The sequence below is a fragment of the Triticum aestivum genome, chromosome 6B (assembly GCF_018294505.1).
Source record: "Triticum aestivum cultivar Chinese Spring chromosome 6B, IWGSC CS RefSeq v2.1, whole genome shotgun sequence".
Taxonomy (NCBI): Eukaryota; Viridiplantae; Streptophyta; class Magnoliopsida; order Poales; family Poaceae; genus Triticum; species Triticum aestivum.
The window spans coordinates 575,838,963-575,911,051 of record NC_057810.1 but is presented as its reverse complement, the minus strand read 5'-3'; the positions used below and the strand labels follow the sequence as shown (position 1 = coordinate 575,911,051).

Sequence of the window (72,089 nt, the reverse complement as noted above, 5' to 3'; positions counted from 1 at the left end):
CTATGGCCTGCTTCTCCATGATCCGGAGGGGAGGTCCGAGGAGACCGGCATCTACCGCGACGGGGGTGCCGAGGAGGACATCGGTGCCTCGCTGGACCCGAAGGCTGATACGTCTCCGTCGTATCTATAATTTTTGATTGTTCCATGCCAATATTATTCAACTTTTATATACTTTTGGCAACTTTTAATACTATTTTTTGGGACTAACATATTGATCCAGTGCCCAGTGCCAGTTCCTGTCTGTTGCACGTTTTTTGTTTTGCAAAAACCCAATATCAAACGGAGTCCAAATGGGATAAAAACGGACGGAGATTTTTTTTGGAATATTTATGATTTTTGGGAAGTAAAATCAACGCGAAACAGTGTCCGGGGTGGCCACGAGACAGGGGGGCGCGCCCTCCCCCCTGGGCGCGGCCTGGGCTCTCGTGGGCCACCCATAAGGCGGTTGACGCTCTTCTTTTGGCACAAGAAAGATAATTTTATGACAAAGATCTGGGCGAAAGATTCACCCCAATCGGAGTTACGGATCTCCAGATATAAAGGAAACGGTGAAGGGGTACAATCTGAGGACGCAGAAACAGAGAGATAGATCCAATCTCGGAGGGGCTCTCGCCCCTCCCACGCCATGGGAGCCAAGGACCAGGGGGGAAACCCTTCTCCCATCTAGGGAGGAGGTCAAGGAAGAAGAAGAAGAAGGGGGGCTCTCTCTCTCCCTTGCTTCCGATGGCGCCAGAACGCCGCCGGGGGCCATCATCATCACCGCGATCTTCAACAACACCTCCATCATCTTCACCAACGTCTCCATCACCTTCCCCCATCTATATCCAGCGGTCCACTCTCCCGCAACCCGATGTACCCTCTACTTGAACATGGTGCTTTATGCTTCATATTATTTTCCAATGATGTGTTGCCATCCTATGATGTCTGAGTAGATTCCCGTTGTCCTATCGGTGATTGATGAATTGCTATGATTGGTTTGAGTTGCATGTTTTATTATTGGTGCTGTCCTATGGTGCCCTCCATGTCGCGCAAGCGTGAGGAATTCCCGCTGTAGGGTTTGCAATATGTTTATGATTTGCTTATGGTGGGTTGCGTGAGTGACAGAAGCACATGCCCGAGTAAGTAGGTTGTTTGCGTATGGGATAAAAGGGGACTTGATACTTTAATGCTATGGTTGGGTTTTACCTTAATGAATCTTTAGTATTTGCGGATGCTTGCTAGAGTTCCAATCATAAGTGCATATGATCCAAGTAGAGAAAGTATGTTAGCTTATGCCTCTCCCTCAAATAGAATTGCAATAGTGATTACCGGTCTAGTAACATAGTCAATTGCTTAGGGACAATTCCACAACTCCTACCACCACTTTTCCACACTCGCTATATTTACTTTATTGCATCTTTATCTAAACAGCCCCTATCTTTTATTTACGTGTTCTTTATTATCTTGCAAACCTATCCTATCACACCTACAAAGTACTTCTAGTTTCATACTTGTTCTAGGTAAAGCGAACGTCAAGCGTGCATAGAGTCGTATCAGTGGCCCATAGGACTTGAGAGAGTATTTTTTCTACCTTTAGCTCCTCCTTGGGTTCGACACTCTTACTTATCGAAAGAGGCTACAACTATCCCGTATACTTGCGGGTCATCAAGACCTTTTTCTGGCGCCGTTGCCGGGGAGTCATAGCGTGGTGTGAATATTCTCATGTGTGCTTGTTTGCTTTATCACTAAGTAATTTTTATTTGCTGTTCTTAGTTGTTTTCTATCTTTAGCTATGAGTAGGAAACGCAAAATACAAAAAAAGTTAGTTGTACCTACTGCTCCAATGGTTGAAGAACCACTCAAAATCTATCACACTACTGAATCTTTTTACTTGGATCATCTTCGATCCCTATGTGCTCGTGCTGAAACCCCAACTAGCTTAGTTGAGGGCAAATCTTTAGATGAGCATGCTTGTTATGTGCGACACCGTATATCTGAAAAAGGGAAATTATTATGGGATCAAATTCAACGTTTGCAATGCTATGCTTGGAATTTATGTGAAATACATGATGTTACTTGTTGTTCTGAAAACCCTAAGAAACACCTTCCCTACCAATGTGAGTTTATTGATAATGGAATCGTATCTTCGTATGCTAAGGGTGTTTATAATTACTATGATGTTCAACAAATTGAAGAATTTGTTGCTTTTAAGGGTGCTTTTGAAATTGCTTCTTTGATTGAAAAGTATGATGCTACTCTTTACAATTCTGAAAGTTTTGCCATACTTGAATATTGTTATGATAATTATGCTTCTAATGCCTATGTTAAACATATATTGAGAAATTATCCGCTGTCCAAGAAGAGATTAATATTTTGCAGGAAGCTATGGAAGAAGAAATTGATGAAACTGTGAGCTCATTGGATGAAAAAGATGATGAGGAGAGCGAAGAACAAAAGGAGGAAGAGAGGATTAGCTACCCGTGCCCACCTTCCAATGAGAGTAACTCTTCAACTCATACATTTTTTAATTTCCCTTCGTGCTTACCGAAGGATGATTGCTATGATGATTGTTATGATCCCGTTGATTCTCTTGAAATATCCCCTTTTGATGATGCTTGCTATGCTTGTGGCCAAGATGCCAATATTAATGATGCTTATGGAGATGAACTTGCTATAGTTTCTTATGTTAAACATGAAATTGTTGCTATTGCACCCACGCATGATAGTCCTATTATCTTTTTGAATTCTCCCGACTATACTATATCAGAGAAGTTTCTGCTTATTAAGGATTATATTGATGGGTTGCCTTTTACCATTGCACATGATAATTTTGATGAATATAATATGCATGTGCTTGCTACTCCTACTTGCAATTATTATGAGAGAGGAACTCTATCTCCACCTCTCTATGTTTCCAACACGATAGAATTGCAAGAAACTGCTTATACTATGCATTGGCCTTTACTATGTGTGCATGAATTGTTCTTTTATGACATGTCGATGCATAGGAAGAGAGTTAGACTTCGTTGTTGCATGATATATGTTACTTTGTGCTCACTACTAAATTACAAATCATTGTTAATTAAAATTGGCTTTGATATACCTTGGGATCCGGGTGGATTCATTACTTGAGCACTAAATGCCTAGCTTAATGGCTTTAAAGAAAGCGCTGCCAGGGAGACAGCCCGGAAGTTTTAAAGAGTCATTTATTTCTGTTGGGTGCTTTTATATAGTTTAAAAACAAAAAAATAAAGAGGGGAACATAAAAACTTTTCAAAAAGGAAAGTGAAAGTGAGAAAGACAAGCATTGTTGAAGTGGGAGAGCTCCTTGAACTTTGTTCATGCTCACGGAAACTTTGTGAATCTTGATTACAGAAAATTTTCATAAAAAATAATTATCCCCTTGTACAATTCCATTGTATTATAAAAATAATGTGCTAAGGTTTGCCTTTAGGATGTTTACAATGCTTGTTGGTTTGTACGATGCAGGACAGAAACTTTGGCTGTAGTGTGAGATTTTACATTTTTAGCTGGAACGTCAATTAGTTCTGATTCCTTTTGTACTGTCTTTATATACAACTTGTTTATTTTTACTAATTTTGGTAGAATTTTTGGGGTACCAGAAGTATGGTGGTTGTTCAGATTGCTACAGACTGTTCTGTTTTTGAAAGATTCTGTTTTTGATGCATAGTTTGCTTGTTTTGATGAATCTATCAATTTATATTAGTGGATTAAGCCATGGAAAAGTTATATTACAGTAGACACAATGAAAAAACAAAATATGAATTGGTTTGAACAGTACTTAGAGTGGTGATTTGCTTTATTATACGAACGGATCTTACCGAGTTTTCTGTTGAAGTTTTGTGTGGATGTAGTGTCTAATCGAGGATGTCTTGATATGAGGAAAAGGAAGAGAGGCAAGAGCTCAAGCTTGGGGATGCCTGAGGCACCCCAAGTAAATATTCAAGGAGACTCAAGCGTCTAAGCTTGGGGATGCCCCGGAAGGCATCCCCTCTTTCTTCAACAAGTATCGGTATGTTTTCGAATTCGTTTCGTTCATGCATTATGTGCAAGTCTTGGAGCGTCTTTTGCATTTAGTTTTCACTTTTTTTAGGCACCATGCTGGTATGATATAGTACTTGATTGATTTATAGAATGCTCATTGCACTTCACTTAAATCTTTTGAGTATGGCTTTATAGAATGCTTCATGTGCTTCACTTATATCATTTGAAGTCTGGATTGCCTGTTTCTCTTCACATAGAAACCCGCCATTTGTAGAATGCTCTTCTGCTTCACTTATATTTGTTAGAGCGTGGGCATATCTTTTGTAGAAAGAATTAAACTCTCTTGCTTCACTTATATCTATTTAGAGAGATGACAGGAACTGGTCATTCACATGGTTGGTCATAAAATCCTACATAAACTTATAGATCGATGAATATGATATGTTTGATTCCTTGCAATAGTTTTGCGATATAAAGGTGGTGATATTAGAGTTATGCTAGTAGGTGATTGTGGATTAGTAGAAATACTTGTGTTGAGGTTTGTGATTCCCGTAGCATGCACGTATGGTGAACCGCTTTGTGATGAAGTTGGAGCACAATTTTATTTATTGATTGTCTTCCTTATGAGTGGCGGTCGGGGACGAGCGATGGTCTTTTCCTACCAATCTATCCCCCTAGGAGCATGCGTGTAGTACTTTGTTTTTAATGGCTTGTAGATTTTTGCAATAAGTATATGAGTTCTTTATGACTAATGTTGAGTCCATGGATTATACGCGCTCTCACCCTTCCACCATTGCTAGCCTCTTCGGTACCGTGCATTGCCCTTTCTCACCTCGAGAGTTGGTGCAAACTTCGCCGGTGCATCCAAACCCCGTGATATGATACGCTCTATCACACATAAGCCTCCTTATATCTTCTTCAAAATAGCCACCATACCTACCTATCATGGCATTTCCATAGCCATTCCGAGATATATTGCCATGCAACTTTCATCATCATCATCATATACATGACTTGAGCATTCATTGTCATATTGCTTTGCATGATCGTAAGATAGCTAGCATGATGTTTTCATGGCTTGTCCGTTTTTTGATGTCATTGCTATGCTAGATCATTGCACATCCCGGTACACTGCCGGAAGCATTCATATAGAGTCATATCTTTGTTCTAGATATTGAGTTGTAAGTAAATAAAAGTGTGATGATCATAATTATTAGAGCATTGCCCCAGTGAGGAAAGGATGAAGGAGACTATGATTCCCCCACAAGTCGGGATGAGACTCCAGACTTTATGAAAAATAAAAGAGGCCAAAGAAGCCCAAATAAAAAAAAGAGGCCAAAGAAGCCCACCAAAAATAAAGAAAAAATATATAAAAAAATAAAATAAAAAAATGAGAGAAAAAGAGAGAAGGGGCAATGCTACTATCCTTTTACCACACTTGTGCTTCAAAGTAGCACCATGCTCTTCATAGAGAGAGTCTCCTATGCTTTCACTTTCATATACTAGTGGGAATTTTCATTAAAGAACTTGGCTTGTATATTCCGATGATGGGCTTCCTCAAATGCCCGAGGTCTTCATGAGCAAGCAAGTTGGATGCACACCCACTTAGTTTTCAGTTTGCGATTTCATACACTTATAGCTCTAGTGCATCCGTTGCATGGCAATCCCTACTCACTCACATTGATATTTATTGATGGGCATCTCCATAGCCCGTTGATATGCCTAGTCGATGTGAGACTTTCTCCTTTTTTGTCTTCTCCACATAAACCCCACCATCATATTCTATTCCACCTATAGTGCTATGTCCATGGCTCACGCTCATGTATTGCGTGAAAGTTGAAAAAGTTTGAGATTATTAAAGTATGAAACAATTGCTTGGCTTGTCATCGGGGTTGTGCATGATTAAATACTTTGTGTGATGAAGATAGAGCAACAACCAGACTATATGATTTTGTAGGGATGACTTTCTTTGGCCATATTGTTTTGAAAAGACATGATTGCTTTATTGATACGCTCGAAGTATTATTGTTTTTATGTCAAATGATAGACTATTGCTTTGAATCACTCGTCTCTTAATATTCATGCCATGATTAGACATATGATCAAGATTATGCTAGGTAGAATTCCACATCAAAAATTATCTTTTTTATCATTTACCTACTCGAGGACGAGCAGGAATTAAGCTTGGGGATGCTGATACGTCTCCGTCGTGTCTATAATTTTTGATTGTTCCATGCCAATATTATTCAACTTTTATATACTTTTGGCAACTTTTTATACTATTTTTTGGGACTAACATATTGATCCAGTGCCCAGTGCCAGTTCCTGTCTGTTGCATGTTTTTTGTTTCGCAAAAACCCAATATCAAACGGAGTCCAAATGGGATAAAAACGGATGGAGATTTTTTTGGAATATTTATGATTTTTGGGAAGTAAAATCAACGCGAAACGGTGTCCGGGGTGGCCATGAGACAGGGGGCGCACCCTCCCCCCTGGGCGTGGCCTGGGCTCTCGTGGGCCACCCGTAAGGCGGTTGACGCTCTTCTTTTGGCGCAAGAAAGATAATTTTATGAGAAAGATCTGGGCGAAAGATTCACCCCAATCGGAGTTACGGATCTCCACATATAAAGGAAACGGTGAAGGGGTAGAATCTGAGGACACAGAAACAGAGAGATAGATCCAATCTCGGAGGGGCTCTCGCCCCTCCCACGCCATGGGAGCCAAGGACCAGGGGGAAACCCTTCTCCCATCTAGGGAGGAGGTCAAGGAATAAGAAGAAGAAGGGGGGCTCTCTCCCCCTTGCTTCCGGTGGCGCCGGAACAACGCCGTCGGGGGCCATCATCATCACTGCGATCTTCACCAACACCTCCATCATCTTCACCAACGTCTCCATCACCTTCCCCCATCTATATCCAGCGGTCCACTCTCCCGAAACCCGTTGTACCCTCTAATTGAACATGGTGCTTTATGCTTCATATTATTTTCCAATGATGTGTTTCCATCCTATGATGTCTGAATAGATTCCCGTTGTCCTATCGGTGATTGATGAATTGCTATGATTGGTTTGAGTTGCATGTTTTATTATTGGTGTTGTCCTATGGTGCCCACCGTGTCGCGCAAGCGTGAGGGATTCCCGCTGTAGGGTTTGCAATATGTTTATGATTTGCTTATGGTGGATTGCGTGAGTGACAGAAGCACATGCCCGAGTAAGTAGGTTGTTTGCGTATGGGATAAAAGGGGACTTGATACTTTAATGCTATGGTTGGGTTTTACCTTAATGAATCTTTAGTATTTGCGGATGCTTGCTAGAGTTCCAATCATAAGTGCATATGATCCAAGTAGAGAAAGTATGTTAGCTTATGCCTCTCCCTCAAATAGAATTGCAATAGTGATTACCGGTCTAGTAACATAGTCAATTGCTTAGGGACAATTCCACAACTCCTACCACCACTTTTCCACACTCACTATATTTACTTTATTGCATTTTTATCCAAACAGCCCCTAGCTTTTATTTACGTGTTCTTTATTATCTTGCAAACCTATCCTATCACACCTACAAAGTACTTCTAGTTTCATACTTGTTCTAGGTAAAGCGAATGTCAAGCGTGCGTAGAGTCGTATCAGTGGCCGATAGGACTTGAGAGAGTATTTGTTCTACCTTTAGCTCCTTGTTGGGTTCGACACTCTTACTTATCGAAAGAGGCTACAACTATCCTGTATACTTGCGGGTCATCAAAGGCCGCCAGGGAGAGCCGTCAACGTCGCGACGCGGCGCTGGAGATGCCTGAGAGACCTTAGTAGAATTTGTTAGGTAGCAGGTCCACCCACCCACTGGGTATTTTGGGTGTAATGAACTTGGGTCGTGGGCCTTTTAAATATTTATGTGTATATGTCGTGAATGTTTCTGATTTTGCTTTCGTTTTTCGGACCGATTTCTTACGCTTTTCCTTTCTCAAACCTCCCCCCCCCCCCGCGAGTCAGACGACCGAGGCTCCGGTCCGTGACAAGGAGTTCGGTTCTTTGAGAGGAGCGCGCAGGACTTGGGCTCTTCAAAACATTGAGCGCGGGCGAAACACCCACTGGGCCGGCTGGCGGCAACCCGGCGGAGTCGGTTGGCAAGCAGCCGGTCGTGCGACTGTTTATTTTCTGAGCAGCCGGCCGGGTTGATCGACCCAACAGCCTTTGACTTGGCGTTTGAAGCATGAAGGAGCTCTGGCCCGTTGTGCTTGCCAGCCGACATCCGAAGCGGGGTCTGTGGCTTTAGGGTGAAGTGGGGGACCGCGACATCCTTACTATATCAAGAATCACCAAGTAAGGCGGCGGGGTGGCAATCGAGCCGGCTAGCCCCCGAGCCCCCGGGTCGAGCGGGTCGAACCGGTGGCAGGGTTCAGTGGCATAGTGATGCAAAAAAGTAGGGACACAATAAGTTGGTCAACAAAAGGCAGCCCCCGAGTCTCGTTCGGGATCCCCATAGTTTCATGCATTTACAAAAGGCGACGATACATACGCTCATGCGGCTAACTGTAAAACGGGAGGAGGAGTTCCGCCTTCCACGACCGGGTCGTTTCTTTGCCAGCGGTGTCTCTCTTGCGCTTGTTTGGCTTGCGTGCGTCGATGAGGTAGTAGGCGTTGCGACCGCGCAAGGCCCTGCTCACGATGAATGGGCCTTCCCATGGAGGGGACAACTTGTGCTGGCCTGCTTGCTCTTAGACGAGTCGGAGGACGAGGTCGCCCTCGCGGAACGCGAGGGGCTTGATCTTCTTGCCGTGGTAGTGCCTCAGGCCTTGCTGGTAGATGGCCGAACAGCTGAGCACCAGGAGGCGGGCTTCTTCGAGTAGGTCTACGCCGTCTTCGCGGGCTTCTTTGGCTTCGGCCTTGGTGTACATCGCGACGCGCGGCGAGTCGAACTCGACGTCGGTCGGGATGACGGCTTCAGCTCCACAGACAAGGAAGAACGGGGTGAACCCGGTCGACCGATTCGGCGTGGTGCGAAGACTCCAGAGAACGGCCGGCAACTCGTCAAGCCAGCTGCCGAGTGAGCGGATGAGTGGATCAACGAGTCACAGCTTGATGCCGGACAGGATGAGTCCGTTGGCCCGCTCGACCTGCCCATTGGACTGCGGGTGTGCAACGGAGGCCAGGTCGAGGCGGATGCCAGAGACGGAGCAGTATTGCTCAAGCGCGCCCTTGGCGAAGTTGGTGTCGTTGTTCGTGATGATGCTGTTCGGCATGCCTTAGCAAACCGCTATGTCCTTGATGAACCGGACGGCTGTTGGCCCGTCCAATTTCTTGATTGGCCGTGCTTCGATCCACTTGGTGAATTTTTCCACTGCCACCAGCAGGTGCGTCATGCCGCCTCAAGCGGTTTTGAAGGGACCCACCATGTCGAGTCTCCAGACCGCGAAGGGCCAGGCAATCGGAATGGTGCGAAGTGCTGATGCCGGCTGATGGCTACGCTTGCTGAAGCGCTGGCACCCCTCACACTTGAGAACAAGTGACTCATCATCTTGGAGGGCCGTGCACCAGTAGAAGCCATGGCGGAACGCCTTGGCCACCAGGGATTGCGACGCGGCGTGGTGCCCGCATTCGCCCCGGTGTATGTAGAGGAGGATGTCGATGCCCTGTTCCTGCTCGACGCAACGCTGGAACACACCAATGGAGCTGCGCTTGACGAGCTCGTTGTTGATGATGATGTAGGCGGACGCCCGGTGCTGCACTTGTCGGGCTTCGGTCTCGTCCATAGGGAGAACCCCGTTCTCCAGGAATTCTGATATTGGGAGGGCCCAAGACAGAGCCGTAACCACGGCAAAGACGGCCACCAGGGAGGGTTCCGAGTCGGCAGCCCCCGAGCCTGGTTGAGCAGCCCCCGGGTCGGGTATGGCGACGGCCAGGTCTGGGGCAATGGTGGCCGGGTCGAGCTGAGCAGCCCCCGAGCCAGGTTCCGCCGCCCTCGGGCCGGGTTCGGCAGCCCCCAGGCCGGGTTCGGCAGCCCCCAGGCCGGGTTCGGCAGCCCCCGGACCGGTTTGAGATGCGGCCGGGTCGTCTACAACGTGGATGGACTCGGAGTCTGGCGACGGCTTGACGGACGGCTTGCACAGGTGCTCGAGGGAGACGCCGGACGGGATGGACTGTCGGGACGAGGCGATCTTGGCGAACGTGTCAGCCACTTCATTCTCCGCGCGTGGGACGTGGAGGAACTCGCTGAAGGGGAACGTTGCAGAAAACAAAAAAAATTTCCTACGGTTTCACCAAGATCCATCTATGAGTTCATCTAGCAACGAGTGATTAGATGCATCTACATACCTTGTAGATCGCGAGCGGAAGCGTTCAAAGAACGGGGATGATGTAGTCGAACACGACGTGATCCAAATCACCGGAGATCCTAGCACCGAATGGACGGCACCTCCGCGTTCAACACACGTATGGAACAGCCACGTCTCCTCCTTCTTGATCCAGCAAGGGGGAAGGAGATGTTGAGGGAGATGGCACCAGCAGCAGCACGATGGCGTGGTGTTGATGGAGCTGCGGTACTCCGGCAGAGCTTCGCTAAGCACTATGGAGGAGGAGGAGGTGTTGGAGAGGGAGAAGGAGGCAACCAAAGGCCAAGGTATGAAGTCCCTCCTTTCCCCCACTATATATAGGAGGGCCAAGGGGGGGTGGCCGGCCCTAGGAGATCCAATCTCCTAGGGGGCGGCGGCCAAGGGGGGTTTCCGTCCCCCCCAAGGCACCTAGGAGGTGCCTTCCCCTCCTAGGACTCTTCCCCCCTCAAACCCTAGGCGCATGGACCTATGTGGGGCTGGTGCCCTTGGCCCATGTAGGCCAAGGCGCACCCCCTACAGCCCATGTGGCACCCCGGGACAGGTGGACCCACCCGGTGGACCCCCGGGACCCTTCCGGTGGTCCCGGTACAATACCGATAACCCCGAAACTTGTCCCGATGCCCGAAACAGGACTTCCCATATATAAATCTTTACCTCCGGACCATTCCGGAACTCCTCGTGACGTCCGGGATCTCATCCGGGACTCCGAACAACATTCGGGTTACTGCATATACATATCCCTACAACCCTAGCGTAACCGAACCTTAAGTGTGTAGACCCTACGGGTTCGGGAGACATGTAGACATGACCGAGATCGCTCTCCGGTCAATAACCAACAGCGGGATCTGGATACCCATGTTGGCTCCCACATGCTCCACGATGATCTCATCGGATGAACCACGATGTCGAGGATTTAATCAACCCCGTATGCAATTCCCTTTGTCAATCGATATGTTACTTGCCCGAGATCCGGTCGTCGGTATCCCAATACCTCGTTCAATCTCGTTACCGGCAAGTCACTTTACTCGTACCGTAATGCATGATCCCGTGACCAGACACTTGGTCACTTTGAGCTCATTATGATGATGCATTACCGAGTGGGCCCAGTGATATCTCTCCATCATACGGAGTGACAAATCCCAGTCTCGATCCGTGTCAACCCAACAGACACTTTCGGAGATACCTGTAATGCACCTTTATAGTCACCCAGTTAGGTTGTGACATTTGATACACCCAAAGCACTCCTACGGTATCCGGGAGTTACACGATCTCATGGTCAAAGGAAAAGATACTTGACATTAGAAAAGCTCTAGCAAACGAACTACACGATCTCACGCTATGCTTAGGATTGGGTCTTGTCCATCACATCATTATCCTAATGATGTGATCCCGTTATCAATGACATCCAATGTCCATAGCCAGGAAACCATGACTATCTATTGATCAACGAGCTAGTCAACTAGAGGCTTACTAGGGACATGTTGGTGTCTGTTATTCACACATGTATTACGATTTCCGGATAATACAATTATAGCATGAATAAAGACAATTATCATGAACAAAGAAATATAATAATAATGCTTTTATTATTGCCTCTAGGGCATATTTCCAACAGTCTCCCACTTGCACTAGAGTCAATAATCTAGTTACATTGTGATGAATCGAACACCCATGGAATTCTGGTGTTGATCATGTTTTGCTCTAGGGAGAGGTTTAGTCAACGGATCCGCTACATTCAGGTCCGTATGTACTTTACAAATCTCTATGTCTCCATCTTGAACATTTTCACGAATGGAGTTGAAGCGACGCTTGATGTGCCTTGTCTTCTTGTGAAACCTGGGCTCCTTGGCAAGTGCAATAGCTCCAGTGTTGTCACAGAAGAGCTTGATCGGCCCCGACGCATTGGGTATGACTCCCAGGTCGGTGATGAACTCATTCACCCAAATTGCTTCATGTGCTGCCTCCGAGGCTGCCATGTACTCCGCTTCACACGTAGATCCCGCCACGACGCTCTGCTTGCAGCTACACCAGCTCACTGCTCCACCATTCAACATATACACGTATCCGGTTTGTGACTTAGAGTCATCCAGATCTGTGTCGAAGCTAGCGTCGACGTAACCCTTTACGACGAGCTCTTCGTCACCTCCATAAACGAGAAACATTTCCTTAGTCCTTTTCAGGTACTTCAGGATATTCTTGACCGCTGTCCAGTGTTCCTTGTCGGGATTACTTTGGTACCTTCCTACCAAACTTACGGCAAGGTTTACATCAGGTCTGGTACACAGCATGGCATACATAATAGAACCTATGGCTGAGGCATAGGGGATGACACTCATCTCTTCTATATCTTCTACCGTGGTCGGACATTGAGCTGAGCTCAATTTCACACCTTGCAAAACAGGCAAGAACCCTTTCTTGGACTGATCCATTTTGAACTTATTCAAAATCTTATCAAGATATGTGCTTTGTGAAAGACCTATGAGGCGTCTCGATCTATCCCTATAGATCTTGATGCCTAATATATAAGCAGCTTCTCCAAGGTCCTTCATTGAAAAACTCTTATTCAAGTAGGCCTTAATGCTGTCCAAAAGTTCTATATCATTTCCCATCAAAAGTATGTCATCTACATATAGTATGAGAAATGCTATAGAGCTCCCACTCACTTTCTTGTAAACACAGGCTTCTCCATAAGTCTGTGTAAACCCAAACGCTTTGATCATCTCATCAAAACGAATGTTCCAACTCCGAGATGCTTGCACCAGCCCATAAATCGAGCATTGGAGCCTGCACACCTTGTCAGCATTTTTAGGATCGACAAAACCTTCCGGCTGCATCATATACAATTCTTCCTTAAGGAAACCATTAAGGAATGCCGTTTTGACGTCCATTTGCCAAATTTCATAATCATAAAATGCGGCAATTGCTAACATGATTCGGACGGACTTCAGCTTCGCTACCGGTGAGAAAGTCTCATCGTAGTCAACCCCTTGAACTTGTCGATAACCCTTAGCGACAAGCCGAGCTTTATAGATGGTCACATTACCATCCGCGTCTGTCTTCTTCTTAAAGATCCATTTATTTTCTATGGCTCGCCGTTCTACGGGCAAGTCAGTCAAAGTCCATACTTCGTTTTCATACATGGATCCTATCTCGGATTTCATGGCTTCTAGCCATTTGTCGGAATCCGGGCCCGCCATCGCTTCTTCATAGTTCGAAGGTTCACTGTTGTCTAACAACATGATTTCCAAGACAGGGTTGCCGTACCACTCTGGTGCGGAACGTGTCCTTGTGGACCTTCGAATTTCAGTAGGAGCTTGATCAGAAGTATCTTGATCATTATCATTAACTTCCTCTCTAGCCGGTGCAGGCACCTCAGGAACATTTTCTTGAGTTGCGCCATTTTCCGGTTCAGGAGGTAATACTTCATCAAGCTCTACTTTCCTCCCACTTACTTCTTTCGAGAGAAACTCTTTCTCCAGAAAGGACCCATTCTTGGCAACAAAGATCTTGCCTTCGGATCTGAGGTAGAAGATATACCCAACAGTTTCTTTAGGGTATCCTATGAAGACGCATTTTTCCGATTTGGGTTCGAGCTTTTCAGGTTGAAGTTTCCTGACATAAGCATCGCATCCCCAAACTTTTAGAAACGACAGCTTAGGTTTCTTCCCAAACCACAATTCATACGGTGTCGTCTCAACGGATTTCGACGGTGCCCTATTTAAAGTGAATGCGGCAGTCTCTAAAGCATAGCCCCAAAAAGATAGTGGTAAATCGGCAAGAGACATCATAGATCGTACCATATCTAATAGAGTGCGATTACGACGTTCGGACACACCATTACGCTGAGGTGTTCCAGGCGGCGTGAGTTGTGAAACTATTCCACATTTTCTTAAGTGTGTACCAAACTCGTGACTCAAGTATTCTCCTCCACGATCTGATCGTAGAAACTTGATTTTCCTGTCACGTTGATTCTCAACTTCACTCTGAAATTCCTTGAACTTTTCAAAGGTCTCAGACTTGTGTTTCATTAAGTAGACATACCCATATCTACTCAAGTCATCAGTGAGGGTGAGAACATAACGATAGCCACCGCGAGCCTCAACACTCATTGGACCGCACACATCAGTATGTATGATTTCCAATAAGTTGGTTGCTCGCTCCATTGTTCCTGAGAATGGAGTCTTGGTCATTTTACCCATGAGGCATGGTTCGCACGTGTCAAATGATTCGTAATCAAGAGACTCTAAAAGTCCATCAGCATGGAGCTTCTTCATGCGTTTGACACCTATGTGACCAAGGCGGCAGTGCCACAAGTATGTGGGACTATCACTATCAATCTTACATCTTTTGGTACTTACACTATGAATATGTGTAGCATTACGCTCGAGATTCATAAAGAATAAACCATTCACCATCGGAGCATGACCATAAAACATATCTCTCATATAAATAGAACAACCATTATTCTCGGATTTAAATGAGTAGCCATCTCGAATTAAACGAGATCCTGATACAATGTTCATGCTCAAACTTGGCACAAAATAACAATTATTGAGGTTCAAAACTAATCCCGTAGGTAAATGTAGAGGTAGCGTGCCGACGGCGATCACATCGACCTTGGAACCATTCCCGACGCGCATCGTCACCTCGTCCTTCGCCAGTCTCCGTTTATTCCGCAGCTCCTGCTGTGTGTTACAAATATGAGCAACGGCACCGGTATCAAATACCCAGGAGTCACTACGATTACTGGTAAGGTACACATCAATTACATGTATATCAAATATACCTTTGGTTTTGCCGGCCTTCTTGTCCGCTAAGTATTTGGGGCAGTTCCGCTTCCAGTGACCACTTTCCTTGCAATAAAAGCACTCAGTCTCGGGCTTGGGTCCATTCTTTGGCTTCTTCCCGGCAGCTTGCTTGCTGGGCGCGGCAACTACCTTGCCGTCCTTCTTGAAGTTCTTTTTACCCTTGCCCTTCTTGAACTTAGTGGTTTTATTGACCATCAACACTTGATGTTCCTTCTTGACTTCTACCTCTGCTGATTTCAGCATAGCAAATACTTCAGGAATGGTCTTTTCCATCCCCTGCATATTGAAGTTCATCACAAAGCTCTTGTAGCTTGGTGGAAGCGACTGGATGATTCTGTCAATGACCGCATCATCCGGGATATTAACTCCCAGCTGAGTCAAGCGGTTATGTAACCCAGACATAGTGAGTATGTGCTCACTGACAGAACTATTTTCCTCCATCTTACAGCTGAAGAATTTGTCGGAGACTTCATATCTCTCGACCCGGGCATGAGCTTGGAAAACCATTTTCAGCTCTTCGAACATCTCATATGCTCCATGTCTCTCAAAACGCTTTTGGAGCCCCGGCTCTAAGCTGTAAAGCATGCCGCACTGAACGAGGGAGTAGTCATCAGAACGTGCCAAGCGTTCATAACGTCTTGTTCTGCAGGGAGGACAGGTGCGTCACCCAGCGGTGCTTGTAGGACATAATCTTTCTTGGCAGCTATGAGGATGATCCTCAGGTTCCGGACCCAGTCCGTATAGTTGCTGCCATCGTCTTTCAGCTTGGTTTTCTCTAGGAACGCGTTGAAGTTGAGGACTACGTTGGCCATTTGATCTACAAGACATATTGTAAAATATTTAGACTAAGTTCATGATAATTAAGTTCATCTAATCAAATTATAATGAACTCCCACTCAGATTTGACATCCCTTTGGTCATCTAAGTGTTACACGATCCGAGTCGACTAGGCCGTGTCCGATCATCACGTGAGACGGACTAGTCATCGTCGGTGAACATTCTCATGTTGATCGTATCTTCCATACGACTCGTGTTCGACCTTTCGGTCTCCGTGTTCCGAGGCCATGTCTGTACATGCTAGGCTCGTCAAGTTAACCCTAAGTGTTTTCGCTGTGTAAAACTGTCTTACACCCGTTGTATGTGAACGTAAGAATCTATCACACCCGATCATCACGTGGTGCTTCGAAACGACGAACTTTAGCAACGGTGCACAGTTAGGGGAGAACACTTCTTGAAATTGTTGTAAGGGATCATCTTATTTACTACCGTCGTCCTAAGTAAACAAGATGCATAAAACATAATAAACATCACATGCAATTATATAAAGTAGTGACATGATATGGCCAATATCATATAGCTCCTTTGATCTTCATCTTCGGGGCTCCATGATCATCTTGTCACCGGCATGACACCATGATCTCCATCATCATGATCTCCATCATCGTGTCTTCATGAAGTTGTCACGCCAACGACTACTTCTACTTCTATGACTAACGCGTTTAGTAATAAAGTAAAGTAGTTTACATGGCGTTCTTCAATGACACGCAGGTCATACAAAAAATAAAGACAACTCCTATGGCTCCTGCCGGTTGTCATACTCATCGACATGCAAGTCGTGATTCCTATTACAATAGCATGAACATCTCATACATGACATATAGATCATTCATCATTCATCACAACTTTGGCCATATCATATCACAAAGCACTTGCTGCAAAAACAAGTTAGACGTTCTCTAATTGTTGTTGCAAGTTTTACGTGGCTGAAGTAGGGTTCTAGCAAGAACGTTTTCTTACCTACGTGAAAGCCACAACGTGATTTCTCAACTTCTATTTACCCTTCATAAGGACCCTTTTCATCGAATCCGCTTCAACTAAAGTAGGAGAGACAGACACCCGCCAGCCACCTTATGCAACTAGTGCATGTTAGTCGGTGGAACCGGTCTCACGTAAGCGTACGTGTAAGGTTGGTCCGGGCCGCTTCATCCCACAAAACCGCTGAAGCAAGATAAGACTAGTAGCGGCAAGAAAGTTGACAAATCTACGCCCACAACAAATTGTGTTCTACTCGTGCAAGAGAACTACGCATAGACCTAGCTCATGATGCCACTGAAGGGGAACGTTGCAGAAAACAAAAATTTTCCTACGGTTTCACCAAGATCCATCTATGATTTCATCTAGCAACGAGTGATTAGATGCATCTACATACCTTGTAGATCGCGAGCGGAAGCGTTCAAAGAACGGGGATGATGTAGTCGAACACGACGTGATCCAAATCACCGGAGATCCTAGCACCGAACGGACGGCACCTCCGCGTTCAACACACGTATGGAACAGCCACGTCTCCTCCTTCTTGATCCAGCAAGGGGGAAGGAGAGGTTGAGGGAGATGGCACCAGCAGCAGCACGACGGCGTGGTGTTGATGGAGCTGCAGTACTCCGGCAGAGCTTCGCTAAGCACTATGGAGGAGGAGGAGGTGTTGGAGAGGAGAAGGAGGCAACCAAAGGCCAAGGTATGAAGTCCCTCCTTTCCCCCACTATATATAGGAGGGCCAAGGGGGGGTGTCCGGCCCTAGGAGATCCAATCTCCTAGGGGGCGGGGCCAAGGGGGGTTTCCCTCCCCCCCAAGGCACCTAGGAGGTGCCTTCCCCTCCTAGGACTCTTCCCCCCTCAAACCCTAGGCGCATGGACCTATGTGGGGCTGGTGCCCTTGGCCCATGTAGGCCAAGGCGCACCCCCTACAGCCCATGTGGCCCCCCGGGACAGGTGGACCCACCCGGTGGACCCCCGGGACCCTTCCGGTGGTCCCGGTACAATACCGATAACCCCGAAACTTGTCCCGATGCCCGAAACAGGACTTCCCATATATAAATCTTTACCTCCGGACCATTCCGGAACTCCTCGTGACGTCCGGGATCTCATCCGGGACTCCGAACAACATTCGGGTTACTGCATATACATATCCCTACAACCCTAGCGTAACCGAACCTTAAGTGTGTAGACCCTACGGGTTCGGGAGACATGTAGACATGACCGAGATCGCTCTCCGGTCAATAACCAACAGCGGGATCTGGATACCCATGTTGGCTCCCACATGCTCCACGATGATCTCATCGGATGAACCACGATGTCGAGGATTTAATCAACCCCGTATGCAATTCCCTTTGTCAATCGATATGTTACTTGCCCGAGATCCGATCGTCGGTATCCCAATACCTCGTTCAATCTCGTTACCGGCAAGTCACTTTACTCGTACCGTAATGCATGATCCCGTGACCAGACACTTGGTCACTTTGAGCTCATTATGATGATGCATTACCGAGTGGGCCCAGTGATATCTCTCCGTCATACGGAGTGACAAATCCCAGTCTCGATCCGTGTCAACCCAACAGACACTTTCGGAGATACCTGTAATGCACCTTTATAGCCACCCAGTTACGTTGTGACGTTTGATACACCCAAAGCACTCCTACGGTATCCGGGAGTTACACGATCTCATGGTCAAAGGAAAAGATACTTGACATTAGAAAAGCTCTAGCAAACGAACTACACGATCTCACGCTATGCTTAGGATTGGGTCTTGTCCATCACATCATTATCCTAATGATGTGATCCCGTTATCAATGACATCCAATGTCCATAGCCAGGAAACCATGACTATCTATTGATCAACGAGCTAGTCAACTAGAGGCTTACTAGGGAGATGTTGGTGTCTGTTATTCACACATGTATTACGATTTCCGGATGATACAATTATAGCATGAATAAAGACAATTATCATGAACAAAGAAATATATTAATAATGCTTTTATTATTGCCTCTAGGGCATATTTCCAACACTCGCAACCCTCGAAGGACCCGGACAGCTTCTGGATGAGGAAGCGGTAGTTTGCCATGTTGGAGTCACGGGCGTCCCACTTGCCGGAGCACTGCTGCACCACCAGGTCCGAGTCGCCATAGCATAGGATGCGCTTGATGCCGAGTTCCTTGGCAAGCCGGAGGCCATGCACAAGGGCTTCATACTCGGCGACGTTGTTGGAGGTGGCGAAGTGGATCTGGAGCGCGTTGTCGGTTCAATATCCGCCGTATCTCATAGTAGGGGTCCTAAGCTAGGCATCTTGGAGCGATGGTAACATGGACACAGGATTTTACCCAGGTTCGGGCCCTCTTGATGGAGGTAAAACCCTACGTCCTGCTTTGATTGTATTCATATGGGGATAGTACATAGTACATATATCTACCACGAGATTATAGTACTGAATATGAGATTGTTTATTGACTAGCCTGGCCTCGGTTTATATAAGACACCGGAGGCCTAGGGTTTAGGAGAGTCCTTGTCTTGGGCGCCAAGTCTTGTGGAGTCTTCCTTGTATGCGGCAGGGGGGTCCTCGGCCCAATCCAGTTGATCGGGAGACGACATGGTGAGTACCCCCTAGTCCAGGACACCATCACGCGTAGCAGAGTCGGTCGCCCTTCGGAGACGACAGTACGATGCCGGCCCCCAGTCCGAGTCGCATCTTGGACCCGTCAAAATGCATGCGCCAATGCGTCGAGTCGGGGGGTGGCAGTAAGTACTGGGTCTCGGTCCAGTCGACGAGGAAGTTGGCCAGGGCCTGAGACTTGATCGTGGTGCGGGGCTCGTAGAGGATGGTGTGGCTGGCTAGCTAGAGCGCCCACTTGGCGCCCCGGTTAGAGGCAACCCGGCACCCGATGAGTTCTCCGATGGGAGCCGTGCTGACCACGGTGATGACGTGCTCTTGGAAGCACTGCTTCAGCTTCTTGGCGGTAAAGTACACGTCGTAACACATCTTCTAGTAGTGCGGGTAGTTCTGCTTGGAGATGGAGAGCACCTCGCTCAGGTAGTAGACAGGGCACTGGACGGCTTGGATCTTGCCCTTCTCTGGTCGCTCGACCACCATCACCGTACTGACCGCCCGCGAGGTCGCGGCTATGTAGAGTAACAACGGCTCATTGTCGGTCGGCGCGACCAGGACTGGTGCAGTGGATAGCATGTGCTTGAGGTCTTGGAAAGCCTCGTCTGCCTTGTCGTTCCATTCGAACGACTTCGTCTTCTTCACCAGCTGGTACAGGGGTAGCGCCCTCTCGCCCAGCCGGCTTAGAAACCGGCTGACCGAGGCCAAGCATCCGGTGAACTTCTGGACATCGCACAGCCGAGCCGACTTGCGCATGCACTCGATGGCCTTGATATTCTCCGGGTTCGCCTCAATGCCGTGTTCCGAGACGAGGAAGCCGAGTAGCTTTCCGGCCGGGACGCCGAAAACGCACTTTTCCGGGTTAAGCTTGACCTTGTATTCACGGAGGTTGGCGAATGTTTCCTTCAAGTCGTCGAGGAGAGTGAGGTGCTGCTTGGTCTTCACCACGATGTCGTCCACGTAAACGTGGATATTGCGGCCGAGTTGCGGCAGCAGGCATTTCTGCATGCAGCGTTGGAAGGTGGCGTCGGCATTCTTCAAGCCGAACGACATAGTGATGTAGCAATACGCCCCAAAGGGCATGATGAAGGACGTCTTTAGGGCGTCGGCCGGGTCCAGCTTGATCTGGTGGTAGCCGGAGTAAGCGTCCAGGAAGGACAGGAGCTCGCACTCGGCGGTCGAGTCGATGACTTGGTTGATCCGCGGGAGAGCGAACGGATCCTTGGGATAGGCCTTGTTGAGGCTGGTGTAGTCGATACACATACGCCAGGTCTTGTTCTTCTTCAGGACGAGGACTAGATTGGCTAGCCACTCGGGGTGAAACACTTCCATGATGAAGCCAGCCGCCAAAAGCTTGGTGACCTCTTCACCAATGGTTCTTCTCTTCTCTTCGAAAAAACGTCGTAGGGGTTGACGGACAGGCTTGGCATCCTTGCGGACGTGAAGTTTGTGCTTGGCGTACTTCCTCGGGATACCCGGCATGTCCTTGGGGGTCCATGCAAAGATATCCCGATTCTCACAGAGGAAGTCGACGAGCTCGCCTTCCTATTTGCTGTCGAGGCGGGCGCCTACGACAATGTACTTGCTGCAGCTGGGGTCTTCTGGGTTCAGCTTCACTTTCTTGGTCTCCTAGGAGGGCTTGAAGGCGGCCTCGTCGGCCGGGTCCTTGATCGGGATCGACGCGGCCGAGGCCTCACCTGCCAGGGCGACAATCCGGTTGAGTTGGCGCCGCTCCTCGGCAATGACCAGCGACTCGGCCAGCTTGGCGCCGTCTCGGGCACATTCCAGGGACTTGCGGTAGTCGCCGGTAATGGTGATGAGGCCCTTGGGACCCGGCATCTTCATCTTCAGATATGCATAATGGGAGACTGCCATGAACTTGGCGAGCGCGGGTCGGCCCAGCAGTGCGTGGTACGCGCTGGATAGGTCCACCACCTCGAACCAGATCGGTTCGCGTCGGAAGTGACTGCTGTCACCGAACAGGACGTCGAGCCGACCCGGCCAATGGGAGAGCAAGAGAGGCTGGGCACGATGCCGTGGAAGATCGTCCGGGTCGGTTCCAGGTCCTGGGCCTTGAGGCCGAGCTTGGTCATCGTGTCGCGGTAGATGATGGTGATGCTACTGCCGCCGTCGATGAGGACTCGGGAGAACTTGCATGTGCGCCACGCGACGATGGTGGGGTTGAGGACGAGGGGTGATCCTCCCGGGTCCAGGTGACCGGGCGATCCGACCAGTGCATGAACTCTGGTTTGGCCGAGACGACGGTGTTCACCTCCTGCCGATGGAGGCGCTTGCTATGCTTGTCTTCGTCGAGGCTGGTGAAGACGACGTAGGCCGCATTCTGGTACAGGTAGGCATCGTCGCGCATTGCGCCGCCAGCTGGAGGCGGCGGTGGAGGCGGAGGCGGCTGCCCCGTGCCTGGGGCCGGAGCCGGAGGAGGCGGAACGTCGTCCCTCATGATGCACTTGGTGATGGCGCACTGTCGAAGCTTGTGCGTGGACGGTCTTGCGCCGCTGTGGTGCTTGCAGGGGGCGTCGAGCATTTCTTCGAAGCTCATGGCGGGCTGCCACGCCGTCTTGCCGGTCTGCCGACGCTTCGCTGCCGGGCCCGCCGCGGGCTCGGTGGCCGCGACGAGCCGGATGTCGTGACGCTGCGCCATCTGGTCGGCCTTGCGCTTGTTGTTCTGGTGATGTTGCTGCCGGTTGCTCTCGCCGGCCAGCTTCGGAGGGGGAACCGGCTTTGCTTTGCCGGCTTCATCCAGGGCCACCTGGATCTTCATGGTGGAGTCGGCATTGGCGTATTTGTCCATCGTCACCATGAGCATGGCCATGGTGGCCGGCTCGGAGCGTAAGACCTTGTGCTTGAGGAGGGTGTCGTCTCAGCACCCGTTGATGAAGTACTGGATCGCCTGGACTTCATGGACGCCCTCGCAGCTGTTCCGAAGCTCGGTCCAGTGTGCGAGGTACTCGCGACCGGTCTCCGTAGGCCCTTGCACACACATGGCAAGCTGGCTAGGGCGTCCGGGTCGCTTGTAGGTCCCCGTGAAGTTGCGGACGAAGGCTTGCTCAAAATCGACCCACGTGTTGATGCTGCCCATCGGCAGACTGTTCAACCAGGTGCGGGCCGACCCCTGGAGCATGAGCGGTGCGTAGCGCATGGCGAGACGGCGATTGGCACCGGTGATGCCAATGGCAGTGGTGTAGTCGGTGAGCCAGTCTTCTGGCTTCACGGTCCCATTGTACTTGGGGGTGTCGCGGGGGAGCATGGACCCTTTGGGAAAGGGCTCTTCCCGGATGCATGGGCCGAAGCACGCCGGCTCGATAGCGCCGCTCTCCTCCACCTCCAGGGAGCAAACGAGCTGATCGAGGCGGTGGCGAGCGTCGGCGTCGTTGATGGCGCGCAGGCTGAGTCGACTGGCGACGAGGCCACGGGAGGCCGGGTCGGTTGGAGCCGGACGCCGGCCATGCTAGCCGGGTCCATGCTGGATCTTCGGGACGGGCTCGTCGCCCAAACCACCGGCGGCTGTGGCGGCTGGGTCGCGCCGAGTCCGGGCTCGGCTGGAGTGTGCCTCGCCGGGCGGGGAGGAAGCTGTCTGTTGAAGTTCGCCGGGTCAGCCAAGGCGGGCGAAGCCGGATCCTGCCGGCTTGGTGAGCTGGTTGAGGCGGTCCTGCTGGGTGTTGGCCGCATTGAGGAGTTTGCACATCCGCCCGATGCGCTCCTTCAGCTCCTCACCCGTGAGCTGGTCCAAGTCGACTGCGGCTGCCTGGGCAGCGCGCATGTTCTTCGCTAGGGTCTCGTAGACGGTCGGGACGGTGCCGAGGGCCCGGCCGATCGCTCCTCCCGGGCACGCACATCAGCGACCCGGCTTGGCTCGGCCGCGGCGGGCGTGAATCCATAGCGGCATTGCGCTCCAGCTGAGCGGCGTCTAGACGATGCTGAGTGGCGGCGAGCGTCTCGAACAGGTCCAGCATCTGCTGGCGCCTTTCCTCGAGCTGGGTTCGGGCCTTAGCGATGTTGGTGGCGTCGACGTCGGTGCCGATGGGGATGCGGAGGCTCTGCATTGCGGTGTGCAACGGATCGGACGGCTTGGTCCGTTCTGCTGCGGCCCTAGCTTCGGCGGCCTTCCTCGTCTTGTTTGATGATGAGGAGGCACCATCGCTGGTGACAAAGACCTCCACATGGACGTCCATTGCCCCGGCGGAAATGCCACCGCCGAGGGAGAGAGGAGGAGTCGGAGTAGCTGAGTACGTCGTTGGGGTACTCGTCGGTCGTGAACGCATCGGAGATGCGTAGCACGGCGAAGGAGGCGGCGAGCGCACCGATGACGTCGTCCGCCAGCGCGACGGACTCGTCGGAGTAGGAGAATGGCCCCGTCTGAAGCATGCTCCCAGCCAGCTCCTTGAGCTACCCCACGGTGGGCTCCAACCGTCGTGGTGGGCGCACGGCAGATGTCATGGGATGGCTAAAGAGAGGAGGAGGCTCGAGGGCGCTTGTAGGCTCCAGAGGCGAGGTTGGTATGAGCGGACGCGGGACGCCGGACATATCCAGGTTCGGGGCTCTCCAGAGAGATAACACCCCTAGTCCTGCCGAGTGTAGTTTGATGTTCGATAGTACAATGTTGCTCCTAGAGCTGTATGGAGGAGGAAGGGAAGCTGGCCAAGGCTTAGGATGCTCCTTCTCTCCGGGTGGATGTTGCTGTTTCGGTGGCTACTTGCTCTCTATGCTCTGTTGCTGCTTACTTCTGCCTTCTTGCTTTCTTTTGCCCGTATGCGTGGGCTCCTGGGGGTTTTATAGACCAAACCCCCAGGGGTACAATGGTAATGTTACAAGTCGGTGGGTCCGGGTTGTCGGTGTCCGGGGACCCGGGCTGGGACCCGCTGGGGGCCTGTGGTTCGTCGGGTTCCCCTAGGCGCGGGCCCCGCATGCCTAGGGGGACTGTGCGCCGTCTTGTCGATCGTCAGGGCATGGCCGAGTTGAGTCGTGTACAGTGGTGCTCCGTCAGGTCGCCGCTTGTTGTCATCAGCGGTGAGGGCGGGGGCACTATAGCCACGCCAGCCCTGGTCAGCGGGTAGGTGAGGGGCACTGTTGCCACGCTCCGGCTGACCAGAGGCATGGGCGGGGCACTATTGCCTTGGTCATCGGTGGCTGAAGACTCGTCCCATCGTACGGCCTGGATGGGACGGGAGCTGACCCGTGGCTGGATTGCGGAGCACGCCACGGGTGGAGCTGACTTGTTGAGGAAGCTTTGGTTGTGCCGGGTTCGGCTGTCTTGTGCTGGTTGTTGAGGCCGAGTCGATGCGTCTTGCCGGGTCGGAGAGTATGGCCGGGTTGCAGGGCTTGGCCGGGTTGAGCGACCTGGCCAAGCGCGTGCCACCTTGAGGGGCGATGTTGGCCCCATTGTTTTTTTGAAAAGGATCCGGGTTCCGTTGCTTGCCCGGGGTTCATCCCCCCGACACCCCCGCTCCACTCGGGCCCCAGCCTCGACTTGCCTACGCCTCCCTTCCATCCCTAGTCTGACCACTGTCTAGGTACCCCCCACACATTGTCGTCCATGGTGGACACCACGCCTAGAAAGTGTTCTGCCAAATTTATTGACGTTTTTGTTGTTTACTTTGACGCAAATAAGATGGATTTGGTCGTGGAGCACTTCTACGTTGGGTCCATGGATTCATCCTCGTCAGATGAGGATGAAACGGCGATGATACTTGCGGTTATTGACGATGTCCAATGTGCGGAGGAGTATGTTCTCAATTTCGAGGGAACAATCAAGGGGCATCGTGATGAAGACTCAACTAGATGGCGAGTCGTTCGTCGGTCCGATCTTTCACGATACTGGCAATAGCACAAGAAATTCCGATCGAGCAAATATGCAAGACCGTAAGATCAAAAGAAACTAGTGTTGAGTAGATTAGATCGGCTCCACGCACAGCAGCAACAAAATCCCAATGAATCAGCAACGAAGACAATATTTGGTGTCCCTCGACATAGGACGTTTTCTGACTATTATTGAACTCACGATGAAACAAAACTTGACCTTCTTTACACAGCGTATCCCTGCTTTTATAACGTGCGCGCAGGCACTTCTCAACCGACTCCATGTAAGCGAATCTGAAACGGACTCTCCTATCCAAACAAAATAAGATTTGACTAATTAATACTCCAGCAACGCTGATCACCTTCTAACTAACCTAGACTTAAAACGTATACGTAACTAGTACTCGTGCAACCTTTGGACTCTACTATAATACCAAGCTAACAAAACTAGTATTTCTTGTGCCGATCGGATCACAGCTTCTTCGGTGGAGTCCTAAAATTTGGTTTAACTTCATCTTGCGGTGGAGAAATCTGAAGTATCATAGAACCAATCTGTATATATGAAAAAGCTTCTAAAATACCAGCTTCTTTCCCTTTTGGAACTGTCACGGTCAACTTCTCATGCATCGGTGTAACTTACTCAACTAGATGGCAAGTCGTTCGTCGGCCCGATCTTTCACGATACTGGCAATAGCACAAGAAATTCCGATCGAGCAAATATGCAAGACCGTAAGATCAAAAGAAACTAGCGTTGAGTAGATTAGATCGGCTCCACGCGCAGCAGCAACAAAATCCCAATGGATCAGCAACGGAGACAATATTTGGTGTCCCTCAACATAGGACGTTTTCTGACTATTATTGAACTCACGATGAAACAAAACTTGACCTTCTTTACACGGCGTATCCCTGCTTTTATAACGTGCGCGCAGGCACTTCTCAACCGACTCCATGTAAGCGAATCTGAAACGGACTCTCCTATCCAAATAAAATAAGATTTGACTAATTAATACTCCGGCAACGTTGATCACCTTCCAACTAACCTAGACTTAAAACGTATACGTAACTAGTACTTGTGCAACCTTTGGACTCTACTATAATACCAAGCTAACAAAACTAGTATTTCTTGTGCCGATCGGATCACAGCTTCTTCGGTGGAGTCCTAAAATTTGGTTTAACTTCATCTTGCGGTGGAGAAATCTGAAGTATCATAGAACCAATCTGTATATATGAAAAAGCTTCTAAAATACCAGCTTCTTTCCTTTTCGGAACTGTCACGGTCAACTTCTCACGCATCGGTGTAACTTTAATATTTCTTGGACGAGTGACAGTAGTCTTGGCATAGATGGTCATATCATCCTGCCCCTCTTGAAATGAAGCCATCCTTGGCTTCAAGATACCTTTAGGGATCTTACAGACATCGTTCTTGATTGCACTAGAGAACATCGGCTGTAACATACGTCGCCTTCCAGAGTCCCAAAAGGAATAAGTGTTGGACCTCCCATCATGTGTAGCTCGATGATCATATTGCCATGGCCTCCCCAACAACAAATGGCATGCATCCATTGGTAGAACATCACAGATAACTGTATCGATATAATTGCCAACCGAAAAATTGATGCGCACCTTGTGAGTAACTTTCAGTTTGCCCAACTGATATAACCATTCGACATAGTGTGGTTGTGGGTGCTTGCAGGTTGGTAAAGCAAAAGCATCCACCAAGTCCTTGCTGACTGCATTAGTGTAGCTTCCACCGTCGATGATCAACTTGCAATTGGTGTTGTTGATCTTGCACTGAGTCTGAAAAATATTCCAACGCTGCCCCTTATCCTCAATGCGATCCTCTTGCACACGCTGCACCATTAAGGACGGATATGATTCAGCAGCTTCAAAACTAGCAGTCACCTTCTCAGCATCTTCAAATTTTTCACTAGAAGTGTCAGAAACTGCCTCTTCATCACTCGCGGATGCATAGCCATCTTTTGTGAGCAATACTCTCTTCTCATTAAGCCATCTTTTGTGAGCAATACTCTCTTCTCATTAGGACATTCACGCTTCATATGTCCCCTTCCTCCACACTTGAAACACTCTATGTCACTGGAACGATTGGTCGACTGTGCACTAGAATCAACCCTCGACGGTCCTGATTTTGAAGCATTCTTTTGCACGGAACCATGAGGGCGATTTGATGTTGCCGTCCTCGAGCTAGGACCGATATCCTCACTCTGATGCTGGGAGCGTCGCCATGTGTTCAAAGTGGTACTGGGAACTGTGTTGACTTGGCGCCGCTTAATCTGTTGTTCCGCACACACAGCTTGATGCACAAGATCTTGTATGTTGTAGTAGACCACCATCTCAACACGTTCCTGCACCTCGATATTTAGCCCGTTAAAGAAACGTGACATGGTCGCCTCCGGATCCTCCGTTGTCCTGTACGTATCATAAGCAATTCCATCTCCTTGTAATATTCATCAACACTCAAATTACCTTGAGAGAGCCGCTGCAACTTGTTGTACATATCTCTTTTATAGTGCTCAGAAACAAAATGGCGCCTCATGAATTCTTTCATACCTCGCCAAGTCGTCGGGCGATGTCTTGAACGACAAATTTGATTCCACCAAATTAGCGCGTAACCGGTAAACTCAATTCCAGCAAGTTGAACTTTCTTCTCCTTGCTATAATGATGGGCATCAAAAATTTGATCAACACGCATCTCCCACTCCAAATAGCCTTCTGGTTCACACTTGCCGGAGAACGAAGGGATTGAAATTTTTATGCGCCCAATTCCATCATCCAAAGGCACACGCACAGCTTGACCAACTCGGTCATGCACTCCACCACGAATGGATGTTTCGGGACGAGGCTCATAGTGTCGTGGTCGTGGCGCGTACCCCGCGTGGTCAATGCCATCACTGAAACCATCATCTCCAGCATGAGGGTGTGCCGCCAGACGGCGATCATGCACGCCAGCATATCCGTCGCGAGCTGGTGGTGCATAATACAGTGGAGCAGCCGGAGCAGTCTGTGGTGGTGCAGAAGTCGTTGTCGGCATATTGATGATGTCTGCCAAACCATCGAACCGAGTGATCAGGACATCTATCCTTTTGCCGAGCGTGTCATGACATTGCTTGATGTAGTTGCATGTGTGGTCAAAACCATCCCGAATATTTTGAGGAATATCATCCGCATACACTGGACGCACTATTTCCTCAGAATCAGTAGCAACCTCGTCACCCTTGTCGGCCGAGGTTGACATCTTAATCAACACAGTACCGTGAACAACCTTAGCTCTGAATACCACTTGATGAAGACTCAACTAGATGGCGAGTCGTTCGTTGGCCCGATCTTTCACGATACTGGCAATAGGACAAGAAATTCCGATCGAGCAAATATGCAAGACCGTAAGATCAAAAGAAACTAGCGTTGAGTAGATTAGATCGGCTCCACGCGCAGCAGCAACAAAATCCCAATGGATCAGCAACGAAGACAATATTTGGTGTCCCTCGACATAGGACGTTTTCTGACTATTATTGAACTCACGATGAAACAAAACTTGACCTTCTTTACACGGCGTATCCCTGCTTTTATAACATGCGCGCAGGCACTTCTCAACCGACTCCATGTAAGCGAATCTGAAACGGACTCTCCTATCCAAACAAAATAAGATTTGACTAATTAATACTCCGGCAACGCTGATCACCTTCCAACTAACCTAGACTTAAAACGTATACGTAACTAGTACTTGTGCAACCTTTGGACTCTACTATAATACCAAGCTAACAAAACTAGTATTTCTTGTGCCGATCGGATCACAACTTCTTCGGTGGAGTCCTAAAATTTGGTTTAACTTCATCTTGCGGTGGAGAAATCTGAAGTATCATAGAACCAATCTGTATATATGAAAAAGCTTCTAAAATACCAGCTTCTTTCTCTTTTGGAACTGTCACGGTCAACTTCTCATGCATCGGTGTAACTTTAATATTTCTTGGACGAGTGACAGTAGTCTTGGCATAGATGGTCACATCACATCGAGTGATGAATCTGAATAGGGCACCGGGCAATGTGATGCTAATGGACGACTATTTTGTCCTTGGTGCGCTATTCGAGTCATTTTTTCATCGTCAATTTCGGATGAGCCGAACTGTGTTCGATTGCCTCTATGTTGGTGTTCGGCCCTATTATGACTAATTCATTTTAAAAGGATTTTGTTGGAAACAATGGATCATCTGATTACTAGAAGTGGACAGCTGCATTGAGGATGCGTGCATATGACACGACGGTATATTCATGGGACAAGTACCTCCAGATTTCTAAAACAACAAGTCTCGAAGCAATGACCAGGTTTGGTATTTGCGGTGGTTAACGTGTTTGGACAGGAGTACTTGAGAGAAGTAACTATCAAAGACACCGCATGACTCATGGCACTGTCGGGAGCAAGAGGGTGGCCAAGTATGCTCGGATCCCTCGATTGCAATCACTGACAACAAAAGAATTGACATATGCTATTGAGAGTGAAATCTTCGACCAGGAGTTTCAATTTCATGGTGAAAATGTTATGCCTTAGCATGGGCGGCAACGTTTGCACAGTTCACTCAATTTCATCATGAAATGCGTGATTGGCAACTCACATCCAATTCCAAGATGATTTGGTCGAGCATGTGTTGACTCATCTTGGCAACCAATAGATGTATTGGCTCCTTTTCTTAATGTATTTGCTATAATTTAAATTTTATTTGGTTTGTAAACTATGAGATTTTATTTGGTTGTAATAAACTATGTGAAATGTATGCAAGAAACTGTGTAGGAAATATGGCATACTGGCTAAGACAAGTAATACATGTGTTAAACCTATTCAATCTCCAGCTCCTTATCTCTATCTTTATCATGTGAAAAATATCAGGACCATAGATAATTTTGTTGTATTGAGATCTAACTCTCGTGGGGTATATATAGAGTACATGAAGGATAGAGGATTAGAGTACAAGACAACTAATACATGTCCTTATCTCTATGTTTATACTCAATTATACTTCTAACACAGACACACCATTTTATTAAGGTAGTGTACCCAGAACCAAAACAAACTTAAAATGGAAATTATTGCGAATTATGCTTCATGTTTGTTCTTGAAGTCAAAACATTATCTATACTTTCCAACGCTCGGCTCTGTCCACTTCTTATAAGCGCAAGTAGTATTGAAAAAGAAATGTTACAGGACCAGCACAAGTGCGGAGCACATAAGAAAATATCGTAAAGATGCTTATGTCTTACATATTGGAGCAGTCTCACAGAAATAAAGTTTAGAAACCAAAATAATACACATCAAATTCTTCCATAGCACCAGTACTAGACAAGCAAATGATTATGATTTAGCGACGGCGGTGGATCCTTGCCAACGCAGCCCAACCAAAGCTTGCTATGAAGGGCCAAAGTGCAGTGATCTCTGAGAACATGTACATACCTATTAGCTGTAGCATCCCTAGGAATAGCCCTTTTCTAAGACATAACGGTCATGCAAGAATAACCAAATTTTATAGCAGCCTCCATATTTGCACTTAGCAACACAGCAGGAGTAATAACACAAACCGCAACAGCGGTATTACGAGCGACCGGAGCAAGGACCCAACACAAAAGCAATAGACATGCATGTGACCGAACTCGATATGAAAAACATGGATACGATAGAGTTCAGTGTGCGGGTGATCAAGTTAACCATGGGAGTTGCAGCAAGCGTGAAGCCGATGGTAGCTAGTGCGGAGCAGATGAAAGCTAATGTGGTGGCCATTATGAAGGCATCAAAAGCAAAACTCCCAACAAGTGTTGGTGTGCCTCCATTTGTATGATCATCAGCTCTATAACCTTCAGGAAGGGCAAAAGTTGCACTGAACGCCACAGTTGCTATTAGGATAGATGCAACTATAAGCACTTGTGCTGCATCTTTGAGCTTCTTTGATTCCCTGTCCTCGTCCTCTGATTTTACACGTCGATTGTATGTTTCCTCGACTTTATCCCGGCGAAGGGCACCATGTTTCGCCCCAACAGACCGCAAGACATTATATATTTGCTTCTCGGAGTTCTGGAATATAAACCAATAGGAATATATGAGTACGAAATGAAGTAATGTGCCATGAATGATACTCCCTCCGTTCCTAAATATAAGGGCCTCTTTGATTCAAAGAATCTTCATAGGATTTTTGAAGGATTACAATCCTTGGGAAATTTTCCTACGTTGGTCGTTTGATTCGTAGGATTGAATCCTATAGGATTTTTTCCTAAGGATTCATTTGTACTACATTTCATAGGAATTTTAGCATCCACTCCAACCTCTTGAAAGAAATCCTTTATTTTTCCTGTGATACAATCAAAATAACTAAAATCCTATAAGAATCCAATGGCCATGTCATTTCAATCCTACATTTTTCATTTTCCTTTGTTTTTCCAATCCTGCGAATCAAAGAGGCCCCAAGTCTTTTTAGAGATTTTAATACGAACTACATACAGATGTATATAGACATATTTTAGAGTGTAGATTCACTCATTTTGCTTCGTATGTAGTCTATATTTGAATCTCTAAAAATACTTGAATTTAAAAACGTAGGGAGTACATTTTACTCAAGGGGCGAACTTGAAAGTAAAGCAGAGAGTATATTACCAGTCCATGACCCAGTCCGCGTGAAAGCTTACTTCTGGATAGATCAAGAGGAGTTTCCCCGTGGTTATTTGTTAGAATCAAATTCACCTTTGGATTCCCTAATAGAGCACAGTATAAGAAAATAGGCTAAGCATTTGATGATCTCATCAGGGACGCATTCGTGTTAATATATAGCACAAGATACATGAGAGTTTGAGGAGGTTGTTTAAGTCTTGGCCCCTAATCCAAGCTATACTAGAGATAAGGCCGGCTACAACAACCTCCCTCGGTTACAATATTATCCTACTACAACCGAACGTACACATATATGTACATACACGTTGACATGCTACAATCTATCTTTTAACATCCTCCCTTAATCTTAACATGTCAAGGTTGAGATTGTTCTTAAAAGTTTGAAGCTGTCGAACTTGTAATGGTTTAGTAAACCCATCTGCAACTTGATCTCCAGTTGGAATGAACTTGATCTCCAAAAGCTTTCGTGCAACTCTTTCACGAACAAAGTGAAAATCAATTTCTATGTGCTTTGTCCTGGCATGAAATACAGGATTCGCAGACAGATATGTTGCTCCAAGATTGTCACACCACAAGTATGACACACGTGGTCTCTCAACTTTTAGTTCATCAAGAAGTGTTTCGACCCACATCACCTCAGCAGTAGCATTTGCCAAGGACTTGTATTCAGCCTCAGTGCTGGAGCGTGAGACTGCTGCCTGTTTCTTTGCAGTCCATGATATAAGATTTGAACCAAAGAACACAGCAAAGCCTCCAGTAGATCTCCTGTCATCAAGACATCCTGCCCAATCTGCATTAGAAAAGGCACTAACAGTTGTTGAAGGAGATTTGCATATTGTCAGACCAATTCCAGCGCTCCCTTGAATATACCTTAGTATTCTCTTTACGGTTGTCCAGTGAACAGAAGTAGGAGCATGCAAAAACTGACAGACTTTATTAACAGAGAAGGATATATCTGGCCTTGTTAATGTTAGGTACTGAAGTGCACCAACTGTACTTCTATATTTGGTTCCTTCTTCTGGACTTAGTAATTCTCCTTCATGCAATGACAACTTTTCAGTAGTAGACATAGGTGTGCTAGAGGGCTTACAATCTGTCATCCCTACACGCTTCAATATGTCTTTGGCATACTTTTCTTGTGTAAGTAAGATACCACCTTCATTTAATCTTTTGACTTCTATGCCTAGAAAATAATGCAACTCTCCTAGGTCTTTGATTGCAAATTCATTTTTCAAATTTCTCACCAAGGCCGAGGTAGTTTTGGATGAGGAGCTAGCAACAATTATATCATCAACATAAATCAACATAAATATGATCACCTTCCCTTTCTGAAAGAAGAACAGAGAAGTGTCTCCCCTTGATGGTTGGAAACCAAGTTGTTGTAGCTTTGAACTCAACCTTGAATACCATGCCCTGGGTGCCTGTTTTAGGCCATACAGAGCTTTGTCCAACCTGCATACATGATGTGGCCTTGACCCATCCTCAAAACTAGGTGGCTGTCGCATATAGACCTCTTCCTCGAGAACGCCATGCAAGAACGCATTCTGTACATCCAATTGACGAAGGTTCCATCCCCTGGAGACAGCAACAGACAAAACAAGCCTAATAGTAGCTGCTTTAACTACTGGACTAAATGTGTCCTCATAGTCAATACCATATCTTTGTTTGAATCCTTTAGCCACTAACCTAGCCTTGTATCTGTCTATTGTACTATCAGACTTCCTTTTAATTTTATATACCCACTTACAATCTATAATGTTTCTTCCTTGCTTAGGTGACACTAGATGCCATGCTTGATTTCTCATAAGAGCATCATATTCATCATGCATAGCACTTTTCCAATTTTTGTTACTCAAAGCTTCTACCACACTTTGTGGTTCACCGGTGGCAGCAAAATTTACAAACTTGAAATTTTTCTTATACCTAACTATTCCATCCTTGGGAACTGTTGGTTTGAAAATACCTTGTTGTGACCGAGTTACTCGTGCAGGCCCGGCGACACCAGTGGAATCGACTGCAGAAAATCCTCCTCCCATAGCCGTATCGGGATCACCAGTGGCCGCAGAAGATCCGCTTCCTTGTACTGAGCGGTCAGGGGAATCCGCCTCGACACTTGAGCGGTCGATCTTCCTTGGATCAGGCGCGGACGGCGACGGCTCCCCGCGAGACGGGCTGCCAGCCTCATTATGACGCGTTGGACTTGTCGCGCACCCAGCGGACCCGATCCGGCTATCGTCGCGTGAAGACAAGGGCGGGCTGGACCCACCCGCTCGTGGCCCGGCTTCTGTCCACGTGTCACGCGCGGAGAGGATGCTCGTAGCCCGCACGCCGTTTTCCTCCTGCATGCCAGGCGCGGCAGGACTGCCACTGCCAGGTGAATCCTCCCTGGGATCTGCGCCTGCTGTGTCTGCGCCAGATCTCTCGGGATCAGCGCATGTCCCTTCCTCGTGTCTTGCGCCTGTGGAGGGCTGATTCTGCATAAAATCATGACCACAAACAGCATTTTTTCCGTGTAAATCAGTATTATGACTAGTTGCCAATTGATCAACACATTCATTACCCCCGTGATCTATTGGATTTAGAAGCTCCGGGGACAAAAGAAGAATCTCTGCCCGTAGGCGAGCGCCGGCATTTGGGTGTAATTCAGAGAAGGGAAAAATTGTTTCATCAAAGACAACATCTCTTGAGATGTATACACGCCCGGTAGAAATATCTAGGCACTTGAAGCCTTTATGCAGGTTACTGTAACCAAGAAAGGCACACCTTTTAGAGCGAAATTGAAGTTTGTGTGAATTGTATGGACGCAAATTTGGCCAGCAAGCGCACCCAAAAATTCTAAGAGATGAATAATTGGTTGTTTCATTGAACAATTTTCCAAGTGGAGTTTCAAACTTGATCACTTTACTAGGCAACCTATTGATGAGATAGGTAGCAGCAATGAAAGCCTCATCCCAAAATTTCAAGGGCATACAGGCTTGAGCAAGTAGAGAGAGTCCTACTTCAACAATGTGACGATGCTTGCGTTCGGCCGACCCATTCTGCTGATGAGCATGGGGACACGAAACATGATGGGATATCCCTATTTCAGTAAAAAAGGAATTCAGTTTCTCATATTCTCCCCCCCAATCTGTTTGAAGAGCAAGAATTTTCCTACTGAATTGTCTCTCAACAAGGTTTTGAAAGTCATGAAATTTTTGAAAAACTTCTGACTTATGTTTGATTAGGTAGATCCATGTGAACTTACTGAAATCATCTATGAAGCTCACATAGTATTTTTTTTCTACCTACTGATTCAACAGCTGGTCCCCATACATCAGAAAAGATAAGTCCCAAAGGAAACTTGGATTCACTTATAGATTTTGGATATGGTAACTGGTGGCTTTTTCCCTTTTGGCAAGCATCACAGACAAGTTCATTATTCGATAGACTAACACATGGAAGCTTATTCTGGCTAATTATTTTGCTAACAATAATTGAAGAAGGGTGTCCTAGATGCCGGTGCCATCTGTCCAAAGATGGAGAGGTGACACTGAGCACATGCTTCTTGGCATCTTGTTCCATGTGTTTTACAGGGTATAGACCTTGTCTACCCCTGCTGCGAAGAAGGGTTCTCTTTGTTGCCGATCCTTAACAAAAAAAGAGTAGGGGTGAATCTCAATGAAGGAGTTGTTATCAACAGAAAGACGACTAGCAGAGATTAAACTTTTATCGGCTTCAGGAACATGAAGGATGATTTTAAGAACAAGATCTCGTTCAGGGGTATGTATGTGTGATTGACCGATGTGGGCAATAGTCATACCTGATCCACTAGCTGTGTGGATTTGCTCGTTTCCCGTGTAGCGGTCGCGAACTGTCAGCTTCTCCAAGTCTCCCGTGATGTGATCTGTCGCGCCGCTGTCAAGATAACAATTGGTATCGACTCCATACTGGGGGGCCGCCATGTTTGCCGAGCGCTGATGCTGCTGTTCTTCTCCCCCCTGGTAGGACGAGTCATACCTCTTCCAACACTTCCATGCAGGGTGTCCAATCTTGCCGCAAATCTGGCACGTAGGCTTGGCAGAGGGATTGTTGTTGTAGTTCCCGCCGCTGCCGCCTTCGTTGCCACCACCTCCCCCATTTCCATGGTTGAGTGGCTTGGAGTAGTTGCGGTTGCGATCTCTGCCGCCACCGCCGCCTTGTTTGTTGGGGAAGCCATGGCCGCGGTCACCGCCGCCGCCGTTTGTCTTGTTGAAGCGCCCGCGCGCCGCCGCGTTTGCAGAAGACTGAGAAGACCCGCCACACAGGTTCATGCGAGTCTCAAAGCTTAGGAGCTGCGAGTACAACTCCGGCACCCCAACAGGCTCGACCCGTGAGCACATGGCAGACACCACGGGATCAAACTCCTCGTCAAGTCCAGCGAGGATGTGGGAGACGACATCTTCCTTGTCCACCTTCTTCCCTGAAGCAGCTAGTTCATCACAAAGTGTTCTAACCTTACCGACATATTCAGCGACGGAGAGGTTGCCCTTCTGGAGGTTCGCCAGGGCAATCCTGACGTTGACGGTCTGTGCGCGGGTATGCGATGCCAGCATCCCTTGCACAGTGTTCCACAGCTCAGCTGCGGTATGGCATGTTGCAACTTGGATGGCCATCTCGCGCGGCAGCGTTGTCAGCAGGTAGGAGAAAACCTGCTGATCTCGCGCATACCACACGCTGAACTCCGGGTTCGGAGCCTTGGTCTTGGTCTTGGCGTCGGAGGAGGTGACCTCCGTGTGCATGGGTGGCACCTCCTGCTCGAGGTCGATGAAGGCCGCCATCTGCGCCCCCCGGATGGCTGAGAGGACGGTGGCGCGCCAGAGTGCCTCGTTTCCTCTCGTGAGCTTCTCTGTGGCGAAGTGTGCAAAAGGAGATGAGGGGAACAAATTTGTGGATGAGTTCGCCATGGATGCAACCGAGGTAGGCTCTGATTACCATATAAGAAAATAGGCTAAGCGTTTGATGATCTCATCAGGGACGCATTCGTGTTAATATATAGCACAAGATACATGAGAGTTTGAGGAGGTTGTTTAAGTCTTGGCCCCTAATCCAAGCTATACTAGAGATAAGGCCGGCTACAACAACCTCCCTCGGTTACAATGTTATCCTACTACAACCGAACGTACACATATACGTACATACGCGTTGACACGCTACAATCTATCTTTTAACACACAGAACATCCTAAAGCTCTGAGCCTGTATAGCTAAGTGCAGTGCAGTGTTTCCGTCATTGTCTTGCATATTGATAATCCAAGCTAAAGATGGATCTCGACATACATAGGAGACTATGAACATTCTTCTTTTCTCGATGGCAACATGAAGGAACGTCCTTCCTTTAGCGTCACGTAGTCCAGCAGTATCCGGACACTCCCGCTGGAAAAACAGTATGGCACTTTTGGCACCTACAGAGGCAGCCACATGTATGGGGAAAGATCCGTTCTTGTCTACTTGATACACTGCTGCGGGGTTAGCCTTGAATACTATGTCGAGCATCCATGGTGATTTCAGGGGAATCCGTACATAATAGTACCATGGGGTCTGCAGAGCAAGTGATACTGCCGATAAAACTGAGTCCACAACGATGAAGCAAAGTGAAGCGGCGTGCTCCCATCTTTGTCCACTTGTGTAGTAAGGCTTTTGTCCCAATGCAGTAGGAACTCTGTCATCACTGTGCAGAATATGTTTTTTAGGTTAGTGAATCAAAAAAGCCTGCATTGTGTGTATTCAATCATGTAGGAATTATCTTAATCTCAGTAGCATTCCATTGAACAAGGCATGTATTTAATTATGTACTACCTATGTATAAGATGTACCTATGTATAAGACGACAACAACGTCAAGTGTAGAGATGATTATGTCTATCTTTCTGTTATCTAGAGAGCGGTTTTAGCATGGAACATCTCAAAATCTCTACTTTTTTTTTGAACAACAGAAGGCGCACAAAGCGCCAAACTTTACTATTCAGCTCAATAACAATGTACAGCATGGATTACAAATCCCTGGAACTGAAAATTGGAAAGAAGAGAAACTACAGGGCAAGATCCATTTCGATGAGCTGAGGCAAAACAGCATATGTCAGGTCCTAGATTAGGCCTAAGAACCTGTTGAGCCATATTGTGGGCAATCCCATTGATCTCCCTAGAAATGTGAAACACCTGAGCATGAAGATCAGAAGAGTGTTAAACATGTCATGTAACGTGCCAATGTGCACCGACCGCACCTCTCCTTGAGTTGTTTTGATATAGATTAGCTTGGTAGTTGGGTAGTAGGATTCTCTCTTATCTCTACCTAGTTGTAACCGATTCTATCTCTTGTTCTCCAAGTCTCAATCTCTGTAACAACTCAATGTATGCATTGTACCAGGGAGGTGCGCCCCTGCTTATTTAGCACGAACCCGTCGCCTCCAACGAGGTAAGACGTTTCCGCAATCGCACATGGTAATCAGAGCCCTTCCTCTTCAATCTAGCTAGCTACCCCGATTGCATCTAGTGCATAGCCATGTCTTCATCCGGCGCCTCCCAACCTAGCCTCAATGGCCAGGTCACCGAGAAGCTCAACCGCACGAATTACGTGCTCTGGCGCACGCAGGTCACACCCCACCCGCGGGGCGCCGGTGTCTTCGGCTACGTCGACGGCACCTCGCCGGAACCGGCCAGACTCCACGTCACCAAGGACAAAGACGGCAAGGAGACTTCTGCGCCCAACCCTGTCCACCCTCTCTGGGTCAGGGAGGAGCAACAAGTGCTCGGCTACCTGCTGAGTACTCTCTCGAAGGAGGTTCTGGTCGCGGTCACCGCGATCACCACGGCGCGTGAACTTTGGGTGGCATTGGCGGGCATGTTCTCGTCCCGCTCACTCAGCCGCGTCAACAACATCCGCACTGCGCTCATCAATGCACAGAAGGGCAACTAGTCGGTCGCCGCCTACTTTGCCTCCCTGTGCGGCCTTGCTAATGAACTCGCCGCCGCCGGGAAACCCATCCAAGATGACGAGTTGATCTCGTACATTCTCCATGGGCTCGACATCGACTACCAGCCGCTCGTCTCCGCCCTCGACGCCCGAGTCACGCCCGTCACACTTGATGAGCTCTATGCCATGCTGAGTAACTTCAATCAGCGCATGGCCCAGTTCCATGGCTCCGCCGGCGGCTTCAAGTCCTCGGCTAACGCTGCATCTCGCGGTCGTGGCGGTGCCCCTCGATCTTGCGGCTCTCCTCGCACAAAAGGGCGTCCCGGAGGCGCCAGCAATGGTGGTGGCTCCTCCAACTCGCGCGGCGGTCGCTCCACCAACCCCAAATCTCGTCGCGGCGGCAGCTCCACCAGGTCTCGTCCGGATGCCCCTCGCTGCCAGATCTGCGGCAAGCTTGGGCACAAGGCCAAAGACTGCTGGTACCGCTACGATGAAGATGACGACGACTCCCAAGATGAGGACAAAGTTGCTGCAGCTGCGGATGGCTCCTACGGCATCGACACAAACTGGTATGTCGACAGTGGTGCTACCAATCACATCACAAACGAGCTCGAGAAGGTCACTATGAAGGAGAAGTACCGTGGAAAAGATCAAATCTACACTGCCAACGGTGAAGGTATGAGGATCAGTCATGTTGGTCACTCGTTTTTTAGTATCCCTCGCCGTAAAATTCATCTAAAGAAAATTTTGCATGTTCCTAGTGCCGACAAGAATCTACTTTCTATTCATAGAATTGCCATTGACAATCATGTCTTCCTTGAATTTCATCCTTTCTTTTTCTTGATCAAGGACCAGGCCACGAAGAAAATACTTTATCGAGGTAGATGCGTTCGAGGCCTCTATCCATTGCTTCCGGAGCATCCAAGATTCAATAAACGAGCCTTTGGTGTTGCCAAACTTTCGTCAACACGGTGGCACGATCGACTAGGACATGCTGCTTTCTCTTTAGTTGAAAAATTACCTAGGAAAAATAAGCTCCCGTATGTTGGTGAGCGTGATCTTGAAACCATTTATGATTCTTGTCAACGAGCAAAAAGTCATCAGTTGTCTTACCCTATATCTACTAGTGTTTCTACCAATCCTCTGCAATTAATCTTCTCTGATGTTTGGGGCCCTGCCCCTAGTTCTGTTGGTAGACACACTTATTACGTAAGCTTCATAGATGACTACAGCAAATTTTCATGGATCTATCTCCTCAAGAAAAGATCCGATGTCTTTCAAGTTTTCCAAAACTTCCAAGCTCTAGTTGAAAGAAAAATTTGAACGTAAAATTATTGCAGTCCAATCGGACTGGGGAGGGGAGTACGAAAAACTCAACTCCTTCTTCCAAACCCTTGGCATCTCACATCACGTGTCATGCCCGCATGCCCATCAACAGAATGGCTCAACTGAACGCAAGCACAGACATATAGTTGAGGTTGGCTTAGCCCTCCTCGTGGTGCATCCATGCCCCTCAAGTTTTGGGATGAGGCTTTTCTCACTGCCGTTCATATCATTAACATGCTTCCTAGTCGTGTTATCAACCATGAAACTCCATTGGAACGTCTCCTTCACACAAAACCCGACTACACATCTCTTCGTGTCTTCGGATGTGCCTGTTGGCCCAACCTTCGCCCATACAACAAACGCAAGCTTATGTTTCGCTCCAAGCAATGTGTCTTCTTAGGGTATAGTGCTCAGCACAAAGGTGTCAAATGCCTAGATGTCTCCACCGGTCGCGTCTACATCTCCAGGGATGTCGTTTTTGATGAAACGAAGTTTCCCTTCGCTGACCTCCATCCAAATGCCGGCGCACTTCTTCGTGAGGAAATTTTACTCCTCTCTCCTCACCTCTCCGGCATTGATCAAGGGGGACTAAACTATGATGATCAACCACTGATACATCCTCTTACTAATGGCACCTTTGAGTTTTGTGATGAAACAGGAGAAACCAGGGAAAACAATGAAGCAAACAGTGGCGAAAACGGCGAAGAAAACGCCTCCTATGAACGACATCTCATGTGTCGCGAGACGGGAGGCAGATCCGCCTCGGGATCCGTTCGGCAGGCGCGGCAGATCGGATCCTCCTCGGGATCCGCAGGTGTAGACGCGCCAGTCGCGCCAGTCGCGCCAGGATTCTGCCCCGTGCCGACCGCCTCTGGGCGCGCCACGCGGTCGCCTTCAATCGGTCGAGACGCGTCTCCCGCACCGCTCCAATCCGCGCCTGACACGCGGCCCCCTGCGACGGGTCTGGGCAACGCGCGATTCGGCGCCCACCCGCGGTGCTACGCGCGCCACGCCCCGGTTCGCCCGACCGAGGTGGGACCAGGAGCAGATGCGGCCATGGTGCCCCGCACTGGTGCTGAATCCAACGGACGAGACCGGCTGACACGCGCGTGTCACGAGGCTGATACGCCATCATGCAGCAATTATGAGCTGCCTCCTTCACCGGGATCTGCTGCTACTGAGGATTCAACGCCATGTCCTGCCACAGAAGATCCAAGCCCTGCAGATTCGGCTGCAACGGTCAGTGAATCCCTCTCGGGATCGGCAACGGCAACTCCTGTTCAGCCCACAGGATCTTCTGCGGCTAATCTATAGATCACCCCATCACCACGTCGCACACGGCTTCAAGAAGGGGTAATACAACCTGTTGATTATAAGCATATAAATAAATATGGCATGATCTGTTCCACAGGCGAACCAGGTGAACCAAACACACTTGAACAAGCTCTTGGTGATGAACGGTGGCAGAAGGCAATGAATGAAGAGTTTATTGCACTAAAGAAAAATAATACATGGCATTTGGTTCCTCCACAGCAAGGTAAAAACTTAATTGATTGCAAGTGGGTATTTCGAATCAAAAGAAAGTCTGATGGAACTATTGATCGATACAAAGCTAGACTAGTTGCAAAAGGCTTCAAGCAACGGTATGGTATAGACTACGAAGATACGTTTAGCCCAGTTGTAAAAGCTGCAAATATTCGTCTTGTCCTGTCTATTGTTGTTTCCAGGGGCTGGAGTCTCAGACAACTAGACGTACCGAACGCGTTCCTCCATGGTGTTCTGGAAGAGGAAGTGTACATGAAGCAACCTCCTGGGTTTGAAAGTAAAAGCAACCCCTCTCATGTGTGCAAACTTGATAAGGCATTATACGGTCTAAAGCAAGCTCCACGGGCTTGGTATTCTCGTCTTTGTCACAAAATGCAAACTCTTGGCTTTGTCCCTTCAAAGTCTGACACCTCACTGTTTATTTACAACAAGTCCAACACATGCATATTTGTCCTCATATATGTTGATGATATCATTATGACAAGTTCATCTGATGAAGCAATCACAGGACTGTTGAAAGACTTGGGGGCAGACTTTGCTCTAAAGGATCTTGGAGACTTGCATTATTTCCTTGGAATTGAGGTGAAGAAACACAAGGATGGACTTCATCTCTCTCAGGAAAAGTATGCCACTGACCTAGTCAAGAAGGCTGGTCTGCAAGGTTGTAAACCTACATCCACTCCATTATCCAGCTCAGAGAAACTATCTCTTACAGAAGGTACACTCTTGAGTCAAGAAGACAACACAAAATACAGAAGCTTGGTAGGAGCACTTCAATATCTCACTCTAACCAGGCCTGATATTTCTTTTGCTGTCAATAAAGTCTGTCAGTTCCTTCATGCACCCACTACTGTTCATTTGGCTGTTGCGAAACGTATAGTAAGATATGTCAAAAATACTTTGAGTGTTGGTCTCAGTTTCAGCAGATCATCTTCTACACTTGTCAGTGCCTTCTCTGACTTTGATTGGGCAGGATGCCTAGATGACAGGCGTTCCACTGGTGGTTTTGCAATATTTTTTGGGCCTAACTTGATCTCCTGGTGTGCTAGAAAGCAAGCAACAATTTCTAGGTCAAGTATAGAGGCAGAATACAAGGCACTAGCAAATGCCACAGCTGAAATCATTTGGGTGCAGTCCATGCTTAAGGAACTTGGTGTGAAAAGTAAGCAAGCTCCTTGTTTATGGTGTGACAATCTTGGTGCCACCTATCTGTCTGCCAACCCTGTGTTTCATGCAAGAACAAAACACATTGAGATAGATTTTCATTTTGTCCGCGAAAGGGTTGCTCAAAAACAGCTTGATATTCGGTTTATACACTCCAGAGATCAGGTTGCAGATGGGTTCACAAAGCCATTGCCAACAAGGAGTTTTGAAGCCTTCAAATATAATCTCAACTTGATGAAGTTGTGATTAAGGGAGGGTGTTAAACATGTCATGTAACGTGCCAATGTGCACTGACCGCACCTCTCCTTGAGTTGTTTTGATATAGATTAGCTTGGTAGTTGGGTAGTAGGATTCTCTCTTATCTCTACCTAGTTGTAACCGATTCTATCTCTTGTTCTCCAAGTCTCAATCTCTGTAACAACTCAATGTATGCGTTGTATCAGGGAGGTGCGCCCCTGCTTATTTAACACGAACCTGTCGCCTCCAACGAGGTGAGACGTTTCCGCAATCGCACAAGGAGAAGAAGAAAAATTCAGCTAGTATTTTCCTGATAGCCCAGGGGATGGCAACATCAGAAGCCTTAGAAGAAGCAGCAAACGATGCCAAAGAGAGACAGTCGGTGAGGAAAGTAGGCTGAGAAATATTAAGGCGATTAGCCACTTGAGCCGCCAAAAGAAGAGCCAAAGCTTCCGCTTTCAAAGGAGAATCTGTATCCGCAGAAGACGCTTGAATCTGAACATTGATTTCCGTCGGGTCTTGTGGCAAACAAAGGTAGACTCCGATACTAGTAGCCACCATTCCTTGAGTTAAACCAGGGATTTTTTTGCACCTGAAAGCTGCATCAGAGTAAACTCTTGGTCCTGTTAGCAGAAGATCAGACTTAATTGTTTTTCCATGCACAGGTAGCTGGTTAACAGTAGGCACATCACAAACAACGTTATTTTGGAGAGAAACATGCATATTATCATTCAATTCAACATCGAGAGCTTTAGCAGCAATATGAATTTGACAGGGAAGAGCTCTCTTCCTATTGAAAAGATGGTCATTCCGAGCTTTTCATAGGCACCACAAAAAATTGAGAATGTTAGGCACATATGCATGGGAATTATTCATGTTAATTAAAGCATGTAAAACGCTATGAATAGTAGGATTGGCTTGAATTAGTGCATCTGTTCTAATGCACCAAGGAGAAGAGAACCAAGCAGCTCTAGCAAAGTCGCAAAGAAAAAACAAATGCATCTCATCTTCTTGCTGTCCACATCTGCAACAAAATTGAGAGATATGTATAGAAAAGCGGCCAGCTCTCAAACCTGTGGGAAGGGCCTCCCGGAGAAGCCTCCAAGCAAAAGTCTTGACTCTAGGAATTATTGTCTTTTGCTTCCAAATCAGCTTTAGAAGATTTTTAATCTGCAAAGAAACTTGAGAAGGAGCAGATCTAGGATTAGCATGAATGTCCTGCAAGCACAATTTATAAGTGGATTTGGAAGTACAATTGTCATTAGGTGTTAGATCCCAGCAAAGTATATCCGGACAGTCCTCTTGAATAATATCAGTTTGAATAATAGCAGTAGCAAGAGGCTGTCGGAAAAGAGAAGAAATCAAATTATTATCCCAAATTTTGGTTCCAGGAACCCAAAGATCTTTAACAAGAGAAGGGTAAACATAACCTGAAGGTTGAACAATAAGGTGATCATAAAGAGTAGTCCAAAACAACTAAAAGCATAACAAGAAGAAAAACAGAGTAACATGCTAGAAATTCCCAGAGAACAAATAAAATATCTGGTTGTTGAGCTGGTGAACCCTGACTTCAAAATCATAAGGCTTGGATTTGAATTGTGGCGGACTCTTTTTTGTTCCAAAACAAGGACGTGAATATCGTTTGCTGTGAGAGAAATTGACAACAAACGTCAGAGTTGCCATGCCAAAACAACTAAAAAAGGTCATGCGTTTGCTAGGGGCTGGCCATGTACGGAAAGAAAAATTGCCAGTGAACAGTGTAATTTTTTAAAAAAAAATGTCATCTGTTTGATTTCGATCACAAGGCCGTAGGGACGTTCGCTGGGAGCTCCTTCCCAGCGAAGGTTCATCCTTTGGTATTTCCACAAAACAAATGAGAATGCACAGCTACATGACAAACAAATCGATCAACGCCTTAAACATCACAAGCACGCTCCACGTAGATATATGTTGTGGTCGTGCAATTGGGATTTCACCTTTTCCGGTGCCCCCAAACAACAGATGATCAAAGACATATATGGCTCAATTGCGCAGTACACAATGCTAGTTTATAGATAAGCAACGATATAACTTAAAACCAGTCAAAAAATAGATAGGTAAAAAAAATGTGAGGAAGCAAGTGAACTAAATGGGGTATACCGTTGCTAGAGTAGGTGAAAAATAAATGGGCACGCAAGTTCCAAAAATAGTTGCTAGTGTTTAGCGGGTACCTGTATCTCGAAGAATACTAAGATGCAAGGCATTTTGTCCGTCTGCTCCGGAATAGGAGAGATTGCCACCACTCATTGCGTGTAAAGTCAGTGCAATTGTACCCTTCTCCAGCAAGACGGCTAGGTACAGTGGTGAAATGCCGCCTGCAGGATAATTAGCCAATTCGCGATCAGCGCCCATCAGCAGCTTGACAATAGCCTGTTCTTCCGGTGCGGCGACCGGACTTTTACCGTCTTCATTTAGGGCACCCTCTGTCTCTGCCTTGCCACGCTTATTCTTTTCTTCTCCGGTGGGGTCGGCGGCATCAAGCAATAATCTCTCCTTGTGACCCAGAATTCCACCGTCTTCAAATCGGACAGCCTCGTGCAGGGCCGTCTCCTGACGCTTGTTTTCCATCCTCAAGAGCTCCAGCTTCCTGCCGTCGCCCTCACACGCAGCTAGATCAATGAGACGAGAAACCATCTTGGAGTTCCCAGCTCGGGCAGCGCAATGCAAGGGTGTGTCACCCTTGTGATTCTGCACAAACAGGAGCGCCCTGTCCCTGTCGTAGACGATGCCGGCATACTTCAAGAAATTCTGGCAATCGCCGTTGCCGGCGACCGCATGTAGTGCGGTATCCCCGTCGGCGGTGACGCCCTTGAGGAGTGCTCCAGCTGCAGGCGAAGCAGCAGGCTGCTGGTCAACGCCCTCTTCTACATCACGACCAGCAGACGCCGCACTTCTTCCCTGGGCGCCGCTGCCTCCCGCTACCAACTCAAGAAATTCAAGAGTGGGAATCATCATTGGTGGATCCCTTGCGTCTTCCCTCTGGAGAAGGGCATTCAGGGCCTCCCAGGAGCCCCTGCGCGCTGACAGAAGCAGCAGGGGATTGATGGCAGCGGCACCAGATTGGTCCTCACTGGGAAGCATCGTCGCCATGGCATCCTCCTTGTTCAGCACATCCTTCAACATGTTGACATGGCCACCGTGTGTGGACACCATCAGCTTGGCATCCATGGCCACTGTGTGGTTTTGATTTTCCATTTTCCCGAGAAAGACTATGTGGGTTGATACAAATGTGAGGATGATGTATGAGGTTGGTTACGCTCCCAACTCCTATCTCGGTGCCCTGTTAAGTCTCTCTCAATACAAATGTATTATGTATTATAGTTGGACGGAGACTTCTCTCTTCCCCGTGATGTGCAAGGCCCCCCTCACAGGTCTTAATCTTAATTATTGTCCTTGGCTTGATGATGACCTGGTCGATGTCTAATCAATCTTCACAATGTCCTCGAGATGTGCAAGGCCACATGAGCACGGGCTCTAAACCTACTATTGTCTTTGTGATGACCTCGATATGTGCAAGGCCACATGAACACTGGCTCTAAACGAAACCTACTATTGTCTTAGTCTATCTTCGTAATGACCTCAAGATGTGCAAGGCCACATGAACACGCTCCTGAAGTTGTGCAAGGTCACATGACCACGCGCCTATCATCCAAATTGTCAATGCCGACCTGGGTCTGATATACTAGTATTATTTCTTTAAATAGAAATAATGGCTGTCGGTAGAGATTTAAATCATTCTCTCGTTCACACAACGACCTGAGGGCGTAATTCACTTCATTTTTCATGGGCATTGCAAAATGAAAAAAGAAAATCACAATCAGGTTAGAGATCCAAAGAGCTGGGCACCCGTTACAAAAAAAAAAAAAAAAAAAAAAACTGGGCACAGCCTTGTTCTCCCGAAGTTGGATGTTTTTTTCATGCAGCATTTCTGCCTGGTAGGAGGTTCCTCTCGTTGCTCCATAGATACAGCCCTTGCAGTGTTTGGTAATAATGCAAGTTTGATTAGAAGTGTACGAGAACTGGTTATTTTGCGTCAAAGGCATATCTGTTTCCATTTTCAAGTTTGTTTCGGTTCTGGGTACACTAGCTTAAAAAAATGTTGTGTGCATCATGTTCGACCCCCTACATTGTTTTTGTGGATCTATAAATGTATTCCCTCTGTAAACTTTATCATTTCTCTCAAAGAAGAAGAAAATGTTACGATTAAAATGCAGGTTAACTCAAGGTTGGTGAGCACTAAGGCAGATAATTTTTTCTACCTAAGGTTGTTTCAAAGTGTTACTATAACAACTGGCCTAGGTCGACTGAAACACTAGAACAAATAATGCATAATAGATTCAAAGTCATGTAGCAATAGAATCTGCAATGCAGAAATCAGAAACACACCTAGATTAAGTAGCCTTCTTCATCCTTATCCTGATCATTGTGAGGCACACGATAAGGTCTACCTAGCTCTGTACACTAATGATAATCAAATTCACATAGGCACCATCGTACACGGGAATAGAAAATGAACCTAACACATGCTAGAAAGCAGCCGCACTATGTTTGGAAGAAGGAGCATACTGGTCTTTACATTAGGAACAAATATGGGGCAGTAGATAAGATGGTACATAACAGTGCATTCTGAATGAAACAAGAACAGACATACTTGCCTACACACTAAACAGTGTCCTTGCATGTAGAACAGTACATGATTAACCACCAAAAAAGCTTTGGATCATGCAAATATATAACCAACCTCAAGTTCACCAGTGAAACGGGTCATCGACAGTAATATCGGATGCTTTCTGGAAGCTCCAATCATTCTGAAGTTCAGGGCCAAGCACCATTATCTGACAGTCACCGCAACATGTTAGACGCGAGAGAGCCACCAATCTGCGTGTCATCTTTCTCACCTTGGCCACCGAAGTAAGACTCTCTCTGTTTAGCAGAACATACAAAGTTTGTAGCACTTCCGCTCTCCTGGAAATGAACTTAAGGAATCGAAGTTCACTTTGATCCCCTCTATATTCATGGACAACCATCTTCTTGACGTGGGACTCGATGCATTCGACAGTAGAGAGCTCCCGCCAGAACTTGGCATGTTTTCTTCCGGTGGGTTCAGTTAAAGACTGAAATATGATATCAGTAAATGGTTCATTAGAGATGGGTTGCGCAAGAAGCAATCATCTTCCATTTCTAATAAATAGCAGTATGAGTGCCAACGGACTGACTAAATAATTGCATGGATACTAGGATTTCACCTCAATGTGCAGTGTGTCAACGTTGGGAAAGCATCCGAGGAAGGCCACCAGCATCTTGACCTCCTTTGAGACACCAAAATTAACCTTAACGGCCAATTTCTTAACGCCCGGAAGCATTGTGCTTGGGCTCGGCAGTATGCCAGGCTGCAGTGGCCAAACGATGCACCAAAAGAGGCAGCATTTTTTCGAAAAGGCAAATATGTCATCTCTATACATCATTGGCAATCTCATTAACTATGTATATACTTGGAAATGTTATTATACCTTGATGGCATTGTCGCCGATATGCAGCCGGTGAGTTCTTGTCTCCAAGAAGCCGAGCGCCCGCAGGCTGGGCGCACAAGCAATCTTGATCATCATAGTACTGTCGTCACGGGGCTGCTGAGGAGAGCCCGCAAGATCCACCAAGAAGAGCCGCTCCAGGAGCGGGGCGTCCACCACGGCGACCTCCTCCGCCGTGAAAAACCAGAGGAGCACACACTGGAGGCTTTTGCTGCGGAGGTGGATGAGATCTGGCGAATTGCTGAGTACGAACGCGAGCTTCTCCAGGACCGGGCAGCAAGCGAGCATGTAGTCGAGGTCCCAGGTGTTGATGACTGTAGTGAACATGCTGAGCTCCCGAAGATGGGGCAGGACGTCGGGTCCGCGGGAGAGACCAACGGTGTCCGGGAACCTGAAGAATCCCAAGAAGAGGCGCTGAAGTGAGGCGCAGCGGAAAATGTCCGCTGGGAGGAGCATGGTGTCGGTGATGAACTGGGAACCGATGACGTCGTTGACGAGGACGAGGTCCTGGATGCCCTTGGCAGCGAGGAGGCGCGGCCACTCTGCGAGCTCACGCTCGTGGGATGCGAACCTACAACGGGCGATGTAGATGGCTTGGAAGGGGCCCGGGTGATCTGCCAGGATGCGGGCGACCGTAGAGGGGAGTAGGTCGACGTCGCTGAGGACGAGCGGGGTGGAGCGCCAGAGGTGGAGCCACTGAGAGGCGATGGCGGCGGTTCGGGCGGCGTCCCTGACGGGGAGGCGAGAGACGATGTTGCGGAGGAGGTCGTCGGGGAGGGCGCTGATGCGGTCCTCGCCCTCGTAGTCAACGGCGGCGGAGAGGGAGGCGGCGATTGCCACGGCATTTCCACCGCTGGGGAGCCAGTCCATGAAATTCTCGACGATGGCGCCCATGGCCGGAATTGAGTGGAGTCGGGACGCGGCGGCGAGTGGAGTGAACAGTGAAGTGGAGGCGCGGCGGCTGTAAGAAGGGAAAGTAAGATAGGGTTTCTACTGGGCCAGCTAAATGTTGGAAGCGCCGTCCTCGCGGGCCCATTCTCCAGTTGATTACCTTGTACGACATTTCACATAAGCTGTTGATAATTTTTGTGTACAATATAGTGCGTGTCACCTCATTTTTAGATAGAAAATACATGTTCAAACATTGTCAAAAAATTTGCAGACATGCATCAATATTTGTACAATCTCAAAAAGTTCAAGCTCCTAATTCAACTTACATTAATAGAAACAAAAAAGACAAGATCGAATGTAAATAGTGTCAAATTAAAATTTGTCTTTTTTGAATCTCTAAATGTACATTGAGTTTTGAGCTGAATTTTTTTTCCAGAGTTGTAGGCATACCCACATGGATGCTGTCAAATAATTTCAGATTCTTTTTTTCAAAATGTTTAAATATGAAAAAAAAATGGCGTTGATCTCACGATCTCACCTAAATGTGAGATCTCATACAAGTCTCTCTCCCCCTACTAATCCGCATCAGATGCCTTCGGTCTAGGGTTTGTAGACTGTTGGTCCTCATGGTCATTGTCTACAGGTGCCACAGGAGGAAACGACTACATGGACCTCCTCCGGCCATCCTTCATATTTCATCTCCAACTCGAACCCGCTTCCATTGCCATTGGCCGATCTGCCTATGACTGTTGGTCGTCGACCTCTCTCCGGTGGCACCCATCGACCTCATTTACTTTATTTTTGCTTTCCCTTTCTACTCCTTAAAAAACATTTTGCAATTTCGATCTATTAAATTCTAGTATTCATCTTAATCTGGAACAGCAGTTATAATTTCGTTTCAACAACATTTAAACCAGTTAAGCTACGCGTGAAGGGCCGCCAACCAGCTATGCCATGCGGCGCAAGTTGGTTGGCCGCGGTGAGAAATCTTTTGAAATTTTTTAGATGAATATGTGGATTATTTTTTAAATGTATTTTTTTAAATTAAGGGTTATGCAAAGTGGCACTCGCTAGTAGGCTGCGGTGCTATTTTTTTCTACTTATTTTTTAGATAAAAGTGAGAATTTTTTTCTGGGATGTTCTTTTTAGACGGGGATGAGGACTCTATGTATTTTTTTTTTAAAAATGGAAACGTGCACACGAATTCCTCTCAAGAGGCGCCACAGGGTGGCGCCTCAACCACTAGTTTTATATTGTATTACGTGACATAGAAATATGATATCAACCCATGTTCAAGAATTCGTCCGATTAACCAATCAACTTGCCAATTAATACCTACTCATAGGGTCATCGAGCAGTCGACAAACTAATAAATCAACCGATTAATTGATTAACTTGCCGATTAGCCTATTAGCACCCTACTCCCCAGCTAACCGAGCAGCTACCCATTAAGAATTTCCTCAACAATGATATCAACAAGATTCACCGTCTTAATTTTAACTTGGACCCCGGACGGTTTTTGAACTAGTGGCACATATTTCAACTTCACTGAAAAATATTCGTGAATGTTATCACATTATATTATCACTTTGAAAAAAAGTGAAACATTTTTTTCTCAAACAACAAAACTATCACAACTATATAAGGGGAGTGAACATGTTCGACACACAATGCTACATTCTTTGAGAAAGCTATTATTTCAAGACATATATGTTGACCATATGAATTACTATTGTAAGATACACCTTTTTCATCACATATTTGTGAACCATGTGAACAATTCTGTGTGCTACATGAATATTTTATTAGGAAGGATAAATCATTTTGATGGTATTCTTTGAGCAAGTATAGAGGGAACATATTTCTCCACCATATGGACAATTCTCGTGAGGTATATGGGTATGATTCTTTTGTTTCTTTATGTTGCAATTTTCATGGTTTGTGCAACATTTTTTGGAGAATTGTTATTTCGCTACGAACATATTTTTGTGAATTATGTGAGGTATATGAATAATTTACTAAAGAGTTGCACTATTTGTTTTTGTGATCTGCATTGCACTCAATATTTGTTGTGGAGATATATCCGGGGAGGTGCTCGATGGGTGCGAGGTGAGAGAAGAAAGGAGAAAAAAATCTTATCCTAAAAAGGAGAGATATTGCAGGAGACGAAGAGCATATCTCGAAAAGGGTTCCCCCTGCTTTATAGGTAAAGACATATGGTCGGCAAGATGCTGAGGTAACCCCTGATGGGGAACGAAGCATGAAAATAAAAAAAATCCTACAAAACACACAAGATCCAATCTAGGAGATGCAAAGCAATGAGAGGGGAGTGTTTCTACATACCCTTGTAAACCGAAAGCGTTAGCGTCATAACGCGGTTGATGTAGTCGTACTCTTCAAGATCCAATATGATCTAGTGCCGAACGGACGGCACCTCCGAGATTAGCACACGTTCAGCTCGATGGAGTCCTCTCATTCTTGGTCTAGCAAGCGAGAGAGAGGAGGTAGATGAGATCGAAACTAGCACAACGGTATGGTGGTGGTGGCAGTAGCGGAATTCTGGCAGGGCTTTGCCAAGCGCGTACCGGAGAAAAGGTGGGAGGAGTTGGGAGTGACAGAGGGCAAGGGTGAAGGGGGTGCCCTGCCCTCCCAATCCCCCACTATATATAGGGGTGAGGGAAGGGGGCGACGGCCTAGGGGTGCCTTGCCCTCCAAGGCAAGTGCGGCGCCGTCCCCACTTAGGGTTCCCTCCCTTGGCCGCATGGCCCTGTTGGGGGCTGGTGTGCTTGGCCCATGTTGGACAGCCCCCCCCCCCCTCCTACAGCCCATGTTGAACCCCAGGGCAGGTGGACCCCTCCGATGGATCCCTGAAACCCCTTCGGCGACTACGATACAATGCCGGCAATGCCCCCGAACTTTTCTGGTAGCTAAAATAAAACTTCACATGTATGAATCTTTACGTGCGGACCATTTCGAAGATCCTTGTGATATCCCGGATCCCATCCGGGACTCGGAACAACCTTCGTACTTTCCGTTATTTATATCTCATTACTACCCTAGCACTATCAAACGTTAAGCGTGCGATCCTACAGGTTTAGAACATGCAGACATGACCGAGACTCCTCTCTGGTCAATAACCAATAGTGGGACCTGCATGCCCATATTGATTCCCACATATTCCATGAAGATCTTTGTCGGTTGAACTACAATGTCGAGGATTCAGTTAAGTCTGTATGCAATTCCCTTTGTCCGGCGATATGTTTCTTGCCTGAGATTGTCTATACCTAGTTCAATATTGTTACCGGAAAGTCTCTTTACTCGTTCCATATACAAGATCCCATGACTAAACTCATTAGCCACATGAAGCTTCTTGTGATGTTGTATTACCGAGAGGGCCCAGAGATATCTCTTTGTCACACGGAGTGACATATTCCAGTCTCGATCCATGCAACCCAATAGATACCTTCGGAGATACATGTATATCACCTTATGATCACCCAGTTATGAAGTGAAGTTTTATAGCACGCAAAGCATTCCTCTAGTATGTGGAGGTGACATGATCCCATGGTCTAAGGAACAGATACTTGACATGAAGAAAGCTATAACAAATAACTAAACAATCTGATGCTAAGCTTACGGTTGGGTTTGTCCATCACATCCTCCTCCTAATGATGTGATCCCATTATCAAATGACAACTCATGTCTATAGTTAGGAAACCTTAACCATCTTTGATCAATGAGCTAGTCTAGTAGAGGCTTACCAGGGACACGGTGTAGTTTATATATTCACACATGTATTTAAGTTTCTGGTCAATATAATTCTAGCATGAATAATAAACATTTATCATGAATGGGAAATATGACAATAACTATTTTATTATTCTGGGTCGTTGGACAATTGTGTGAATTAGTTGATGAGAGTACGACACTCATATATGGTCAGCGAAACCGAAAGCCAGCCTAGCAGCCCAACATGGGCCGACGACCAAATTTGGGCCCACCTTCTATATAGGACACCTTCGTCATCTTGATAGACAAGGAAACAGTCCACCGCTCCCTACGAGCTATAGGGCCAGTTCTTTTGAGCAATTCTTCCAGAATTGACCCCCTCCCCAGCTTCTCCCAGAATTGCCACTTAATATTTTTTACAATTCCTAGCTAATTAGACCTTAACTAGCTAGGAATTGTAAAAAAATATTAAGTGGCAATTCTGGGAGAAGCTGGGGAGGGGGTCAATTCTGGGAGAATTGCCCAAAAGAACTGGCCCATAGTCTGGCGCGAGCTAGCGGCGTGCAACGACTTGTAAGCCGAACCAAGCCATAGAACCCTAAATGAACCAGGTATGTAAGGCGGTTACATGCCATTTGGGAATTGACACCTAGTTTAATACATGCTCAACTAGTGAAATGCAGGGTTCTAGGGTTCCTCGCCTAACTTAATCTGTGATCTCTGATGGCTCCCGTGGCTAACCTTGTAATCAACTTACCTCCATTGTGATATGTTCGTCCTCGAGCTGACACACGGTGCAATACATCATAGTAGCAAGAGTAGGATATTACCTCTTCAAGGAGAGCCCAAACATCTGTAGACAATTGTCTCTTGTGTGTAGCCATCTATATTTTTCGCTCATACACCCCTCCAAAAAAATTAGCTATCCATCGTACACCCCCTCAATAGCATTGTCAGATACGAAACATCGACATTAGTGGCACACATTACAACACCAAGGAAAACTTATTCTAGAATGTTTATCACGTTAGGTTATCCCTTTGAAAAACTGGAACTTTTTTTGTCAACAACAATACATCTATCACAACTATGTAAACATTTTTCCGAGGGGAATGAACATGTCCCGCATACAATGTTACATTCTTTGATAAATGTATTTGTTTCATAACATATTTGTCAACCATATGAACTATTCTTGTGAGTGATACCTTTTCATAACAAATTTGTCAACCATATGAACAATTTTTGTGAGCTACATGGACATTTTGTTAGGAAGGTGAACATGTTTTCATGGTGTTCTTTGAGCAAGTATAGAGGGTACATATTTTGTCAACCATATGAAAAATTCTCGTGAGATATATGAGTATGCCATTTTTGTTTCTATGACTTGCATTTTTCATGAATTGGGATGCATTCTCTGAAGAATTAATATTTCTCCAGAAACATATTTTGTGAACTATGAAGCATGTACGAACAATTATTGTGAGGTGCATGGATATTTCTAAGAGTAGCGCTATTTCTTTTATGTGTACTCTGTAATGATGTGCATATGGAGAGGTTTGTACATATTAATTGTAAATTACTAAAAGTCTTAATTCCAGAGAATGAGATCTTTAAAATAGGCTTTAGCCCTGTTTTAATATAAAGCAACATAATAAAATACACGCCCGGACGATACAATGTAGTGAGAAGGCCCAACTGGGAACTCATTCTCTGAAATAGGGTGACGATGTGAAGTGAGAGTTGCCGCTACCGAGTCCAAGCAAGTAGACAATGATTTTCATCCGGAGCTCTGGCATAGGGGTGAGATCCAGAACGATGTCTTCAAGAAAAGAAAGACACCCATGAGCGTCGGCTTTATTGGTGCCACCGCAAAAAGACTTGCCTGTACCACCAGAGACGTCCCGGTCATCGATACGTCTCTGATGTATCTATAACTTATGAAGTATTCATGCCATGTTTACAACAATTTTATATGGTTTTGGTAATATTTGAATGGAACTAACCCGGATTGACGCTGTTTTCAGCAGAACTATCGTGGTGATATTCTTGTGCAGAAATAAAAGTACTCGGAATGGGCTAAAACTTTTTGACGATATTTTTGGAACAAAAGAGACCCCCGAAGTTTCGTGGGAGGACCAGAAGAGACACGAGGTGCCCACAAGGTACCAGGACGCTCCCAGGGGGTGGTCGTGGCGTGGTGCCTCGTGGGCCCATCTCAGCTCCTTTTCGCGTGAATCCAACGCTGAAAAATCCTATAAATAGAGAAACCCACAGAAATAACCCTAGAACTTTGACTCCACCTCCGCAATCCTCTATACCAAAGCGATCTCATCTAGAGCCCTTTTCCGGCACCCTGCAGGAGGGGGAAATCATCACTGGAGGCCATCTTCATCGTCCTAGCGATCTCCATGACGAGGAGGGAGTAGTTCATCCTCGGGGCTGAGGGTATGTATCAGTAGCTTTGTGTTTGATCTCTCTCTCTCTCTCTCTCGCATGTTCTTGATTTGGCGCGATCTTGATGAACCACGAGCTTTGTTAATATAGTTTGATCATATGGTGTTTTCCCCCTCTCTATCTTGTTGTGATGAATTGGGATTTTACCTTTGAGGTTTTGTTGTTATCGAATTGAATACTTTTATGGATTTGAGAACACTTGATGTATGTCTTGCATATAGATACCTGTGGTGACAATGGGGTGTTCTATTGATTCACTTGATGTATGTTTTGGCACTCAACTCACGGATTCCCGAGGTAACATTGGGGTAATCTATGCACAGGGGTTGGTGCACGTTTTTGCCCTACTTCCTCCGCTAGAAATATTGGGGAACTCTTTGAAGTTCTTTGTGTTGGATTGAATATTACGAATCTAAAGTTATTTAATGCATATCGTATAATCAACTCAAGGATACTTGTGGTGACATTGGAGTATCTATGTGACATTTGGGTTGGTTGATGTGTATCATATGGTGATATCTTAGTATGAACTCTAGGGTTGTTTGTGATACTTATAGGGATGGCTCAATAGATTGATCAAAAAAGATAACTTTGAGGTGGTTTCGTACCCTACAACAATTTCATCTTATATTCTCCTCTAGATAAGAACTTTGGAGTGATTCTTTGTTGCACATTGAGGGATTGTTATATGGTTCAATTATGTTAGCACTCTTGAGAGATTGCACTAGTGAAAGTATGAACCCTAGGCCTTGTTTCTAAGCATTGCAAAACCGTTTGTGCTCCATTTTATCACTTGCTACCTTGCTGTTTTTTATTATTATATTACAAAAACTATATCTACTATCCATACTACACTTGTATCTTCGCCGAACTAGTGCACCTATACAATTTGCCATTGTATTGGGTGTGTTGGGACACAAGAGATTTCTTGTATTTGGTTGCAGGGTTGTTTGAGAGAGACCATCTTCATCCTACGCCTCCCACGAATTGATAAACCTTAGGTCATCCACTTAAGGGAAAATTGCTACCGTCCTACAAAATTCTGTGCTTGGAGGCCCAACACGAGTCTACAAGAATAAGTTGTGTAGTAGACATCATTCACCACCATAAAGAGGATCGGTGTTTCCACACCAGATTCGGGCCCCGCTGAAGCAATCTAGAGTCTCCCGCCACTCACCCCTTGCTGCCCACACGACAAAGAGGTGCAGTCACCAACGAACCTCCGGGAAAGTCAACCGTGTAGCCCGCCATCTGAGGGCGCTACCCCGGCATCCTCCGACAAACTTGTCACTGCCGCTATAACACACGACTACCTCTCCAACCACTCCACAAGACCCCACCTCGACATGGAACGACATCCACGAGAATATTCGCGAGGAGCGACCACCAACGACAGGGGGACCAAGTCCAACCCCTGCATGAAAAGCTATCATGCGCCACCAACCAACTGTCAGCTGATACGTCTCCAACGTATCTATAATTTTTGATTGTTCCATGCTATTATATTATTATTCTTGGATGTTTTATAATCATTTTATAGTCATTTTATATCAATTTTTGGTACTAACCTATTGACATAGTGCCAAGTGCCAGTTGCTATTTTCTACATGTTTTTTACATCGCAGGAAATCAATACCAAACGGAGTCCAAACGCAGTGAAACTTTTTGTGGATTTTTTTGGACTAGAAGACATCCAATGGGCCGGAGAAGCGCCTGGGGGTGCTCCGAGGGGAGCACAACCCACCCAAACACGCCCAGGTGGGTTGTGCCCACCTCGGGTGCCTCCAGAACTGCCTCTTTGCTTTATAAATACCCCAATATTTCAGAAACCCTAGGGGAGTCGACGAAAATCAATTCCAGCTGCCGTAGAATCCAGAACCACCAGATCCAATCTAGACACCATCACGGAGGGGTGCATTATGTCCATTCTCTCCGATGACGCGTGAGTAGTTCTTTGTAGACCTACGGGTCCATAGTTAGTAGCTAGGTGGCTTCCTCTCTCTCTTTTGATTCTCAATACAATGGTCTCTTGGAGATCCATATGATGTAACTCTTTTTGCGGTGTGTTTGTTGGGATCCGATGAACTTTGAGTTTATGATCAGATCTATGTTTTTATCCATGAAAGTTATTTGAGTCTTCTTTGAATCTCTTATATGCACAATTTCATATAGCCTCGTATTTCTTCTCCGATATTTGGGTTTTGTTTGGCCAACTTGATCTATTTATCTTGCAATGGAAAGAGGTGCTTTGTAGTGGGTTCGATCTTACGGTGCTTGATCCCAGTGACAGAAGGGAACCAACATGTATGTATCGTTGCTACTACGGATAAAATGATGGGGTCTATTTCTACATAAATAGATCTTGTCTACAGCATGTCATCATTCTTATTGCATTACTCTGTTTCTCCATGAACTTAATACACCAGATGCATGCTGGATAGCGGTCGATGTGTGGAGTAATAGTAGTAGATGCATGCAGGAGTCGGTCTACTAATCTTGGATGTGGTGCCTATATAATGATCATTGCCTAGATATCGTCATGGTTATTTGAAGTTCTATCAATTGCCCAACAGTGGGATAGCGGTCGATGTGTGGAGTAATAGTAGTAGATGCAGGCAGGAGCCGGTCTACTAATCTTGGACGTGGTGCCTATATAATGATCATTGCCTGGATATCGTCATGGTTATTTGAAGTTCTATCAATTGCCCAATAGTAATTTGTTCACCCACCGTTTGCTATTTTTCTCGAGAGAAGCCACTAGTGAAATCTACGCCCCCTGGGTCTCTTCTTTATTATATTTTCTTTTGCGATCTGTTTTATTTGCCTTTTATTTTCAGATCTATTAAACCAAAAATACAAAAATACCTTGCCGCACTTTATTTTATTTGACGTTCGATCTATCAATATTTACAACTCTCTCATGTCCGTTTGCCAATTTCTGGCGCCGGTACTCGAAAGGGATTGACAACCCCTTTAACACGTCGGGTTGCGAGTATTTGTCACTTGTGTGCAGGTGTTGTTTTCGTAGTGTTGCTTGGTCCTCCTACTGGTTCGATAATCTTGGTCTCATCACTGAGGGAAATACCTATCGTCGTTGTGCTGCATCATCCCTTCCTCTTTGGGGAAATACCGGCATAGTTCAAGCAAACATCACCAGCCAGCACAACCGAGAGGGGAGGGCGTTGCCCCATCCGATTCGCCCACTCCAGATCTAGATGAGTGACACCCGTGGCAGCCAGCACCTCTGACCACCATCGGTTTTCTGCGACCTGCTTCATCACCATCGACTAGGACTAGAAATTTAACTCAAAACTCGTGAGCTAAACGAGTAGCTCGTGACTCGGCTTACTCGACTCAAACTTGATGACTAACAAGTCGAGTCGAGTTTTAATTTGAGCTCGTTAACAAAACGAGTTTAACAAATCAAGCTAACGAGTTACTCATTTTGCTCATTAAGCTCTTTAATCAAAAGAGACGTGAGATAAGTATCAATATTGTTGTAGATTATTGTCATTTATGGAAGTGTACAAAGTGTTTCTTTAGTGTAAATTGTTAATTGTTGTGATTTGAGAAGAAAGTTCTATGTCTATAAATATATTCTTGTAGATTAAATGCATACATAATATGTTATATTTTATTATTCACTTTCATAACGAGCTTAACGAGTTAAAGGAGCTAGCTCGTGAGTTATACGAGTCGAGCCGAGTTTAAATCTAAGGTCGTTATCTTAACAAGTCGAGCTGAGCTAAGTCACTATCTTAATGAGCTCTAATGAGTCGAGCCGAGCTGGCTCGACTCAACTTGAATTCCACCCCTACCGTCGGCTCAATGTCACACCAATCCCGCATCGTTCTACTGCCACGCGCCCGCGGGAAGAGAAATCCAAATCCAACCCGGTGTTGTCAGACCGCCAGCACCGCCACAACGCCCCTGCCTCCTCTCCCGGAGGCCATGGAGGAAGTTGTCGCCGGTAGCCAAAGCCATCCCACAACCTGTGCCATCCATTGGCAAGAACGGCCTGGCCCTCCTGGACACGCATCCGCCACCTCTAGTGCCACACACCTGCTCCACCAGCTATGGCTAAGGCAGAGCCGGCCGCCCGTGACCCAATCCGCATGCAGTCCCCGCCTCTCGATGGGTCGCCAGGGCCAGATCCGGTCAGATCTATCCATGGTTGTGATACGTCTCCAACGTATCTATAATTTACAAAGTATTCATGTTGTTATATTATCATTCTTGGATGTTTTACTATCATTTTATAGCAACTTTATATCATTTTTTTGGACTAACTTATTGATCCAGTGCCCAGTGCCAGTTGCTGTTTTTTGCTTGTTTTTTACATCGCATGAAATCAATACCAAACGGAGTCCAAACACCGCGAAACTTTTTGTAGATTTTTTATGGACAAGAAGACATCCAGTGGGCCAGAGTAGCACCTGGGTGTGCCCCGAGGAGGGGCACAACCCACCAGGGCGCGCCTGGGCCCCCAAGCATGCCCACATGGGTTGTGCCCACCTTGGTGGCCTCCCGCACCCCCTCTTTGCCCTATAAATCGTCAAATATTCCAAAATACTTTGGGAGAACCCTAGGTCAGAAGTTCCGCCTTCGCAAGCCTCAGTATCCACGAAAACCAATCTAGATCCCATTCTGGCACCCTGTCGAAGGGGAAGATCATCACTGGTGGCCATCTTCATCATCCTGGTGGCCACCATGATGAGGAGGGAGTAGTCCACCCTCGGGGCTAAGGGTTTGTACCAGTAGCTATGTGTTTAATCTCTCTGTCTCGTGTTTTTCAGATGTCATGATCTTGATGTATCGCGGGCTTTGTTAACATATATAGTCGGATCATATGGTGTTCTACCCTCTCTATCTTGTGATGAATTGAGTTTTCCCTTTGAGATTTTGTTTTATTGGATTGAATACTTTTATGGATTTGAGAGCACTTGATATATGTCTTGCATATGAATACTTGTGGTGACAATTGGGTATCATATTGATTCACTTGATATATGTTTTGGCACTCAACTCATGGATTCCCGAGGTGACATTGGGGTAATCTACGCATCGGGGTTTATGCATGTTCTTGTCTTTGTTTCTCCTATAGAAATCTTGGGGCGTTCTTTGAGGTTCTTTGTGTTGGATTGAGTATTATGAATCTGAAATTATTTGGTGTTATTTTAGTACAAACTCTTGGATAGATCGATCAGAAAGAATAGCTTCGAGGTGGTTTCGTACCCTACCAACAATTTCTTCTTATGTTCTCCGCTAGATAAGAACTTTGGAGTGATTCTTCGTTGCACTTTGTGGGATGGTTATATGATACAATTATATTAGCACTGTTGAGAGATTGCACTAGCAAAAGAATGGACCCTAGGCCTCATTTTCAAGCATTGCAATACCGTTTGTGCTCCGTTTTATCAATTGCTACCTTGCTGTTTTTTATTGTTCCTATTAGAAAAATCAATATCTACTATCATTACTACACTTTTATTACCATCCCTTCGCTGAACTAGTGCACCTATACAATTTACCATTGTATTTGGTGTGTTGGGGACACAAGAGACTTTTTATTATTTGGTTGCAGGGTTGTTTGAGAGAGAACATATTCATCCTACACCTCTCATGGATTGATAAACCTTAGGTCATCCACTTGAGGGAAAATTGCTACTGTTCTGCAAAACTCTGCGCTTGGAGGCCCAACATGAGTCTACAAGAATAAAGTTGCATAGTAGACATCAAGATCTTTTCTTGCACCGTTGCCGGGGAGGTGAGTGCATGATGGTATATCTTTAGATCTTGCAATCGAATATTTTAGTTTCTTGTTTTATCACTAGTTTGATTTATACTAAAAGAAAACTACAAAAAATGGAATTGAGGCGGTCTCATGTTGTTCATCTTTATAATATCTTTCTTGAAAATTATGGATGGAAAATTGTGCTCAATTATTAGAAGAAGAAATCAATAAAATGTTTGGCACAAAATATTTGAATGATGAGCATGATTGGAATGTTGTGCCTTATAGGGAAGATAGATTTTGTAAGAAGCATAAGCATGATAGAACCAATTCATTGCTCAAAGTTATATATGAGTTTGCTACAAAATTATGCTCTCTTGGTCCTATTACTTGTGAACTTTGCAATAAAGTTGGTCACCTTAATTTTGAATGCATGCTTTTTCATGATCGAATCGTGCCCAAATATTGCAATAACTTGATCACCATTGAACTTTATAATGAACTTTGTCTATTTTTGGGGAGTGAAGAATTGACACATAAAAATAGTTGGTTTGAAGTATTCATTCTCGCGGATGACATTGAAACTAATGTAATATATATGTTTTGCACGGTAAATTGCAATGAGAATGCTTATATTGCCAACTATAGAAAGATGGGAAAACTAATACAATATAAAAGGAATACTAATGAAAGGGTAAAGATTTCCACTTTCCCTCCTATTGTCTCTCGTGATGAAATAGGTGACGAGGAGGAGCTCCCTATTCAACCAATCTCATCAATAAGAAGCTTCAAAAAATTAATTAAACCCACACGTGATGTGGTGAAGAAGAAGAAAGGAAGAAATAATAGAGGTAAAAGGTATCTCTCCCAAATAATTTTGCTCCTATTATTGTTGTACCTCATGAAAATGAATCAAAAATAATTGTGGAAGATGATGCACTTGATGATGATATTGCTTCTATGTCTTCTGGCACAATGTCCGAGAGCACTATTGATGATGATTTTGTTATGTCTATTGCTTGTTGTGATGATTATGATTGGGAAGATAATGATACTTCTTATAATCTTGGAAATCATTTTGGCACCAACTTGAGAAATTATGATGATAGCAACTGTTATACCGTTGGTGCTATTCATACTATATGATGAGAGTGATTATGCTTATGATATGCCAAGCCACAAGCTTTGGGATGATATGTTTGATGAGAATGACATGTTTGAGAATTTATTTGCTGCAATTAGAGTTTGTCCCAAGCTTGGGGATGCTATGTTTAATGAAGATGATCTTTTTAATCCCCCTACTTTGAACGATCAAATTTGCTATGATGATTGCATGCCTTCTATCTATGATGAGAACAAAGTTGCTACTTATGATGATTATTGTAATGATACTTATGTTTTAAAAAGTAGTGATGACTATATTTATAAAAATTGTCATATTTATGATTACACTTTTTCCGAACTTTACTCTTTTAATGTGGAAACAATTTATAGTATTCGAGTTTCATATGACACTCCCACCATTGCGAATGAGAAGAAATTTTCTTATGTGGAGAGTAATAAAATTTCTATGCTTGCGGATCATGAAAAGAATGTTTTATGTGCTGGTTATATTGATGAATCTATTCATGATGCTACTGAAAATTATTATGAGAGAGGACCTTATGATTCATGATGCTCTTGTTATGTTTATCCTTATCTTTTATGCAAGCATCATTTGTTGGGGAACGTAGTAATTTCAAAAAAATTCCTACGCACACGGAAGATCATGGTGATGGCATAGCAACGAGAGGGGAGAGTGTTGTCCACGTACCCTCGTAGACCGAAAGCGGAAGCGTTATGACAACGCAGTTGATGTAGTCGTACGTCTTCATGATCCGACCGATCCAAGCACCGAACGTACGGCACCTCCGAGTTCAGCACACGTTCAGCTCGATGACGATCCCTGGGCTCCGATCCAGCAAAGCTTCGGGGATGAGTTTCGTCAGCACGATGGCGTGGTGACGATGATGATGTTCTACCGACGCAGGGCTTCGCCTAAACTCCGCGACGATATGACCGAGGTGGAATATGGTGGAGGGGGGCACCGCACACGGCTAAGGAACGATCCGTAGATCAACTTGTGTGTCATGGGGTGCCCCCCTACCCCCGTATATAAAGGAGCAAGGGGGGAGGAGGCTGGCCCTAGGAGGGGGCGCGCCAAGTGTGGAGTCCTACTAGGACTCCCTAGTCCTAGTAGGATTCCACCTCCCTTGTTGGAGTAGGAGAAGGGGAAAGAGGGGGAGAGGAAGAAGGAAAGGGGGGCTGCGCCCCTTGTCCAATTCGAACCAGAGGGGGGGGGGGCGCAGGCCTCCTTCCTTTTGGCCTCTCTCCTCTATTCCCGTATGGCCCAATAAGGCCCATATACTCCCCGGCGAATTCCCGTAACTCTCCGGTACTCCGAAAAATACCCGAATCACTCGGAACCTTTACAAACTCCGAATATAGTCGTCCAATATATCGATCTTTACGTCTTGACCATTTCGAGACTCCTCGTCATGTCCCCGATCTCATCCGGGACTCCGAACTCCTTCGGTACATCAAAACTCATAAACTCATAATATAACTGTCATCGAAACCTTAAGCGTGCGGACCCTACGGGTTCGAGAACTATGTAGACATGACCTAGAACTATTCTTGTTCAATAACCAATAGCGGAACCTGGATGCCCATATTGTCTCCTACATATTCTATGAAGATCTTTATCGGTCAAACCGCATAACAACATACGTTGTTCCCTTTGTCATCGGTATGTTACTAGCCCGAGATTCGATCGTCGGTTTCCAATACCTAGTTCATTCTCGTTACCGGCAAGTCTCTTTACTCGTTACGTAATGCATCATTCCGTAACTAACTCATTAGCTACATTGCTTGCAAGGCTTATAGTGATGTGCATTACCGAGAGGGCCCAGAGATACCTCTCCGACAATCGGAGTGACAAAACCTAATCTCGAAATACGCCAACCCAACATGTACCTTTGAAGACACCTGTAGTACTCCTTTATAATCACCCAGTTACGTTGTGACATTTGGTAGCACCCAAAGTGTTCCTCCGGTAAACGGGAGTTGCATAATCTCATAGTTACAGGAACATGTATAAGTCATGAAGAAAGCAATAGCAACATACTAAACGATCAAGTGCTAAGCTAACGGAATGGGTCAAGTCAATCACATCATTCTCCTAATGATGTGATCCCGTTAATCAAATGACAACTCTTTTGTCCATGGCTAGGAAACTTAACCATCTTTGATTCACGAGCTAGTCAAGTAGAGGCATACTAGTGACACTATGTTTGTCTATGTATTCACACATGTATTATGTTTCCGGTTAATACAATTCTAGCATGAATAATAAACATTTATCATGAAATAAGGAAATAAATAATAACTTTATTATTGCCTCTAGGGCATATTTCCTTCAGTCTCCCACTTGCACTAGAGTCAATAATCTAGTTCACATCATCATGTGATTTAACACCAATATTCACATCTGTATGTGATTAATACCCATAGTTCACATCGTCATGTGATCAACACCCAAAAGGTTTACTAGAGTCAATAATCTAGTTCACATCGCTATGTGATTAACACCCAAAGAGTACTAAGGTATGATCATGTTTTGCTCGTGAGAGAAGTTTAGTCAACGGGTCTGTCATATTACAGAGTCGTATGTATTTTGCAAATATTTTTATGTCTACAATGTTTTGCACGGAGCTACTCTAGCTAATTGCTCCCACTTTCAATATGTATCCAGATTGCGACTTAGAGTCATCTGGATCAATGTAAAAGTTTGCATCGTTGTAACTTTTTACGACGGGCTCTTTTATCACCTCCATAATCGAGAAACATCTCCTTAGTCCTCACTAAGGATATTCTTGACCGCTGTCCAGTGATCTACTATTAGATCAAAATTGTATTCCTTTGCCAAACTCAGAGCTAGGTATACAATAAGTCTGGTTCACAGCATAGCATACTTTATAGAACCTATGATTGAGGCATAGGGAATGACTTTCATTCTCTTTTCTATTTTCTGTCGTGGTTGGGATTTGAGTCTTTACTCAATTTCACACCTTTGCAACACAGGCAAGAACTCTTTCTTTGACTGTTCCATTTTGAACTATTTCAAAATCTTGACAAGGTATGTACTTATTGAAAAACTTATCAAGCGTCTTGATCTATCTCAATAGATCTTGATGCTCAATACGTAAGTAGCTTTACTGAGGTCTTTCTTTTAAAGAACTCCTTTCAAATACTCCTTTATGCTTTCCAGAAAAATTCTACATCATTTCTGATCAACAATATATTACTCACATATATTTAACAGAAAGGCGGTAGTGTTCCCACTCACTTTATTGTAAATACAGGCTTCACCGTAAGTCTGTATAGAACTATATGCTTTGATCAACTTATCAAAGCGTATATTCCAACTCTGAGATGCTTGCACCAGTCCATAGATGGATCGCTGGAGCTTGCACATTTTGTTAGCACCGTTAGGATTGACTAAACCTTCTGGTTGCATCATATACAACTCTTCTTTAAGAAAACCATTAAGGAATGCAGTTTTGACATCCATTTGCCAGATTTCATAAAATGTGGCAATTGCTAACATGATTCGGACAGACTTAAGCATCGATACGAGTGAGAAAATCTCATTGTAGTCAACACCTTGAACTTGTCGAAAAACCTTTCGCAACAAGTCGAGCTTAGTAGATAGTAACACTACTATCAGTGTCTGTCTTCCTCTTGAAGATCCATTTATTTAACATGGCTTGCTGATCATCGAGCAAGTCAATCAAAGTCCATACTTTGTTCTCATACATGGATCATATCTCAGATTTTATGGCCTCAAGCCATTTCATGGAATCTGGGCTCATCATCGCTTCCTCATAGTTCGTAGGTTCATCATGGTCTAGTAACATGACTTCCAGAACATGATTACCGTACCACTCTGGTGCGGATCTTACTCTGGAAGACCTACGAGGTTTGGTAGCAACTTGATCTGAAGTTTCATGATCATCATCATTAACTTCCTCACTAATTGGTGTAGGAATCACTGGAACTGATTTCTGTGATGAACTACTTTCCAATAAGGGAGAAGGTACAATTACCTCATCAAGTTCTACTTTCCTCCCACTCACTTCTTTCGAGAGAAACTTCTTCTCTAGAAAGGATCCATCTTAGCAACGAATAACTTGCCTTCGGATCTGTGATAGAAGGTGTACCCAATAGTTACCTTTGGGTATTCTATGAAGACGCACTTCTCCGATTTGGGTTCGAGCTTATCAGGTTGAAAACCTTTTTCATATAAGCATCGCAACTCCAAGCTTTAAGAAACGACAGCTTAGGTTTACTGCTAAACCATAGTTCATACGGTGTCGTCTCAACGGATTTAGATGTTGCCCTATTAAACGTGAATGCAGCTGTCTCTAATGCATAACCCCAAAACGATAGTGGTAAACCGATAAGAGACATCATAGATCGCACCATATCTAGTAAAGTACGATTACGACGTTCGGACACACCATTACATTGTGGTGTTCCAGATGGCGTGAGTTGCGAAACTATTTCACATTGTTTCAAATGAAGACCAAACTCATAACTCAAATATTCGTCTCCACGATCAGATCGTAGAAACTTTATTTTTCTTGTTACGATGATTTTTCCACTTCACTCTGAAATTCTTTGAACTTTTCAACTATTTCAGACTTATGTTTCATTAAGTAGATATACCCATATCTGCTCAAATCATCTGTGAAGGTTAGAAAATAACGATACTTGCCACGAGCCTTAACACTCATCGGATCGCATACATCGGTATGTATTATTTCCAATAAGTCAGTAGCTCGTTCCATTGTTCCGGAGAACGGAGTTTTAGTCATCTTGCCCAAAAGGCACGGTTCGCAAGCATCAAATGATTCATAACCAAGTGATTCCGAAAATCCATCTTTATGGAGTTTCTTCATGCGCTTTACACCGATATGACCCAAACGGCAGTGCCACAAATAAGTTGCACTATCATTATTAACTTTGCATCTTTTGGCATCAATATTATGAATATGTGTATCACTACGATCGAGATCCAACAAACTATTTTCATTGGGTGTATGACCATCGAAGGTTTTATTCATGTAAACAGAACAACAATTATTCTTTGACTTTAAATGAATAACCGTATCGCAATAAACATGATCAAATCATATTCATGTTCAACGCAAATGCCAAATAACATTTATTTAGGTTTAACACTAATCCCGAAAGTATAGGGAGTGTGCGATGATGATCATATCAATCTTGGAACCACTTCCAACACACATCGTCACTTCACCCTTCAACTAGTTTCTGTTTATTCTGTAACTCCTGTTTCGAGTTACTAATCTTAGCAACCGAACAAGTATCAAATACTCAGGGGTTACTATAAACACTAGTAAGGTACACATCAATAACCTGTATATCAAATATACCCTTGTTTAGTTTTCCATCCTTCTTATCCACCAAATATTCAGGGTATTTCGGTTTCCAGTGACCATTTCCTTTGTAGTGTAAGCACTCAGTTTCAGGCTTTGGTTCAGCTTTGGGCTTCTTCGTGGGAGTGACAACTTGCTTGTCATTCTAGTTGAAGTTCCCTTTCTTTCCCTTTGCCCTTTACTTGAAACTAGTGATCTTGTCAACCATCAACACTTGATGCTCTTTCTTGATTTCTACCTTCGTCGATTTCAACATCACGAAGAGCTCGGGAATCGTTTTCGTCATCCCTTGCATACTATAGTTCATCACAAAGTTCTACTAACTTGGTGATGGTGACTAGAGAACTCTGTCAATCACTATCTTATCTGGAAGATTAACTCCCACTTGATTCAAGCGATTGTAGTACCCAGACAATCTGAGCACATGCTCACTAGTTGAGCGATTCTCCTCCATCTTTTAGCCATAGAACTTGTTGGAGACTTCATATCTCTCAACTCGGGTATTTGCTTGAAATATTAACTTCAACTCCTGGAACATCTCATATGGTCCATGACGTTCAAAACGTCTTTGAAGTCCCGATTCTAAGCCGTTAAGTATGGTGCACTAAACTATCAAGTAGTCATCATATTGAGCTAGCCAAACGTTCATAACGTCTGCATCTGCTCCTGCAATAGGTCTGTCACCTAGCGGTGCATTAAGGACATAATTATTCTGTGCAGCAATGAGGATAAACCTCAGATCACGGATCCAATCCACATAATTGCTACTAACATCTTTCAATACAATTTTCTCTAGGAACATATCAAAATAAACATATGAAAGCAACAACACAAGCTATTGATCTACAACATAATTTGCAAAATACTACCAGGACTAAGTTCATTATAAATTAAAGTTCAATTAATCATATTACTTTAGAACTCCCACTTAGACAAACATCTCTCGAGTCATCTAAGTGATCACGTGATCCAAATCAACTAAACCATAACCGATCATCACGTGAGATGGAGTAGTTTTCAATGGTGAACATCACTATGTTGATCATATCTACTATATGATTCACGCTCGACCTTTCGGTCTCCGTGTTCCAAGGCCATATCTGCATATGCTTGGCTCGTCACGTTTAACCTGAGTATTCTGCGAGTGCAAAACTGGCTTGCACCCGTTGTAGATGGACGTACAGCTTATCACACCCGATCATCACGTGGTGTCTGGGCACGATGAACTTTGGCAACGGTGCATACTCAGGGAGAACACTTCTTGATATTTTTTACTGAGAGATCATCTTAAAATGCTACCGTCAATCAAAGCAAGATAAGATGCATAAAGGATAAACATCACATGCAATCAATATAAGTGATATGATATGGCCATCATCATCTTGTGCTTGTGATCTCCATCTCCGAAGCACCGTCGTGATCACCATCGTCATCGGCGCGACACCTTGATCTTCATCGTAGCATCGTTGTCGTTTACGCCATCTATTACTTCTACGACTATCGCTACCGCTTAGTGATAAAGTAAAGAAATTACAGGGCATTTGCATTTCATACAATAAAGCGACAACCATATGGCTCCTGCCAGTTGCCGATAACTTCGGTTACAAAACATGATCATCTCATACAATAAATATAGCATCATGTCTTGACCATATCACATCACAACATGTCCTGCAAAAACAAGTTAGACGTCCTCTACTTTGTTGTTGCAAGTTTTACGTGGCTGCTACGGGCTTAGCAAGAACCGTTCTTACCTACGCATCAAAACCACAACGATAGTTCGTCAAGTTAGTGATGTTTTAACCTTCGCAAGGACCGAGCGTAGCCACACTCGATTCAGCTAAAGTGAGAGAGACAGACCCCCGCCAGCCACCTTTAAGCACGAGTGCTCGTAACGGTGAAACCAGTCTCGCGTAAGCGTACGCGTAATGTCGGTCCGGGCCGCTTCATCTCACAATACCGCCGAACCAAAGTATGACATGCTGGTAAGCAGCATGATTTGTATCGCCCACAACTCACTTGTGTTCTACTCGTGCATATGACATCTACGCATAAAACCTGGCTCGGATGCCACTTTTGGGGAACGTAGTAATTTCAAAAAATTTCCTACGCACACACAAGATCATGGTGATGGCATAGCAACGAGAGGGGAGAGTGTTGTCCATGTACCCTCGTAGACCGAAAGCGGAAGCGTTATGACAACGCGGTTGATGTAGTCGTACGTCTTCACGATCCGACCGATCCAAGCACCGAACGTACGACACCTCCGAGTTCAGCACACGTTCAGCTCGATGACGATCCCCGGGCTCCGATCCAGCAAAGCTTCGGGGATGAGTTCCATCAGCACGACGGCATGGTGACGATGATGATGTTCTACCGGCGCAGGGCTTCGCCTAAACTCCGCGACGATATGACCAAGGTGGAATATGGTGGAGGGGGGCACCGCACACGGCTAAGGAACGATTCGTTCAACTTGTGTGTCATGGGGTGCCCCCTGCCCCCGTATATAAAGGAGCAAGGGGGGAGGAGGCCGGCCCTAGGAGGGGGCGCGCCAAGTGTGGAGTCCTACTAGGACTCCCTAGTCCTAGTAGGATTCCACCTCCCTTGTTGGAGTAGGAGAAGGGGAAAGAGGGGGAGAGGAAGAAGGAAAGGGGGGCTGCACCCCTTGTCCAATTCGGACCAGAGGGGGGGCGCAGGCCTCCTTCCTTTTGGCCTCTCTCCTCTATTCCCGTATGGCCCAATAAGGCCCATATACTCCCCGGCGAATTCCCGTAACTCTCCGGTACTCCGAAAAATACCTGAATCACTCGGAACCTTTCCGAACTCCGAATATAGTCGTCCAATATATCGATCTTTACGTCTCGACCATTTCGAGACTCCTCGTCATGTCCCCGATCTCATCCGGAACTCCTAACTCCTTCGGTATATCAAAACTCATAAACTCATAATATAACTGTCATCGAAACCTTAAGCGTGCGGACCCTACGGGTTCGAGAACTATGTAGACATGACCTAGAACTATTCTTGGTCAATAACCAATAGCGGAACCTGGATGCCCATATTGGCTCCTACATATTCTATGAAGATCTTTATTGGTCAAACCGCATAACAACATACGTTGTTCCCTTTGTCATCGGTATGTTACTTGCCCGAGATTCGATCGTTGGTATCCAATACCTAGTTCAATCTCGTTACCGGCAAGTCTCTTTACTCGTTATGTAATGCATCATTCCGTAACTAACTCATTAGCTACATTGCTTGCAAGGCTTATAGTGATGTGCATTACCGAGAGGGTCTAGAGATACCTCTCCAACCATTGGAGTGATAAAACCTAATCTCGAAATATGCCAACCCAACATGTACCTTTGGAGACACCTATAGTACTCCTTTATAATCACCCAGTTACGTTGTGACGTTTGGTAGCACCCAAAGTGTTCCTCCAGTAAACGGGAGTTGCATAATCTCATAGTTACAGGAACATGTATAAGTCATGAAGAAAGCAATAGCAACATACTAAACGATCAAGTGCTAAGCTAATGGAATGGGTCAAGTCAATCACATCATTCTCCTAATGATGTGATCCCGTTAATCAAATGACAACTCTTTTGTCCATGGCTAGGAAACTTAACCATCTTTGATTCACGAGCTAGTCAAGTAGAGACATACTAGTGACATTATGTTTGTCTATGTATTCACACATGTATTATGTTTCCGGTTAATACAATTCTAGCATGAATAATAAACATTTATCATGAAATAAGGAAATAAATAATAACTTTATTATTGCCTCTAGGGCATATTTCCTTCATCATTGATCTCATCATGCCTAGCTTAAAAGGCATTAAAGAAAAGCGCTTGTTGGGAGACAACCCAACACTTTTACCTACTGTTTTTGTGTATTCACATGATTAGGCTATTGTATTAATCATGTTTTATTGCTTTTGTTTCAATAAAGTGCCAAGTAAAGCTTTTGAAATAGTGTGGATGAT

The 72,089-nt window shown here is 45.8% G+C and overlaps 2 protein-coding genes and 2 pseudogenes across 2 annotated transcripts; 1 reads left to right on the top strand and 3 right to left on the bottom strand.

Annotated features, from left to right (window-relative positions):
• Positions 1–36,315: 36,315 nt before the first annotated feature.
• LOC123140379 (uncharacterized) lies at positions 36,316–36,454 on the bottom strand (annotated as a pseudogene).
• Positions 36,455–39,013: 2,559 nt separating this feature from the next.
• LOC123140383 (uncharacterized) lies at positions 39,014–39,152 on the top strand (annotated as a pseudogene).
• Positions 39,153–43,143: 3,991 nt separating this feature from the next.
• On the bottom strand, positions 43,144–46,990 carry LOC123138120 (uncharacterized). Its single transcript, XM_044558026.1, has 3 exons — positions 45,430–46,990; positions 44,293–44,400; positions 43,144–43,818 (listed from the first exon to the last, which is right to left on the bottom strand). Exons 1-3 carry the CDS (start codon positions 46,451–46,453, stop codon positions 43,442–43,444), a joined length of 1,509 nt encoding a protein of 502 aa, XP_044413961.1. The 5' UTR covers positions 46,454–46,990; the 3' UTR covers positions 43,144–43,441.
• Positions 46,991–47,177: 187 nt separating this feature from the next.
• Positions 47,178–49,767, bottom strand: LOC123138121 (F-box/FBD/LRR-repeat protein At1g13570). The gene is made up of 3 exons (XM_044558027.1): positions 48,769–49,767; positions 48,505–48,648; positions 47,178–48,372 (listed from the first exon to the last, which is right to left on the bottom strand). The coding sequence occupies exons 1-3, from the start codon at positions 49,678–49,680 to the stop codon at positions 48,007–48,009; spliced, it is 1,422 nt and encodes a 473-aa protein (XP_044413962.1). The 5' UTR covers positions 49,681–49,767; the 3' UTR covers positions 47,178–48,006.
• Positions 49,768–72,089: the final 22,322 nt, after the last annotated feature.

Coding starts and splice junctions, on each gene's coding strand:
- LOC123138121 (XM_044558027.1), bottom strand. CDS start 49,680: ATGGGCGCCATCGTCGAGAATTTCATGGACTGGCTCCCCAGCGGTGGA. Junction 48,649..48,768: donor TCGGCGACAATGCCATCAAG/GTATAATAACAT, acceptor TGGCCACTGCAG/CCTGGCATACTGCCGAGCCC. Junction 48,373..48,504: donor TTGACACACTGCACATTGAG/GTGAAATCCTAG, acceptor ATCATATTTCAG/TCTTTAACTGAACCCACCGG.
- LOC123138120 (XM_044558026.1), bottom strand. CDS start 46,453: ATGGAAAATCAAAACCACACAGTGGCCATGGATGCCAAGCTGATGGTG. Junction 44,401..45,429: donor TAGTATTCTTCGAGATACAG/GTACCCGCTAAA, acceptor CTCCTTCTCAAG/TTTCTTTGCAGATTAAAAAT. Junction 43,819..44,292: donor CCGGGAGGCCCTTCCCACAG/GTTTGAGAGCTG, acceptor ACTCTGATGCAG/CTTTCAGGTGCAAAAAAATC.